The sequence below is a fragment of the Camellia sinensis genome, chromosome 15, assembly GCF_055761805.1.
Source record: "Camellia sinensis isolate YWXY chromosome 15, ASM5576180v1, whole genome shotgun sequence".
Classification (NCBI taxonomy): domain Eukaryota; kingdom Viridiplantae; phylum Streptophyta; class Magnoliopsida; order Ericales; family Theaceae; genus Camellia; species Camellia sinensis.
This window is the reverse complement of record NC_138975.1, coordinates 126230887-126302975: the sequence shown is the minus strand read 5'-3', so window position 1 is coordinate 126302975 and position 72089 is coordinate 126230887. Positions and strand designations below refer to the sequence as shown.

The 72089-nt window shown below is 34.6% G+C and overlaps 1 protein-coding gene across 1 annotated transcript; it reads right to left on the bottom strand.

Annotated features, from left to right (window-relative positions):
• Positions 1-21387: 21387 nt before the first annotated feature.
• On the bottom strand, positions 21388-31374 carry LOC145812735 (UPF0481 protein At3g47200-like). The gene is made up of 2 exons (XM_082907849.1): positions 30989-31374; positions 21388-22951 (listed from the first exon to the last, which is right to left on the bottom strand). The coding sequence occupies exon 2, from the start codon at positions 22888-22890 to the stop codon at positions 21478-21480; it is 1413 nt and encodes a 470-aa protein (XP_082763975.1). The 5' UTR covers positions 22891-22951; positions 30989-31374; the 3' UTR covers positions 21388-21477.
• Between the last annotated feature and the right edge of the window lie 40715 nt (positions 31375-72089).

The window sequence follows — 72089 nt, the reverse complement described above, 5'->3', positions numbered from 1 at the left end:
TATAACCAAAACATTAGTTTGGGTTAATCCCAGTCGACTACATTGATGTGGGCCTAACAAAGGTCTAGGTCGATCCCAGCCAACCACCTTAGTGTGGGCCTAACAAAGGTCTGGGCTGATCCCAGTCGACCACCTTGACGTGGGCCTAACAAAGGTCTGGATCGATCCCAGCCGACCACCTTAGTGTGGGCTTAACAAAGGTCTGGGCTGATCCCAGTCGACCACCTTGACGTGGGCCTAACAAAGGTCAGGGTTGATCCCAGTCGACCACCTTGACGTGGGCCTAATAAAGGTCTGGACCGATCCCAGCCGTCCACCTTAGTGTGGGCCTAACAAAGGTCTAGGTTGATCCTAGTTGACCACTTCGATGTGGGCCGAACAAAGGCCACTCCGATATAGGCCGAATTGAAGCTAGGTTGAACCTAATTGTCCACCCCGAAGTGCGACGAACAAAGGCCACTTTGAAGTGTGCCAAACAGAAGTTAGATCGAAGCTAGTCCTTCACTACGAGGTGGGTTGAATAGAGGCCACCCAACGTAGGCCAAAAAGAATATAAGTTCAACCTAGCCGTCTACTCCAAAGTGTGCCGAACAAATGCCACTCCAAAGTGGACCAAACAAGAGCTAGGTTAAACCAAGCCCTCTACAATGAAGTCTGAATAGAAGCTAGGTCAAAGCTTGCTCTCCACTCCAAAGTGGGATAAACAGAAGGGTAACCGAGTCAAGTAACCGCCGAACAATGATGATCGATTGGGGCCAAGACAACTAATTCAATTAAGGCCGAACGGGAAATCTTGCAAGGTTTCCCTATTATTGCTCGACTGGAAGAGCAACTCAATTTTTCAAAGGCATAAGGCGAAGTCTAGCCGAACAACGAACAATATAGGGCTACATCCTTGTTGCTTGGCTGGGGGCAAACAACATAAACATGAAGAAATTGAAAGTTCGAGTTACAAGTCCAACACTTGGCAAATTTCGAAGATACTTTATTAACTTAAAGTTTCATTACAAAAGGACCTCAGCCTAACGAAGGTGATACGAAGTGGAAGAGCTACAAAGAGGGATGAACAACAAAGGTTGGTTGGACGCTCAACGTCCACTTCGAAGTGGGCCGAGCAACAAAAGTTAGTCGGACGTCCAATGCTTGGACAGAACAACAGAGGTTGGTTAGATGCCCGATGCCCACTTTGAAGCACGCCAAGTAATGGAGGTTGGTTGGACTCTGAACGTCCACTTCGAAGTAGGCTGAGTAGCAAAAGTTGGTCAAACGCCCAACGCTTGGGCCGAGCAATAGAAGTTGATTGGATGCCCAACACCCATTCCGAAGTGGGCCGAGCAACGAAAGTTGGCTGGACACCTAATGCTCACTTTGAAGTGGACCGAGCAACAAAAGTTGGTTGGATGCCCAATGCCTGGGTCGAGCAATACAAGTTGGTTGGACACCTGACGCTTGGGCCAAGCAACAAAAGTTGATCGGACGCCCAATGCCTGGGCTAAGCAGCAGAAGTTGGTCAGACGCCCAACGCTTGGGCCGAGCAACAAAAGTTGGACGGAAACCCAACGATTGGGCCGAGCAGCAAAAGTTGGTCAGACACCCAATGCCTAGGCCGAGCAACAAAGGTTGGTTGGACGCCCAATACCCACTCTGAAGCACGCCGAGCAATGGATGTTGATTGGATACCCAATACCCATTCTGATATAGGCTAAGCAATGAAAGTTGGTCGGACGCTCAATGCTCACTCTAAAATGGACCAAGCAACAGTGGCTGATTGGACGCCTAACATCCACTCCAAAATAGACCGAGCAAAGGAAGCGGGTCAAAACTAGCTAAGAAAAACCAAGTTTCATAGCTCGAGTAAACAACCAAAAGATTGACAACAAACAAAGTTGGAAGTGCAACATTCTACCAAATAAATACACTACAAACAACAAGCAAAGGTCGAAGGAGTGCAGTGCCCGACGAGAGTCAATATCATCGAAGTCGATACCAAAACTATAACGACTATGTGCTAGACAACTCTCAAGATAAGAGGTGCTAAGGTTGACAGTAGCTTGGTGGTAGAGAAATCGAATTGAAAAATGCAAACTCACAACGCCAAAGCTGCTAGGGCCGACCAAGCAACTCGGTGTTGAAAAAAAAAACTATGCAAACAAGCTGCTACGACCGACTAAGTGACGGACAATTCTTAAGTTGAAGGTAAAATGATCGACCAATATTTGAAGAAACGAGCTGAACAAATAGACGTGCTAATCATGTCCAAACAAGAAAATGGTGCATGATCCGCATGACCGAGCAATGTTAGCAAGCTATGCTTCGAGACCGAACAAAGTGGAAGGGAAGGACTTAGCCAACCAAGCATTGAGACCAACACCAATTTATCTCCTACACGTAGGACCAAGCAAAAAGATAGCGAATATGTCTTTCAAATTAGAACAAAGCTGTGATAAAGCACACTTGGCCTGCTTTGAAGTGTCGCTGTGTTGCTCGGCCCAGTCGACGAACACTGCAAAAATATATATATATATATATACTATTCTGCATATATATTTTCAAGTCAAGTAACGACGCTCAGCCGACTGAAAGAGCACCAAGCTAGACAATTACGAGGCCAGCGAAGATACACATTTAGTTTGGGGGCACAATCGAGCTACGAAATATTGAGCAGACGCAAGCGTTGGGCCGAACAATAATTTTGAATCTAACTCACTAAGCTCAAATTAAGTTGTGATCAACCAAACTTCAAAGTTTGTGACAGAATTGGCTTCCGCTTCGCTAAACATAACCGCAAGCCAGGGGGCAAATGAAGTGGGTAAAAAATAATTAAGTCTTGGTGCTAGGCCCAATGCGATGCTCACTCTGAGGTTGAGCTAGGTTGGACCTCGGCTCTATGGCCAACACTCGCTCCGAAGCAAGACAATCATAGGAGCTCGGCCCAATGTACGAATGTCACTCTAAAGTGGGCCGAGCAACATGGTGGACCTCTTGGACGGGCAGCCAACCACTCCGAAGTAGGTTGGGTAACATGTTGAACCTCCTGGATGGACAGACAACCACTCTGCAGTGAGCTGAGCAGCATGTTGGACCTCCTAGTTGGACAACCATTCTAGAGTAGACCAACTCAAGGAAGGCCAATTCATTGAAGATCTTTCTTGGGCCCACAAGAGACAAACAAATCTGCTCCTCTCCCTCTGTATGAACGGAACATGGAGACATGGAGGTGCAGAGGGACAAGGTGCATATATGACAGACCTGCATCTGAATGACAGGCGGAGTGGTCGTCCTCCTCCAATGAGAGATGTCCGCTAATGAGACAAACAAAACAAACATGTACCCGAGTGTCAGGCGGAGTGGTCGTCCTCCTCCAATGGGAGACGACCACGAATAAGACACATTGGTCAGATGGCAGAGAGAGAAGGACTTGAAAGACAAACAACCTTCTCCTATAAAAGGTGAACACTATTCACTCTCAAGGGATCCAAAATCCACACACTTAACATATATACACTCTTTGTATTCTCTCTTCTTCCTCTCCTTGAGTCCCTGACTTTACCATCGGAGGGGTTTCTGACCAAACCCCGGTCGGGCAGCCTCACCGTTTGTTACTCTATGCAGATCTTCAATTCCCAGAGTACGTTGTTCATCTACGAAGTTCAACCCTTCTTCATAGTGCGGAAATCACCCCCGCACAAGTAAGAAATATTTCCTTTTGATTTGTTCCAGTGAGAGTTACTATTTATCCTTTTGGTGAGATTCAAGTAGATTATACTTTGTTGATGTATTGGGTTTGTATTTAGAGGAAGGCGGGGGAAACGTTTTTACATTACCCTTTTTTTGGGTGTGTATTTTTGACAATGATTTGCGGTATAGGATTTTAACACCAACAATAAAACGAGATTTTCTATTGACAAACACAGTGAAATGCGCACCACCAAATCAAACATGTGTCCTAACTTACATTTTCAAGAACACATCAAGACCCCTTACATAACAAAAACAAACATCATGATTGACAAACAACTAAGCCAAATAACCATTAAAATTAACACCAACACCAACACCACCACACCAGACGCCATCTAAAATGCATTCATATTTTTTGACAATTCATATAATTCCATATTTGGAAATTTGAAAAAGAGCACTTTGAACAATGTACCACATGTTCAAAGTTAAGACTAACGTTCACAGTGCTCAATCATTGTAGTAAAAAATAGGGTTTCCAAACCCAAACCAAGGCATGCGTCCTAAACATTCACCCAGTGCACATTCCATTAAAACCCAACCATCATGTGTCATTAAAATCCCACACGCAAACACAACGGCCTACTAGTAGTACAAAATAATAATTTTTTGGTCTATACTCCGACGTACTGTTCACATTACAAATATAAATCTCTCAAATCCCACAATGCAAACACCGAAAACCAGGAACAAAACACCCAATACAATAAAAACTTGGACTACAACGTAGCCACCATATTCCAACGCACAATTTAGTGTGTGCCCACAACATTCGATTATATATTGTTCACATTTAAATGAGACAACAACATCAACAAAAAACTAAAAACTAAAAGCAAAACCATAACATTGCAAACGTCTAACACATGGGTGTCGTTGCCGACGTACCCACATACAAATCATTGCCAACGTACCCACATACAAATCATTGCCAATGTCAACATCGACATTTACAATTTAATTCCTGATGTAAAAACCATGGATTTTCAAACCCGAAACATGGCATGTGTCCAGAACATTTAAGAAGATCATATTCCATTCAACATCAACCATATTGCGTACTTAAGATCCAACCCAAACCATAATAACAATATTCAACATTCATAGACACAATGACCAACTATCACACCTGTAAACTCACGCAAACACCACAGTGCAAATGTATATCACACACAAAACCCCCTAAAATTCTTAAACTTGACACCGAAAAGCAAGAACAAACCTCCAAAACAACAGACATTGGGCTGCCAAAAATACGCTTAATGGGTAAAACATCACGCACCTCTGTGTTTCATTGTCATCATAAGTAATTCTAGAACTGTTGGTGGTACACGTACTCCAATGGAAACATTGCGAATGCTTCAGAAATTCCTCTAATCGTAATATTTCCTCATTTTTCCATTCGGTTAAATGTGTACAACATTTCACCAACAACATACACAACTCAAAAAAAAAAAAAAAAAAAAAAAGAAAGAAAGAAAGAAACACCATACATTTTAATAAAACGCATACTTACTCCAAACTCCATCCCATCACCACTACTATTTGCATACAGCACAAGCTAACATCGTCTACACAACACCACTGCCATTACACTAACATTCCCGCTTTGTAGCACACTGACATACACACAAACTAAAACGACGACCACAAAATCCGACTGATGTACAAACCCTCCCCCCCCCCCCAACCAAACCCCAACCCAACATTACAATTACAACAAAACAACATTATGCTGTACTAATACATATCCAATCCAAAATAAATGCAAACATACATGGTCACCCATGCTGGAAACATCAGCGTAAATAACTGTAGGTTAACTTTTTCGTGCCCCCTTTCGGAGAGCTCGAATTGGTCCTACAATTCGGACTCCTGTCACGGTTCTGAATCTAATCTCATAAAGTGCAATGTGAAACTGATAAACACCAAAGAGTCCAATCCGGCAAATCATTTTAGAAAATTGATTTTAGATCAAATAATGCCAAAACTAGACTATTTTGCCAGATTACAGAGTCGCCACCTAAATATTTTGTTTTTGGGAAATTTAGGAAACCTTGACTCATGCCAAAGACCACGTGTCCGTCATCACCAAAGTTGCCTCGGCCCAGGAACTTGGGTACGAGAGAGGAAGGTCCTGAAATAAGCACCCCCGCTCGCCTGATCAAGGATTGGCCTCTACTATCATGATATGTTGTTTTATAAACCTCATGTGTTCTTATTCCGATTATTAACTAACTTTACTATTTGACGCACACAGGCAAGTATAGACTAAGTCGCGAGATTTGGAACGAATTTAACTCATGTTTGCTTTCGAAAATGGTTTGAATTTGCTACCCTCAAGTGGGCTAAAACGCGGATTTGCCACCAAATATGATGGGCTTAAAACATGATTTGCCACTTCGCAAAGTGGGCTTAAAATATACATTTGTTGAATTGTTCCAATTCAAGCAACAAGCCTTCATCCACAGGTATTCATGCAGTTTAACGAATAAGCACATAGCCTCATGGAAAGCATGTGAAACATGGCAATATAGCAATCACACTCATGCAAGTATGCTAAAGCGTAAAAGCTCACCGAGTACTCCAAGCCAAAACAAAAACTAGTTAGAAAAATGCATGATCCTAACTATACAAAATGCCTAATGCAACACATACAACATGAAATTAATAGGCTCGGCTACTAATATGGCATATTATTTGATTCGATTTGATAACATGCTTTGAAACATGTATTCAAAGAACTATTTGAAATTTGCAATGCAATTTGAATGATGCGCCGAGTCTTGGTGCATGCAAGACAAATGAATGATGCAAACATGCAAGCATAAGGTATGCTAATTGAAAATGTCCCTAATATAACCATTGGAAGCGGATAAATAAAATGGAGAAAGACGTGGGGTTGGAACACATGCACACACACACTCATTACAACATTATGCCCTCGCGAATGAGGGTCCAAATGAATAAGCTAACTAGCTATGCTAATTAAGCTAACTATTACAAACCAAAACTAATTAACTATTCTAAGCTAATTATTACAACAATTGAAATAAAGTAACTAACCATCTAAGCTAGCTAAAATATTACAAAACGAATTAAGCTTAATTAATTACAACACTTGTATGAATGAAATAGCTAACTTATTCTAAGTTAACAAAAGCGACTAAATGGCCTTGAGGGCTAGGGACGCATGCATGCTCGGTTGCTCCGCCTGAAAGTGCCATTGCCTTGCCATCGGATGACTCTATTTGCACTCGTTTTGATCACTGAAAATTGCACCAACTCCCAGAATGCCTCTGCTTCAACTCAGGAGCACATTTATGCAAAAATTTACTGGTGGCCGGTCGGCTACAAAAAGTGGCTGTCGGCCACTAAAAGTGGCGATCGGCCACTAAAAGTGGCGGTCGGCCACCACATCCCTGGACTTCTCTTTTTGCTACAATAGAGAGCAAACAGAGGCAAAGCAATGTATTTTTAAAGAATGTATGTACTGCTACCTTCCTTATCATTGCGCAAACTCAAAGGAAGGTAACTCTTGGCCTTCAAGCCGTCAACCAAGCATTTTCAATGCATGATGGTTAGAAAACCAAGCTTGTACAAGCTTAATGAATGCACAAATAAAACTCGAGGGACCACCACCCTGTAACGACCCCATCACGTATAATGATTAGTACTTGATTAATTAAGAGGATTTGAAATCTAATTGCCGAGTATTATAATTTAATTTGGGATTTATGAGAATTGTGAAATTTGACTCGTATATGATTCTATTAAAGATTTATTTTGGAATTAGAAATTAAGGGTACAAATGGCTTAAGGAAGTGAAGTTAAGAAATTGAATCAATTTAATCTTAATTATGGACCCATTTGGGAGTTTAATTAAATATTTGTTTCAGTTTAGTAAAATTGAGATTCGATTAATTAGATCCTAATTGGAGTTAATCAAGGTAATTAAATTATGAAGATTGAGAATTGTAATTATTGTGAATTAAATTTATTTATGGGGTGTCCAATTGGAATATGTAAATTAATTGATGGAAATTTGGAGTCCGATTAGAAATTGAAGGCCTAAATGATTTGGGAAATCGAAATTGATGATGGCAATAAGTTTGATTTATTATTTGGAGCATTTTAGGAGTTTGATTAAAAATTTGATTCAGACTAATAAATTTAAATATAATTAATTAGGCTCTAATGGAAGTCAAATTAGATTGATTAAATTATGAGAGATTTATAATTAGTTATGGTTAATTTAATTATATGTTAATCAAGACTTATTAAGAATATGTATTATTTAATTAAATCAATCTTAACCATAAATTGAATTATGGAAGGATCAAAAAATTATGGGTGTATATGAAGTGAGGGTGTGTTGAGAAACCCAAGTGGGTGTACTGAGAAATATGGTGGTGTATGTGTATGCATGTTAAGTGTTGTGTTGGGAGCCTTAAACATTGTGCACGTGTGCATGTGGTGTGTAGGTGTGTGTGTGTGTGTGTTATTTCTTTTGTGCTGGAGCATCCTTGGGGTGAATTGAAGTCAAACCCAGAGAGAGAGAGAGAGAGAATGTCGCTGGAACAAGAAACAAAGGAGGAGAAGAAAAAAATTGGAAGAGGAGCTCTAGTTTTTGAGGAAGAAGAAGAACTAGCAAACTTAAGGTATGGAATTTATGTTTAAATTATATAGAATATTTACATTATGCTTGAAATTAAAGGTGGAATTGGAATCAATAACAAGAAGATGAAGAAAAATTAACTTAAGCATGAGATTATGGAAGTTAATTTGGAATTGGGTTCAAAACATGAAATGGGTTACATGCATGTAGATGATTACGGAAAATAAATTAAAAATTAATTATTTTAAGTTTAATTTGTGTTATTCCTCATGAATTTGGGCTTCATCTTTACATGCATCAATGAATCTTTGAGAAAGTTGGAGAATTAATTTCATGTTTGGGTACAAGGAGTAGGGCTGAGTAAGAAATCCGTGAAATCCGTAATCCGATCCAGTCCAGTCCAATCCGATAGGTTTGGATTGGTTTTTTGAATCCGTGGTTCGGTTCCGGATTGAAGAATTAAAAATCCGTAGTCCACGGATTGGTTCCGGATTGAACCCCACGATTCCAGATTTGAACCGATCCGGACAGTATGCAAATTGTCTATATTTTTATTATACATCATCCCCCATAGTGTCTTCTCTTATTCTATATAAAATCTAAACTCAAACCTAAAACCGTATAATATCTTCTTTTATTACTTTTGTTTGTTAATTTTTAGTTTTAATTTGTAATAGTCTAAATACTTATGGTAAAATCAATTTTCTTATAGTTGTTTAAATTCTAGAACAGTATGTCGCCATTATAGAAAAATATGTTGCTATTGTGGAACTAATATAGCGCTATGTTTATATTTTTATGAATTAAAGTGTTATATATATATTTTTTTGTTATTTAATTATGTGAATCCGTGGTCCTAAACCGATCCAATCCGTATTTAAATGGATTGCCTTGGATTGGTTCCATGATTTAAATGGATTGGATTGGTTCCAATTTTTCAGGAACCGTAGATAACGGATTGGTCTTGATTTTACCCCAATCCGATCCAATCTGGACCATGCTCACCCCTAACAAGGAGAACAAGTTTTGGGAAATTATGAATTCATGAACATTTTGAACTTAATATTGAATTAAAGGAATTTTGGATGTAATTGGTTTGAATTTTGACCCTAATTTCACACATGCAAATATTTTTCTAAGAGTTTTATAACTGTAATTTCATGTTTTAGATAATCCTCCATGCATCATGAATTAAGAAAGTTATGGAATTAGTCTCATGGATTTTGTAAGAAGTAAGGTTTTAAGTAAGAAATTAAGTAGACTCATAGTTGTGGAAATTAATTTGGAAAATTAATTATTTTGATTTGATTTTGTAGTATTTTCTTGTAATACATGAGTTTTAAGGGAATTGAGCCATTCAAATTTATATTTTGAAGAGACAAAGGAAATGTTTTAAGAAAATCAAGTTTATGGAAATTTGGAATTAATCCTAAAGTTTTGATTTTATAATTAGATTTTTATTTAATCCATGCATGTGATGTAATTTAAGAATTTTATTCAATTTAGATACATTTTAGAACAACCATGATTATAAATTAAGTATTTGGTTAAAAATTAAATTAAGTTGATTTTGTTATTAATAGTAAAATTGGATCTATTTGTATTACATACATCATGGAATTTCAAGAGGTTGGGGAGTCTAATTTATGTTTTAGAATTGTGGGTTGATATAAAGAAGATGAATTAAAACTAAATTTGGGCAATTGGAGCGTGATTTTGAATTAATGATTTCTAATTGAAAGTGTTTACTAAATTATACAATGGTTCTCCATTTTTGTGTACCAAAAATACATGTTTTCAGGCTTTGAATATCAAATTTGAACTTCAATTGCAATTCTGGAAATTCCAAAATTTACGCTGTCCGCTCGAGCGAGGAAAGTTTCGCTCGAGCGTGAAAATCAAGCTCCTAGAAGTTTTTCAAATTTTACAGTCCACTCGAGCGACCAAAGTGGCGCTCGAGCGAAGACCCCATTTTCGGCATATTTTGGAAAATTTCATTTAGTTCACATTTTTATTCTCATCTCTTTCCAAAGCATTCTAGACATGATTTATGATTCAATAAAGATTAATAAGCTACCAATCAACATAAATTAGTTAGTTAAAGAATGAATCATTGATCTAGTGGTACTTGTTTAAGAAGCCAAGTAAAAGATCAATCTATTTGGAATAGAAGGGCTTAGTAATGAAAGAATATGTGAAATAAGAACCCGGTTTATTTGAATGAGAAAGAATAAGCGTAGTGGAACTTCGGACTATTTAGACGGAAAAAGACTAGAAAAGTCAAGTTTGATCAAGGAAGTAATATTGTATTTCAATGTGTATATGTTATGTGCTTGTGTAGGTCACGCGTCATTGTTTGCCTGATTTATCTGATATGTCCAATTTGTCTGATTTGCTTCTGCAGCTATCTGTGAGTAATAACTTAGTAAAGCTATGTTCAACTTTATTTATTTTCTGTGTGATGAATTAAGATCTATTTTTTGAAATGATATGTTCTGTACAATGAATGATTGTCCAATTTCGGATACTGTATTCATGACATCCTTAGCATCATGTACTATCTGTTGGCTGTTACCCGGTATCGGAGGTTCCTTCATGGAACTTAATATGTCTGCACTCTGTTATCCGTACCGAAGGCTTCATCATGGGGCTCAGCGTATTTATTCTCTGTTACCCGGATCTGGAGGTTCCTTTATGGAACTGGTTATTCATAACCACCACGTGTCTGCGTCTGTTCTGTATCTGCTCTGTTAGTGCTAATGGATGTATCACGTATGCTTAAGCATGACTTATGATTTCTGTGTATGATCTGGACAAATTATGAATTTGATACAAAACTGAATTATAATTTCTGAATCTGTACGGATTTATTCATTAAAACCCTTTACTCTATTATTATTTACTAGGCTCTAGCTCACTGTATTATTTATGTATGTAGGTGATCAGGCGTGTGACCAGGCTTAGAGGCATCTGCCTAGAATCTGTTTTTGTCAACCAACCTATGTGCCTCCCGTGGAGGTTCCGGATATGTCAAGTGATTATCGCTACGTGATTTAAAGTTTAAGTTCTGTTTTCTTGTTTGGTTAAACAAGTCTTGTGTATTTTGAGAAAAGGGGGTTAAGTCCTTTTGTCTGATCTGTATATATATTATGACGTAGGGATGATGTGTATATATGTATATAAAAAGTTTAAAATTTTTCTGTCTCATATAAGTCTGCACAGCTCAATGGACATTGTGTATTTGTTATTTGCTTCTGCTAGTCCCTAATATTATGTTAATTTGTCTCAGAGGCCTTCGGTAATCCCAGGATTACTGGTCGGTTACGATGCTAAACCTATAGGGACGGGTTTGGGTCGTGACAGATCATGCATGATCAAGGGTGACGGCGACTAAGAAAATTGGCACGTTTTATCACTTTGAGTATGAAACGTCCCATTTTTCTCGTGTTCGGATTAACATCTGATTCGACCACATGGGATGCAATACAAAGATGCTTAATCTTACCTCTTTTACTTTGTTCATTTTGTTTACTCATTTTACATTACCGATTAGTCTTTTAATCAATTAAGTCCAAGGTGAGAGTCTTTTAAAGAGAAAGAAGTGTCAACTAAGGAACGATTTAAGGTAAGAGAGAGGTCATGCCTTTGGTTAGTAGAAACCCCCAAAAGGGGATTAAAACCATTAAGCACAAACTCCATCTCAAGCTTAAAGAATTCCAAACTTGAAACAACTCTCAAAAGCGATTGAAAGTGAGACAAATAAGAATATGACAGAGATCATGATGCTAAGATTACATGCAAAATAATACTACAACATGCAAGCAATCCAAGCATTTCATGCTTAAAACAAATAATGAGCTAGTGAAGACCATTAACAAATAATGAGCTAGTGAAGACCATTACACTATGGGCATGCAATACAAAGCTTAAAAGGCACAAACACTTCAAAATAGTCCTGAGACAGCCTAAAAGGAGTCCTAAAACATGCTTGAAATAAGCTAAAAAAATAGCTAGGATAAGAGACCAAAACATAGCACAAGTTAGACTAACAAGCACAATTGCACTACAAGTACATAAAGCAAGCCTCAAGTGCTCCAACCAACTCAAAATAGAGCCGAAACATGCCAAAATAGAGCCTAAAACATGTTTGAATTAAGCTAAGTTAAGCTAGAAAATCAAGCAAACATGTGAAGCAACCTAGGCATGGAAGCAAGACACAAGGAGGGGAGGCTAACCCCTCCTATTTTGAATTTCAAAAGTTGATTTTTACCACTGAAATAACTCTGAATTTCAGTGGTTTAAAGGCCCAAAAAGTTTGATTTTAATATGATAAAAGATGGCACAAAAGCTCACACAAATAAACAACAAGAAGGGTGGACTACCCCTTAGCACAAAATGACCTCAAACCATCATGTTAAGGCCCAAAAATCAAAGTTTTTTGTAGTTGAAAACTAGGCCAAAAACAGTATAAAAAGATGGCAAAGCAAGTAATTAAAACAAAGCCTACAAGGTAAGTCCTATACCTCTTGAAGCACAGCACAAAACAGCCACACTTTTAGGCTCAAACCTCCTTCCAAAAGCTCAAATTAGGCTCCAAGGGACCTCAGCTCCATGGTGGTCAAGTTTGGTTAAGGGTTGATGTTCAAATGTGTAGAGAAAATCAACTATCAAGCACAAAGCAAGAAGAGAGAGAGAATCCTAGAGAGAGAGAGTGAATTTTTTATCCAAAATTTTTAACCTCTCCAAATGGGGGAGAGCATCCCTTATATATAGAAAATCAAGCTTAGAGCTTGTATTCATCTCTCCATACACGTGTATGGAGATGGACTTCAGTGAGCAACAACTGGCACAGCTGGCAAACAAATATCTAAAAAAAAGAACAAATGGCCGTCGGCCACTCTAAGTAGCCGACTGGCCACTTCAAGTGATCGACAGGAACAAAAGGTGGCCGACAAGGCCCCTTCCCCTTCCAGGCAAGAGGCAATAAGGTTTGGCCCAAAACAAGCACAAAACAAAAGGGGTTTAGAGGCTCAAAGACAAGGCATTCCGCCGAGAACTTAGGGCGCTCAAAACAAGCACAATCATTGAGTGCACAAACGATGACGTCCAAGTCTTGAGGTCAGTCAAAAATGGGATGTCTACAGTTGTCCCTCTTTGACAGAACTCAGAAGTTATGAAATGACAGGAGTGAATGTCAAAACCCAGAGACGACCCATTTTTAACAAGGCCGAAGACTTGGACAAACAACCAAACAAAACAAAGAACAGTTGGGCTCACAGGCCGCCTGCGTATCCCTTTGCAAGGAATTAAAACCGTGTAGTTTTCGGGCAAGATGCAAATGATAAGCACGATGCATAACATAACTTATGATCATGTAATGAGGGTTATAATGAAACATCTAGATACAAATGTTATGCAAAGAAACTCTACAACAAACGCATACATAAGCAAGTAAACATGAACCAAACCACATTTCATGCAGAAAGGATATAAGAAAATTATGCAGGCTTAACTATGCATCACGTAGGAAAGGCAAAGAACAACACAACCCTCGGGTGCACCCGAGGCGTGAAACAAGATCCTAATGCATGGCACACGTGAGGAGAGAGATGGTGTGAACCTATGGACACACCCTAAGGTTCCGAACCAAAAAGAACAGTGATAACAATTGAAACACATCCAAATATTATGTAGCCAAAACAAAGAGTGGTATAAGCATTGGAATTCGTCCGAATGCTTTTAACCAAAGCATCCCAATGCGTCATGCGCGAGAGGGAAAAAAGCGGTGCAGACATCGGAGGGTGGTATAAACATTGGAGCATGTCCCAATGTTTCTAACCAAAACAAGGTGGTATAAGCATCGGAACACGTTCCAAACTCTTCTAACCGGGGGGTGGTATAAACATCAGGCACACGTCCCAATGTTTCTAACCAAAGAGGCGGTATAAGCATCGGAACACATTCCAAACGCTTCTAACTGGAAGGGTGGTATAAACATCGGGCACACGTCCTAATGTTTCTAACGAAAAAGGTAGTATAAGCATCGGAACATGTTCCAAACGCTTCTAACCAGGGGGTGGTATAAACATCAGGCACACGTCCTAATGTTTCTAACCAAAAGGATTGTATAAACGTCGGAACACGTTCCAAATGCTTCTAACCAGGGGGTGGTATAAACATCAGGCACACATCCCAATGTTTCTAACCAAAAGGGTGGTATAAGTGTCGGAACACGTTCCAAATGCTTCTAACCAGGGGGGGTATAAACATCAGGCACACGTCTCAATGTTTCTAACCAAAAAGGATATAGCGTAAACACCGGGCGTACCCTAGTGTTTCTAACCAAAACAAGGAGTTCAAAGGACAGGAATGATTTTACCTAGAGTTCCTCTAATGAACCGTACATACAATATTGTGCTTGCATAAGAAAGAAACTCGACGGGTACAATACAATAAGAATGCATGTTCTATGCAAGACAAATAACCGTGACACAATGTTAGAGGCATGTTTCATGCACAACATGCAAGGAACAAAACAGAAGCATATTCTATGCAGCGCAAGCGAGAGCATGCTCTATACAACACCAAAATGCATATTCAATGCATTAGGTACGAACATTTCCTATGCGAATATAAGGGCATGTACAATGCAATACAACGCGACATGTATATTCTATGCACAATAATAATGATGTATATTCAATACAACATCAATAGCATGTTCGATGCAAAACACCGAATAAAGAAACGCGCGTTCTATGTAACGATAAAAAAAAATCGTGCCTTAATAGAACCATTCGGTTGCAACCTCCGATTTACCTCTCGGAGGAGTCACAATATATTTCAAAAGGATACACCTCGTTCATGCCGGCTGACGATGAGTCATGCATCGAAGACATGGTTCGAAGCTTTCGCAGAGACACTTTGAGCTGAAAAGTGAGCTTTTCTTGCACTTTCTCGAGAGCCAAGGACACAAAACAGCATAAAAACACACAGGGAGCACACTGGAAGCCTGTCGGCCACTTTTAGGCAGTGTCAGCCACTTGAAGATTTTGTCGGCCACTTAAGGTGACTGTCGACCACAAAAAGTGGCCGGTCGGCCAATTGTGGCAAATCCGGGCCATTTTGGTCTTTTTGCATGGGGATCTTTAAATACACATTTCCAAGTCACATTTCCTCACACCTACACTGCCAAAAATACTTCATCTTCGTCCCTGGACACTTTTTCCCCCTAGATCCGTGCTTTATACGCGTTTTTCGACGCCCCACGCGAAGTTAATTCGCTAAAACCCTTGATTTCTTCCGTTTTGAACCGATTGAAATTTGTTTTCGAAGCTTTTTTTCTCCATTTTCATCACTTGAGGTTTGTTTCTCTCAAGTTTGTCTTGAGTTTGACGCATTTTCCCGGACTTTGACTTTTTCTCCCATTTGCTCTCTCTAAGAGTTGATTTTTGTTGACTTTTGGCATTTTTCACCTACTTTGCTCATTTTCGCCTACTTTTTCACCTTCTTTCCAGATGGCAGACGACATTCCTCACGAGGGAGGTTCTCCGGGGATGGAGGGAGATCCTGAGTACATATCATTACTGCCTAGAGTCCGAACTTTCGACCCGGAGAGATACCATCCCGAGGCGCATGTACTACCGCCCAGTACAGTCCGTCATTTCAGCGGATTTGCACGAGGCGCACCAGCAGATCTCTTGCTGCAAGAGCCAGAGTCTCACTTATCTCATAGCGCCTCCAAGGTATGCACTGTATTCTTACATTTTTCGCGATGTACTTTACATTTCCTGCATAGCTCGCACCTTTGCACTGTATTTCATCTGCTCATTCTGAACACATGTACGCACTATATTTCTTCTGCTCATTCTGAACACAAGTAGACTCTCATTTTTCTCGAGGATATGGGTCCACATCGGCGAGGGAGTGGTACATGGACCTCCCCGATAGTGTCCACCAGATCGTTGATGAGGCGGGGTTCGGTTTGTTCTGCATGGGGTTGTCGCCCCTCATGGCGAGTAGGACCCTCTTGGGTGCGCTGGTAGAGAGATAGTGGAATACCACCAACTCTTTCTATTTCTCTACTATCAGGGATATGACAATGACCCCGTATGATTTTGCCATGCTGACGGGCATCGAGGTAGGAGGCCGACCGATCCCATATGATATTGACATGGCCGAGTGGGAGGCCGCCTGGATCTATTTGCTGGGGGCACACCTACCTATCTTCCAATTAGGGATGGTCCGATACACCTGGTTTGTAGATCACTACAGAGGGACGGCACCAGCGACCCTAGAGGAAACCAAACAGTGTGCTCGAGGGTTTCTTGATGTTCCTCTTTGGCACTACCTTATTCCCCGACAGGGTGAACACAGTCAGGCTATATTTTGTGAGTGCTTTGGTGGACTTATCTCAGGTCCGGCATTACGACTGGGGCGGTGCTGGCCTCGTTACCCTGTACTGCTATATGAGCTTTGACCTCCCGTAGGAGCGAGAACAGAGTTAGCGGCTATTGGAGAGCCTGAGAGGTATACTTTACTTTTCTGCTTTACATTCTTTGCCGTGCTTTCTGCTTTGCACTTTTTGTACACTGCATGCACCGCACACTGCACACACATGGTCTAATTTCTATTCTGCATTTGTACTTTCTATACACTATACTACACACCTTACTTTCTGCGTTTTCTCTGTATTCTGTATTCTCTGCATTCTGTATTTTCTGGACATTGCACACATACTCTGCTTTCTACATTATCTGTGTTTATCTGTTGTATACTCACTGTCGCCCTCTTGCTCTTACACAGCTGTGGGTTTACGCCTATTTTCTGACGCTTGCCCCAGAGTCGGAGGTCGAGATACCTCTTGGGGTGCATACTCTCACCGATATGACAGGAGATGTTAGCTGAGGACCCGAGAGAGCCTTTCATTTTTTCGCCAGTATTTCGATACAGTGAGGGCAACAAAGGTAACTCAAAACTCACAGTTCTTTCTGCTTTCAACTCCAATTCATATTGCATATCTAAAGACAACTAACAACCTATGCATTTGTTGTCTGCAGATCAGTTGGCAACCTTGGGTGGCAATGCCAAAGGGTGTTAGATATCAGTTCACCGGCGCTTGGGGCGCTTCTCGCTATCAGCTCGTTCTTGAGGGACTAGTAGGCCAAGCCTGGTTCCTAGGTGAGCGCTTCATGCGCCAGACATTAGGTGTGCCATAATAGTCGGTTCCCATACCACCTCCGCTGTCCATGTTTTTTAGATATTCAATCAACTTGATTTTTTACAGATATGATATACATGACAAATCTTAAAATGTAAACGGTTCGAATTATCAAAATTGTACCAAAAAGTGGGCCCAATAACCCACCAAGTAGAGAGCCAAGAAGAGAATCCTTACTCTATAAAATGAGAAAGTGATGATGAGATAGAGTAGTGGGGTTTTGATAAAAAATAAATAAATTAAATTAAATAAATAAAATTATGAAGTATTTTTGAGCCGTTTGATGTGATTCAACGGCTATAAAATGGGTTGTTGTCAAGGTGGAGTATATTTATATACATATTTTTTAAATTTTTTATATTTGTCTAGTGGATAGAATGTAAATATTTATTGTAAAAAAAAAAATTCTAAAAGGTCATAAAATAAACTATAAAAAAATCACTCAAAAATCTATATCCACACATCACCTACAAAATTAGATGGAAAGTTGATTGAGATTTATCGAACTAGCTTTGTACCATTGGAGTACTACTGCTATAATTTGACAATTTACTATTATAATATGTCAAATTATAGTTTTGACAATACTATAATAACATACACCATTAGAAATGCTATTACTTGAATTAAATTTATTTTTTTATTTTTTTCTTTCACATACATAACAACATACATAACTATACTTTATAGGAGCCATGATTATAAAAGAAATTCATCCGACAGAGATTATCTAAAACTCAACATAAATTCAATCCACAACTATAATCCAAAGAACACCTACAGAATTAGTGAACGGTTGAAAAAAATATATGATCTAATTAAAATAAAAACATGACAAAGTTTAAATTAAATAGAAATTAACAAAAAATTAGATAAAAAAATAGAGCACAACAATTAGATTTAGGGCACAAATCAAAAAGAAAATTCCTCAATTCAAAAAAAGCAATGCAATGAATAATTAAAAAATAAATAAAACAAGATACTAGATTAATAAGCAAAGTTTTAATATCAAGTAAGAGTAATGAATTTAAACAGTAATTAGGACACATAAATTAGATTTAGGGCATAAAGAGAGAGATGAGTCATTGCCCGTGATTGGATGATTAGATGTCGTAGAAATCACCGCACCAATTGATTTGTCACCCTTAGAATTTGAGGTCGCCATTTGCATCGTTACTGTTCGCTCTCACAGTTTGCTTCCTTTTTCCGTTTTTTTTTTTTTGGTTATCATGTAGGATATTTTAAGCCAGCTTACGCGTACCAGTTTTCTACAGCCTGAACAAGCCTTTCGAAACAAGACTTATGACCTGCGATCTGTGACCTTAAGGTATGCATTTGCTGATTTAGAGATTTGAACCTAAGACCTGAGAGAGAGCAAAACTCCAGATCTCAGTCGTCCCACTTGACTAACCATCCTGTGGTTATACAGTTTGCCTTCCAACGCTTCGGTAAGAGTTACTAATGGGGAGGAATAGAATGTACTGGATTTATGTGGTAAGAGTTCTGTTATTTAGGTACTTTACCCAATATATTTTTTCGTAATTTAATTTGAATCCTGCAGTTTTTTAGGGCTGTTTGTCTGGACTGTGTTGTGAAGTTAAAGGAACTTGGGCTGGGCCTCAATTTAGAGCTACTAATATACATGGATTAAAAGTATTTTGGTGCCTTTAAATTTGGTTAAATTTTGGGGGCCGAAAGCGGCAGTCTTGCTGGTCTGGTCCAAGGAGTTTTGACAAGTTTTATAATTAAAAATATGTTTTTATATATAGTTGAAAATTGAAAAATTAGAAAAAGATAAATCAATTTATAAATAAGATAAACTAGTTTCAAGAAACAATATTAAATTTTGTAAAGTTGAAAATTGAAAAATTAGAAAAAGATAAATCAATTTATAAATAAGATAAACTAGTTTCAAGAAACAATATTAAATTTTGTAAACTTAAATTTAATAAGGTCAATTCAGATGTAAACAAAAACCATTTTTTATCTTATTTTGTTATGCTTCTATTTTGTTATGTTTGTCTATCTATTGCTACTTAAAATCGTATAAAACCTAACTAAGGAGGTTATTGGGAGAGATTTTTAAAATCTACAACATCATGAATGTCCACGGTGCTTTCAGAATTTGGACATCTATCTCCCAGGATGAAATGATCTACTACAAACAATAGCAGCACTACAAATTATTTGCCTTACGAACACACTAAGTGTTTACACTCTTTCTTTCAGAAAATAAATGCAGCAAAATACAGAGATTTATAGCAGAGGATGGAGTACGAAAATTTTGTGAAATCCAAATGGGAGGCTAGTCTATTTATAGATGTAAAGGTGCTCTTGGTTTTGAATTGAACAGGTATGAATCCTGTTGGTTTTGAATTCAAACAGATTTGAATCTGTTGGGTTCAAATTTAAACAGATACAAAAATGGGAAGGGCTCTGTTTGGGTGTGCAATAATACCAGACTGGTTTATTTCGGGAAGGGCCCTGTTTGGATGTACAGAAAAACCAAACCAGTTTAATTTTGAATTATGGATTTTATTTTCCAAAAAAGATCAGTATTGGGCCGAACAAGCCCAACCCAACCTCACACCACCCCAGCCCGATCGAACGGTGGTGCGCGCGGGTCTAGCCCATTTTGCCCATAACCTCTCCCTCTAAAATACTTGGGTACCCCTTGGGGCACACCCCAAGTATCAAACCCAAGCCTTATAAACCCATTCAAAACTTCCCACCAAATCAGTGTGGGACAAGCCAATTTACAACCTTAAGGAATTTCCACCAAAACTCCATTTCCATGGAACACATTTTGGCTTCAATTTTCAATTCACTCGGTAATGGTTTTGAGCAACCAAATATACCACGTGAATCACAACGCGGCATAGAACGCGTTACCACTTTGACCCGTGTAAATCGATGTACGGGGCCCACCTAAAAAATAGACCGAACTTAGGATAAAATTCTTATTTTGCCCAGAATTTATAACCATTTCCAACAATAGTATTGAGTTTGAGGGACTATGATAGAGGTGTAGGATAGTAGTATGTGATCAGTCCTCTCGTAACAAACTCAGTTGTTTAGGCTTGTAAGAGCATCTCCAACCCACTAGGCATATGATGCTTGTTAGTCAAAATGCCTAATGTGACTCACTTTTTTCAACTCCAATGCACTAGGCATATGCTTAGGCATTTTGGCTCAGCTCACATTCACTAGCTACATGTAGCTAGCCTTCAAGGCTAGGCAAAATGTATTTAATCATTAAGATTATTTCCTTCCATCTTTGTTGCTGACGTGGCATTCTATAAAGTTAATAGTATTTGGATGAATAGCTAAAATAAAGAGCATGGTTGGGGTAGAAACATGAAATCATTGACAGGCAAAATAAAATGTATACTTTATAGTAATATTTAGATAGGTAAAATGCCTACTACCATTGGAGATGCTCTAACAAACTTTAATGCGTGAGTTAGAAGTTGAGTTAGTAAAAGAAGCAGGACTATTGTAGAACGTATATAAAGATTTAAAAGAAGCGTGGTTTGAGTTGTATTCTGAACTGATCAATAATTTCATGTTCTTCTCTCTCTCTGTCTCTCTACAATTTCTTCATTCAGTTATGACCATAGCTCTAGTACCTTTATCAAGAGAAGTTATTGGTTAATTTCCCCTTTATCAAATATTATGATTCTCTGGTACTGCTACTGAATAATTATATTTGTTCCCTCGTAAATATTCAAATACATAAAATTCAATACAACTCAATTTTTATTGGGAAAAGACTAACATCAAAGGAAGTTTTCCATGAGATTATAGATAACGACAGTAAATGATTCACTGGCTTTATTAGATCATATTAATTATATCATAACATATTCTGAGGAGAAAAAGATTTAAGAATAATAATTCAAGTCCTAGGAAAGTGATAACTTACCATAGAGTAGGCGGCCTGTGCTGCTGTGAAAAGAATTAGTAAACAAGCTACAACAAGAGAAATAATTTTCCAAGGATCTTTGAGATATTCACGCTTCAATGTTGCGGTCCAAGTTGGCCATTTTTGTTCATAATGCTTATTCAGCTCTTCGGATATGTCAGACATATAATTTTTGTTGGTGTAAAAGACCATTTCCTTGCGAAGATTGTTGATAAGCGTGGCTACATCCTCGTCGCTTCCCAAGTGGTGACTTATAATCCCTTTCACTACCAAGTGCTCCACATCTTTTGAAGAGTCTATTAATCCATCCATGAAACTGATGTATGGAGTGATATGTCTTCCACAATCTGGATAGCATTGCTCGAAAGCCATGAGATTCAGGAAGGTGGACCTGGTTGAGCCATGTATCAAAAGGGGTGGAATCAAGAGCTCACCTTTTTTGAACTCAATTTCTGTGAATATTGGTGAATCCTTTTTTCTAAATTTAATACCCGTGCCCCTAAGCCTTGTAACAGAGTGCACAGATACTGTCTTACCCTCCTCCTGTACGCCGAACCAAATACGTGTCTCAAAACCCTGTTTGGCGGTGGCTGGTTCTAGTGACAAGTGAACAATGTCGAGGAGGTGAAGAGGGTCATCAATATCGGATATTTTTTTGGAAATCCCAGGGATGACTGGGTCGAAAAACGAAAGAACAAGGCCAACAATTGTCTGCTCCCTCGAGTCCCAAAAGACACTATAAATTTTGAACAGCACCGAAAATGGTAACTGATTTTCAAGCATTAACAAGTCGCGTCGTATAAAAGGTAAGAAACCTCGCTGGTAAAGCACATACAATGGGTTCGCATTGTCCCCGCATTCCTCCCAGCCATAGGTATAGTTGTGCAACAACTCAAGTATGAAACAAGCATCCAGCAACAGCATTTCTAGCAATCGTATGTTATTAAAACCTTCTAACATGGGCTTGTCAAAGCAGGGCTTTGCCTCATCAAGTAGATTACCAATCATATCCCCCTCATTAAGGTCGTCAAGCGAATTGTTTCGCCGATCCAGGACAAGTTGAAGTAGGTGCTTCTTATGCTTTTCGATTTCCTCCAGTCCTTCGTGCTGCTTATGCTTATAACGGTAACAAGGACCGATTGAAACAAGGCGGGGCGTATATGGATCGGTTTTTTCAAGGTCTCGGAGTCTACTAGGAACGTTAAAGATGTTGGGTAGCCCTGGATCGTATGCTTCCATTTCGTTGAGTTCCTTTTGTACATTTTTCTCCCACCCCTCTATTTCTTCTTTCACTGCGCTTTGTGGTTGGTATTTGTTGACATTTTCACTGTCATGCTTTCCTTTTGCTGGCAGGCTTTTGCTACGCCCCGACGATACGTGTGCCATCTGCTGCTGAATCACAACTCACAAAGAGGAATCTTTCTTGGCCATGGAAGTACCAACCCCCCTATAAATAATAGAATAATATTACAAATTCATCATTATCATTCTAAAAATTATTACTCCATCCGTCCCAAAATAATGATCTTTTTTGGAAAATCTAACTTTTTTGATAGTACAATTATTGCACTTTAAAAAAAAGTTAATTTTTCAAAATTATCCTTTGATAATACATTTTTTTTTGGAGAATATCAATGTCATAATTGTACTTTTTATATTGTTTATGAATTTAAAAGAATGACAAAATAGAAAATTTATATTATTTTTGTACTTGATTTTTGAAGAGGGACTAATATTTTAGGACAATGAAAAATGGAATAAGAGACTAATATTTTGGGACGGCGGGAGTATTCAGAAATTAATTTCCACATCTTCAATAAATTTCACTTAAACTCTCCATGATATAAATTAATTTTCACCACACAATCATTCATACGGAATTTTCTGGACAAATAATGATGGGTCTCTAGACTTTTCGTAAATAATAATCCCTAATTAGGAAATTCTACTATACACTCCTTTAAAAACCTTGGTCTTCATTTTGGAGATATTCATGTTTTGAAAACTATTTATGTAAGACTTTGTCGGAAATGCTAAAAAAATAAAGGAAAAAACAAATATAATAGAGGGAAAAAATTGTTTATAAATGTAGGGGTTCATATTCTTACCGGTAAGATAATACAATATAATAACCTTGTTTGATTTTGGTCGACTAAAAACATTTTTTTTAAAATTTTATTTTTTGGATATATCATATACACCCCCTAATTATGCCATTTTTAGATATAATTCAAAATATATTTGATTATACCTCATGTAGTAATTTGTTATGATCTTTTTCTTTTCTTTTTAGTTATGACTCAAAAAATATTAAATTATGTCAATTTTTTTTTAATTATAAGAAGCATATGATACTCATCTTTTAAAACGTGTGTGTAGCATAATCTTTTCCTTATCCCCATAATACCCCACACCATTGTTTATTTATACCTAATAAGTGACTTTACATTCCACGTTTAATTTAGAGGGAAAATTGCATCCTTTGAAAAAAATTCAAATCAATGAAATTTTTTATAAATATTAATAATTAAATTTATACTTTTTTTTATTAATCTATAATTTCCTTTAATTTAAAAACAACAAACTTTAATACTTAATGGAAAAAGTTTTCCTCGAACTTATGTAAGAATTCTTACATCCCAAATAATATGACACCCTATGATTAGTTAAGAGATTACACAATTCAACAAAATTTGTATTTGAAATTCTAGTTATCTTAGCTAACTTATTTATGTTTTTTGTAGTTAAATATTTACCTAAGACTATAAAGTTTAATATTGACAATTATTAGATGACCTACTAGCTGATTTTTATTTATTTATTTTTCTGCAATCAAATTGTTGCATAGTTGTATTGTACATTTAGAATTAGTTGAAAATTTACATGCATTAGACAACATTTTGTGCTAGAATTTTATACAAAAATAAGTATTTTTGGTTTTATTTATGAAAAATAATTTTGAATTTATTTATTTATTTATTGGCTTTAGTAACATTTTCATATTTTAGTCAAATTTTTTTTAATTTTTAGATGTGATGCACAAATTAGGGAGACATTTCTGTATAAATTTGTGTAAGAATTTAAAGACACCAACAATTTACTTCTTAATTAAAGTCCTTGAGATTTTAAATCTTAAAGTGAAAAGGGAAACTTTAAAATATATAGTCCAAAATACCCTCATAATCTTAAAAACTCTTATATCTGTTTCTTGTTTCTCTCTCCTATGACCTTTTACATTGTTTAAGTAATTTCAAAACTTTAGAATTTAATAACTTTTGATTTACATTTTCATTTTCCTTGTTTGCAAAATTTATATTTTTAGAATTCTATTGACAATTTTTCAAACAAGATCCATGAGTCATAGATTTCGTCATCCAAATTTCATCGATCAATCGAAATTTCACTGATTTAGACTGATTTGGTTACCAAAAATTCACTAACCAACCAAAATTTTACTGACTTATCTTAGGTCAATAAAATTTCGTCCTTCTTTTCTTAGAATTTTGTATTCACTGTGGATCTTGTTTTACTAATTTTGATGAAACGATTTCAAAAATACAAAATTTATAGAAAAAAAAAAAAAAAAAAAAAAACCGATATCTAGATCAAAAGTTATAGAATTTTAAAATTTTAAAATTAGTTAAAAAAATAATTAGTGTTACCTGAAATGGTGTAGTGGGGTATTTTTGTCACCTATGTTTTGGAGGATTTATACTAATATAGAAAATTGCGTTGTCCATATCCTTCTAAAAAAAATTAATAGTAGGGATCTTAACAAAAAAATCTCTTCAAATATTTGTAAAAAAATCTGAAAAAACAATTATACTAAACACAAATAAAAAATAAAAAATAAAAATGAAACCTTTTTTTTAAAATGAATTCTAAATTGGATTAAAATTGTTGAACAATTTGATCATGAGAAGAAAAAAAAAAAAAAAAAACAAGGAAAAAAATTTAGGTGATGGTCATTCAAAATTTACCAAAATTGAATTTTATATTTTTAGATAATGATTTAATTACAAGAAAATTACAAAAGTTATTTAAAGAACTAGGATAGAAAACACATTTTTAATTTTTTAACTAATCATAAAGTGGCATATTATTTAGAATGTAAGAATTCCTACCTTCTGACTTACAGAAAAAACTTTTCCATAGTGGATGTTGATAAAAACTATAATTCTTTAGTTCACCATGAGAGCTCACATTCCAATTAGAAGAATGCATTCCTTGTTGACATATGATTTGATTATTTTAAAGTCTTCCATAAATTTTGTAATGATCTTATTAAATATGTGTGGTCACTACGGACGGTTGAAGATAAAGTTGGGTATCCGTTGGAACTTAGGAGGATTGAGAAAAAATTAATCCATCCAACCACGGATTGACAAGTAAATACAAATTGATTTGACAGTTTGAATTATTATTGTTTTGGGCCATTTTTTCAATTATTTTAATTAAAAAATCAAATTGTCAAGTAGAATCTTTTGTTGCTTTACAAGGATGAGATGAATGTGAATATTCAAGAAGAGGGTTTCATAGGTTGAATTGAATAAGAGTAACAAAGACAGCACAATAATGTGTTACGGATTATATGTGTGTCGTTTTAGAATGTCATGGGTTGCACAAACCAAACTTTTCTCTTTTTATTTCTTTTCCCAATTGAGAGGTGTTGTGAAAAGTTGGTAAAAAATTGACTTTTGACTTTTTATCAAATTTTTTGACTTTTTAAAAAATAATTTGAGAAGTTGATAAAAAATTGTGTTTTAACCTTTTTTGTTAATATTTATTTATGGAATAATGCTTGGGACCCCCTTTTGGGGGTCACCCCCTCACCCCCCTTTGCCACGTGGCGGGTGGTGATTGGAGGAGCAGGAAAAAAAAGAAGAAAAAAAAGAAAAAAAAAAGAAAATGTAACTAATGAGAAAGAGAGAGGGTCAAAGGGGGTGGGAGGAAAAGGGAAGATGAATCATTGTTATTTATGATGTCAAATCAAAATAAAATAATCAAAATATCCTTGCCAAACTTTAAACTTATACCCAATTTGTTAACCTAGAGGGTCTTTACGTAATTTGACACGGTAGCTTTTTAATCACATCCCAAATGCAACAATTGCTTTTTTTAGAGGGTGGTGCGTTTTTCCGCAGCAACAAAAACGCAAGCGTTTTTGTCCCTCCCCAAAACGGCACTGATTAGAGATAACTGAGTATATTGCCCGTACATATGAGCCCATCTTATCAGCCAATAAGTCAATAAATTGACTTTTTCAAAAAAATAAAAATTAATTTTTTAATTTTTTAAGCTGTTTTTAAAAAACGTAAAAAAAATAAAGAAATTATGTGATTTAAAAAGAATTTAAAAGTAAAAATTAAGTTTTAATCAATTTTTCAAAATAAATTTTAATTATGTTCAAAAACAAAATCACGTGTCAACAGTTGCAAGACAATTCACCAAGACGACAACGTGGCATTCACTATGAAGACAATAATGTGACATTTCACTAACTATTTATTTATTTATTTTTTTTTCAGTCTCAGGTGTGAACTGAACATAGGCTTATTTTGAAAAGTTCGTTAACAATTAATTTTTTGATTTTTTAATTTTTTTTAAGATTATATTATTTTTTTTATTTTTTTTTAAACTCTCACGAGCCATCTAAATGGGATGATAATATAAGATTCTTTTTATATGAGTAAAATAACTTATTTTTTTTATTTTTCTTCCGATGTGAGATTATCAAATAAAAGTTAGTCAATGGTGATTTTTTTAATTATTTAAAATTAAGAAAATTAAGAAAATTAGTATGAAATATTGAAACTCTCACAAAACTTCTCACTAAGCACACCTGTCTTCCTTACAATCTATCTATACTATCTATTATAGTAAAAAAATATTTAAAACAAAACTCTTAAACTTATATATAAAATTTTATTTACAAGAAATAAAATATAAAAAAATTAAATATAATTATTATATTTTTAATAAATAATATATTATTTTATCTTGTGTATTGTACTAGTGACATGCTAATTAGAGGATAAAATGAAAAGTAATAAAGAAAGATTAGACGAATATTATAAGGCCCCGTTTGTTTTGGGTGATAGAATGGAGTGAATTGATAATGAAGAGATTAATAGTGAGGGGATTAATAGTAAGGAATTATTAAATTATTTTTATATAAAATAATAAAACAAATAAAAATATATAAAAAAATAAACATTATATTTTAAAAAAATTCTCAATATATAAAAAATAAAAAAAATAAAAAAATTTCTAATCCCCTCACTATTTTTTTAATACCATCTCTACCTCCTCCTTACCAATCCCCCTTCCTCCTCCTTACTAATACCAAGGAATTACTAATCCCCTCCCTATCTCTCAAAACAAACACTCCATTCTCAATCCCCTCCTCACTATCAAACCCAATTCCCTCCCCCATAACCCCAAACAAACGGGCCTAAGAGTCGTTTGAGAGTCTCTGAAAAGATAAGGTAGAGTGTAAGGTGTGAACATTCAACACTAGAGACGAAAAAAAGAATAACTACAAAAAATAAATAAATAATAAATAAATAAAAAAACACTTAAGACTTGATTTTTGTAATAAAATAAATTTTTTATTTTTTATTTTTATTTTATTAATTTAAAATTTAAATATTTTTTATTTATTTTCAATTTAAATCATTTGTCTATTTTTGTTAAGTAAAATCAAAGAAAAATAATAATATTTTAAACATGAAACTTAATAAAAATAACAGTTTACACATTTAACATACACCTAGATTTAATTTAATAACTAAAATATTTTTTTTGTCAATTTTATTTCAACAAAAATAAGTAAATAGCTTAAATTGAAAACAAATAAAATTTTATAATTTAAATTAATAAAATTAAAATTTTACTTTGTTATAAGGTTAAACTTTAAATTTTTTTTTTTTTATTTATAATTTTACCAAAAACAAATTAGGTGCTAGAGGTTGGATTCAAAGATTAGGAATGAAATCAAATTTTCATGATTTGGCTATTCGTTGAAAAAAAATTCACGAATTAACCAAATTTCCTGAAACAAAAACAAGATCAAATTCAAATTTATTCTTTTAAATACACTTAATTTACATGTACTTGAAAAATAAAATATTTATAAAAATATTGATTTTTGGAATAATACGTTTTTTTCTTTAACACTTGCGAGATTAACGGTTTGAATCCTGTCATCAAGTCTCTTGGGACTCACAGAGTGTTATGAGTTTGAGAAAAGATGTAGTTTTGAGAGGAGCTACGCATAATCATTTCATGTGACACAACAATCACAATCATTGAATATTAATGCAAAAATTTAGATTGATAGGATAATTATAAGGCTTTCGTTATTTTCTTGGCTGATAAAATAAAAAGGTTACAATCATCACGTCGGCCTAGTTTTTTTAAAATATAATATACACAAAAAATTACATAAAATGAACAATTCAAATAATCGAAATGAGACCGTTGTAGTAGGTCTTACGGGCTCCTCAAGTCTTTTTCATAGTCATATGTGAATATGACAAAAACCTAACTTTTTAAATTAATTATTTTTTTTAATTTAAAATATATTAGGGTGAGTTAGTGCTAGGATTACCAAATTTTATGATTGAGTTTGGAGTTTAGTTTAGTCCGTAAAACAAGGGTTAGAAAGTTTCTAGAAGCATATGATTTTGGACTATTTTGAAAAATTGATTTTTAGTCACTTTTTTTTAGTTTATAACAAAAGTTAAAAGTTAACTTTTTTACATTTTTTTTCATTTGAGAAGTTGATTTTTAACTACGGGTGAAATTACAATTTTACTTCTCATGAATCAAAATGTGTTACATAAATAAAGTTGTAAATATTTTAAATTAATGAAGGTAATTGGGTCATTGTATTCTAATTTGACATCACGAAGAAATATTAATAAAAAAAGTCAAAAATAATTTTTTACTAATTTCTCAAATTATTTGTCTAAAAAAATCAAAAACTTAGTTAAAAACTAAAAAATTACTTTTTATCATCTTCCCAAAATAGACCTTCGCTTTCATTAGCATAATCACGTGGTAGAAATTGTCCAAAGTGGAAAATTGAGAAATTGAAAATAATAATATAAGAGACGTGATGAAATTTAAGACCCTCTTTCAGAAATTGACTTTTTAAATTAGTTTTTGAATAATATTATATCTATCAATTAATATATTAATTAATTTATTAATTGATGATTTAATATAATTTTATAAATTTAAAATATTTATAATTTATATAATAGATGAGATCAATAATAATACCATAATATATATTAATACACTAATTGATATATCTTTCTGCGCATGTAGAACTACCATTAATTTTTTGGTCTTTTAGTTTTTTTATAAAGTGGAAAAGAGTTAATGTATTTAGGAATAAATTTTTTAATTGCATAAAAAATTGCGAATTATTGAGAAGCTTGATTTTTTTTAGGATAAATTTACTAACATCTTGTAAGGTTAGAAGAAAATACAATAAATTTCACAAATTTAACAAAATTACTCCGATCTCCCTTAAAGTTATATTTCATATATTTGATCTCTTTTTCATCAAAAATTCATTAATCGTATAAATAAAAATATGATATTGTTATATCTTTTACATTGAATAGGTATTTTATCTTGTATATTTTTGTGTATTCATGCATCTACATTAATTTTAGTCTATTTAACTTTATTAAAAAGGAAGTCAATGTAATTATATTAAAATTGTGAAATTCATTATATTTTTTTCCTAGATTTTAAGGGAGATCAGTGTAATTTATCATTTTTTAAAAAAAAATTATTAACTCTTTTTTTAAAATTTTAGTTTTTCAATTATTTTAATTAAAAAATCAAATTGTCAAGTAGAATCTTTTGTTGCTTTACAAGGATGAGATGAATGTGAACATTCAACAAGAGGGTTTCATAGGTTGAATAAGAGTAACAAAGACAACACAATAATGTGTTAGAGCATCTCCAATGATGTGCCATTGGAGCTGCTATTGCCAAATTATGGCAGCTGTTGATGGAAAGGCAGATCTAATGGCAAGTTTTAACTGCTGTTATCTTTGGCAAATGCCAAAGCTGCCAAGTCACCAAAACCAACTGTCGCCTCTCTCCCTCCCTCCCTCCCTCCATTTCTCATCCTTCCCAGCAAAACAGAGATCGGGTGAAACCGCCTTTTTTCTTGAATTTTTTGCAAAACCAAATTCACCAATTTTTTTTCCTTTTTTTTCTAAAACAAAAATTGTTTATATCATTTTAAAAAAAAAAAAAAAAAACAGAAATTGTGTGAAACAGCCAAACCCTTCAAAAAAAAAAAATTTAAACATTTTACAAAAAACAAAAGAAAACAAACATAATCAGACAACAACAATCAACAAATTTCAACAAGTAATTTCAAACAAATTTATAGAGCAATTAAGCAATTTCAACCCCATCAAGCAATTTCAAACGAATTTTAAACATTAAATACCTGGATCTTTTTGATATGCGATCTACGAAATGGGGAGAATAATCTGCGTTCTTGGTTTCTATCTTCCTTTTCAGCTTGTTTGTGATATGCGAAGAGGGGTTTGTGACCCGGGGAGAGAGAGAGAGAGAGGGGGTTTGTGTTCGATCTGCGATCTTCGGAAAGAAATGGTGGGTTTTGGGAAAGAGAGGGTGGGTTATGGGGAAGAGATGGTGGAGAGAGAGACGTTGCTTCACCTTCGCTATCAAAGGATAGAGAGAGAGAGATAGAGAGAGAGAGACGCTGCCTTAGGCTTCAGAAGAGAAAAAATGAGCGGACTCAGTGGTGAGTTCTAGAAGTGAGAGAGTGATAAGAGAGACTAGAGGGCCTCTGATCAACAAATGAGATACAGCTTTGGTTTTAATTTTTAATGTAAGTAAATTTGTTTTTTTTCTTTTTTTTTTTGTAGTTGTATATTTTTTTGGTAAACAAATGAGATAGAGCTTCGGGTTTTAATTTTTAATGTAAGTAATTTTTTTTTCTCTTTTTTGTAGTGGTATATTCTTTGGGACAGTGAATTTTTTTAAATTTTTTAATTTATCTGGTCAAGAATAATATAAATATATAATTTTTTTTACAAACAGTTAAAAAAAGTTACAAAAGATAAAAAAAATAAACAAAAATTAAATTACTAAAACACTATATCCAAATAATACCTACAAACTTGAAGAGAAAATTAGTTAAAAATTGCCAAAATAACAAATAATCATTAGAATATCATTATTATAATTTGATAAAATAACATTATTTATTATCAAATTGTAACACTGATAATAATATTATAGTAATAACCATTGGAGGTGCTTTTACGAATTATGAGTGTGTCGTTTTAGGGGTTGTTTGGGATAAAAATAAGTTTATTTTTTGACTTTTTATGAAATATAAATTGGGTATGAGTTGAATTTGAAGTGATATAATAGAAAAATAATGTGATTTAAATAAGAGATGTGACTTAAATAAGATAATAATTTTTTAATTTTATAACTTTTCAAAATTATGCCAAACCAACTCTTAGAATGTGATGGGTTGCACACAACAAACTTTTCTCTTTTTATTTCTTCGGTTCCGATTCGTAGCTCGAATCTGTGGCTCGAATCTGTGGCTCGAAGAAGGGTGGAGAAGAGAGGGAGGGAAGGAGGAGGAGGACTGGAGGGGGCATATTCAGAGAGGGAGGAGGAGGCGGGGCGAAGGAGGAAGGATGAGGAAGAGGAGAAGGAAGGAGGAAGGAGGAGGAGGAGGCTGCTGCGACGATCAGAGCTGGACGACGGGCTGGGAGATCGGCGGCGACGAGCTGGGCGACGGTTGGGTGATCGGCAGCGACGGGCTGGATGACCTTCTTCTCTTCCCTCTCCGTCTCTGTGTTCGAATGGAGGGGAAAGAAATAAAGAAGAAAAAGAAAGAAAGAAAAAAAAAAAAGAGTCGTTTTGGACTGTCGAGCCAAACTCGAGCCTTAAAAATCGAGTTACGAGACATTTTCCTTATTTCTTTTTCCCAATTGATTAGAGATGACTGAGTATATTATCCGTGCATATGAGCCCATCTTGTCAGTCAGTAAGTCAATAAATTGACTTTTCGAAAAATAAAAATTGATTTTTAATTTTTTAAACTGTTTTTTAAAAAACGTAAAAAAAAAAATTATGTGATTTAAAAACAATTTAAAAATAAAAATTAAGTTTTAATCAATTTTCCAAAATAAATTTTAATTATGTTCAAAAACAAAATCACGTGTCAACAGTTGCAAAACGATTCACCATGACGACAACGTGACATTCACTACGAAGACAATGGGGGTGTTTGGGAAGAAAAAAAATAGTCTAATTTAGACTAAAATTCACGAAAACATAAAATAGGCTAAAATAACTAATAAGACAAAATATCACATCAAATCCATAATCATTTCACTTTTTCTCTCACAAACATCACATCCAACCATAAAAAAATCCAATCATCTTCCCAAATACAAAAATTTTAGCCTACTAAAATAGCCAAAAACTAAAATAGCCTACTAAAATAGCAACTTCCCAAACGAAGCCAATAATGTGACATTTCACCAACTTCTTTTTTTTGTTTTTAGGTGCGAACTGAACAAAAGCGCATTTTGGAAAGTTTGTTAAAAATTAACTCTGTTTGGAACCATTTTTAAAATAGTTTTTCACTTGTTAGCTTGAGTATGATGTTTGGATAGAGTTATGAAATTAATTTTTCACAACTCTGTAGAAAGTTCTGTTTACTCTGTCAAACAGAGCGTGATTTTTAATTTTTTTTTTTTCGAAATTTAGCCTAACTAGTTGTCCGGCCGGTTGACCGGAACAGTAATTTTTTTTTTCAATTGATATGTTAATTTTTATATATTTAAAAAAAATATTTTCTGAATTTTTTAAAATTTTTTATGTGCTTTGAAATAATTTTGAGTTGTATGTTTAGTTATGAGTTATAAATTTTTGTATCAAATATCAAATGTCACATCAATAATTCTCCACTCAATTCAAAACTATTTTCAAAACTCTTTACCAAACAAATTGTCCACACTCAAATCATAATTTCAAATCTCACAAACTCAAAATGCAACTCATACTCTCAAATCATAATTATAAAACTCTACCAAATGCAACCTAATTTTTTAATTTTTTAATTTTTTTAGATTATATTACTTTTTTATTTTATTTATTTATTTTTAAATAAAAATTTAAACTTTCATAAGACTCCTCACTAAATGTGATAAGAGTATAAGATTCTTTTTATATGAGCAAAACAACTCATTTTTTTTTCATTTTTTTTCTCGATGTGAGATTATTAAATAAAAGTTAATCAATAGTGATTTTCTTAATTATTTAAAATTAAAAAAATTAAAAAAATTAGTATGAGATATTGAAAATCTCATAAGATTTTTCACTAAAAGTACCCATTTTTCTTATAATCTACCTATATTATATATTATAATAAAAAAATATTTAAAACAAAACTCTTAAATTTATACATAAAATTTTATTTATAAGAGATAAAATATTAAAAGATTAAATATAATTATTATATTTTTAATAAATAATATATTATTTTATTTCGTGTATTGTACAAGTGACATGCTAATTAGAGGATAAAATGAAAAGTAAAAAAGACTAGACGAATACTATTTGAGAGTCTCTGAAAAGATAAGGTAGAGTGTATGGTGAGAACATTCAACACTGGAGACCAAAAAAAGAAGGGTAAATTATTGATAAATTTTATTTAGAAGTGTTTTAACTTAATAAGTTTATGAAGGAATTTTTTAATCTATTTAGTCCTATGTATGTATAGTTTTATTCCATAAAGTCCTTTTTCTTTATTTACACTATTTTCTTAGACATTTATGCCCTTATATTTAATTTTGATATCCTTATAAATATTTTTTGAACGGTTAGTAATTTTATGATGTGAACATTCATATTTTAAAATTCACATAGGTAGGAATGTAAAATTGACCCGTGGGCGGCCCGAAACCCACCCGCGAGCCGGAGCGGGCCCGGCCCGTTGACAATGTAAATATTCACATTGACATGTTAACATTCACATTAATAGGAGTGTAAAATTGACCCGCGTCCTGTGGCGGCGTGAAACTCGCCTGCGGCCCGGGGCGGGCCCGGTCCAGGCCGTTGACAATGTGAATATTCACATTGACATGTTAACATTCACATTGATAAGAGTACAAAATTGGCCCGCGGCCCATGGCTGGCCAAAAGCCCGCCCGCCGCCCTGGCGGACCCGGCCCGGCCCGTTGACAATGTGAATATTCACATTGACATGGTAACATTCACATTGATAGAAATGTAAAATTAGCCCGAGCCTCGTGGCTGCCCGAAACCCGTCCACGGCCCATGGGCAGCCCGGGACGGGCCCGGGCCGGCCTGTTGACAATGTAAATATTCACATTAACATGTTAACATTCACATTGATAAGAGTATAAAATTGGCCAGCGGCCCAGGGCGGGCCCAACCCGGCCCGTTGACAATGTGAATATTCACATTGACATGTTAACATTCACATTGATAAGAGTGTAAAATTGGTCCGCAGCCCGTGGGCTGCCCGAAGCCCGACCGCAACCTGAGGCGGGCTTGGCCCGACCCGTGACAATGTGTATATTCACATTGACATGTTAACATTAACATTGATAAGAGTGTAAAATTTTCCCGCTACCCGAAGCTTGCCTGCTGCCCGGGGTAGGCCCGGCCCGGCTCGTTGACAATGTGAATATTCACATTGACATGTTAAGATGCACATTGATATGAATGTAGAATTGGCCCGCGGCCCGTGGGCTGCCCGAAGCCCGCCCACGGCCCGGGACAGGCTCGTTTCGGTCCGGGCCCGAGCATGTCTGAGACCCTAGGTTAGGGCCTAGGTCGTCACTTTGAAGCCCGGCCCGGCCCATCGGCCCGCTTAAGGCCCATTCAGGCTCGGTCCGAGGTCCAGCCTGCCCGAGGCGCAATGAATTTTTTTGTGAAAAATAATAAAATTTTGGTAGAAAAAATTAAAAAGAATTAAAAAAAATGGCCAGGCCAGCCCAAACCCGACCTAAGCTCGAGGCAAGGCCCAGGCCCACTGACCTGATCCGAGGCTTGATCCATCGGCCCGTCCAAAGCCCGAATACCCTTGTGCCAAGGCTAAGGCCTGGGCCTAATTTTTTGGCCCATGGGCCGGCCCGACCCGACCCGAGAAAGGCTTGTTTGAGCCAAGACTCGAGCCTAGTCCGAGACCCTAGGATAGGGTCTGGGCCATCACTTTGAAGCCCGCCCCGGCCCATCGGCCCAGTTAAGGCCCATTAAGGGCTCGGTCCGAGGCCCAGCCCGCGCCAGGCTAGCCCAAGTCCAAGCCCGACCTAAGCTCGAGGCAGGGCCAAGGCCCACTGACCAAATCCGAGGCTTGATCCATCGGCCCGTCCAAAGCCCGAATACCCTTGTGCCAAGGCTAAGGCCTGGGCCTAATTTTTTGACCCATGGGCCGTCCCGACCCGACCCGGGAAAGGCTCGTTTGAGCCAAGACTCGAGCCTAGTCCGAGACCCTAGGCTAGGGTCTGGGCCATCACTTTGAAGCCCGCCCCGGCCCATCGGCCCGGTTAAGGCCCATTAAGGGCTCGGTCTGAGGCCCAGCCCGTGCCGAAGCCTAGTGTCTTTTTTTGTGAAAAATAATAAAATTTTGGTAAAAAAAATTAAAAAGAATTAAAAAAAAAATGGCCTGGCCAGGCCCACCCTGGTCCGCCCGCGAGCCATGGGCGGGTTTTGGGCAGCCACGAGGTACGGGCTAATTTTACACTTCATCAATGTGAATGTTAACATGTCAATGTGAATATTCACATTGTCAACGGGCCAGGCAGGGCCCGCCCTGGGCCGCTAGCCAATTTTATACTCTTATCAATGTGAATGTTAACATGTCAATGTGAATGTTTACATTGTCAACAGGCCAGGCCTGGCCGGGCCCGCCCCCGGGCCGCCCACGGGCCGTGGGTGGGTTTCGGGCAGCCACGAGGCGCGGGCTAATTTTATACTCCTATCAATGTGAATGTTAACATGTCAATGTGAATATTCACATTGTCAACGGGCCGGGCCGGGCCCGCCTCAGGCCGTGGGCGGGCTTTTGGCCGCCCATGAGCCGCGGATCAATTTTATATTCTTATCAATGTGAATGTTAATATGTCAATGTGAATATTTACATTGTCAACAGGCCGGACCGGGCCCACCCCGGGCCACCCATGGGTCGCGGACGGGTTTCATGCCGCCACGAGACGCGGGCCAATTTTACACTCCTATTAATGTGAATGTTAACATGTCAATGTGAATATTCACATTGTCAATGGCCCGGCCCCCCCCGGCCCGACTCGATTTTTTCCGGGCACACACGAGGATCGACATGGGCTGGGCCCCTACACATTGACGATATGAACATTCACATTGACGGTGTGAACATTCACATTAGAGGTATTTTGGTAATTATGTTACCCATAGGACTTATTGAAACATAAGAAAAATGTGAACTAAATAGAACATAAGTAGATGAAAATGGTATTTTGGCCTTCTTATCTCAAATAGGACCTAATGGAATAGTCAAAAAGAATATAGGTTGGATGGAATAAAACTCTTAGAAAGTGGATTTATCAAAAAAGCTCCCAAAAAAAAATAACTATAAAAAATAAAAATAGTAATAAATAAATAAATAAGCACTGAAGATTTAATTTTTATAATAAAATAAATTTTTTATTATAAATTTATTTTATTAATTTAAAATTTTAATATTTTTTATTTATTTTCAATTTAAATCATCTGCCTATTTTTGTTAAGTAAAATTGAAAAAAAATAATATTTTACTCATTTAGCGTACACCTAGATTTAATTTAATGATTAATTGTTTTTTCTCAATTTTATTTCAAAAAAAATAAGTAGATAGCTTAAATTGAAAACAAATAAAATTTTATAATTTAAATTAATAAAATTAAAAATTAAGAAAATTCAATAATTTTAAAATAAAAGGTTTGAAACTCCTTGAAGGCTTCTCCCTAAAACTTCATTTTCCTTATGTAATGTATAGATAGATGGTTCATGAAACAAAATTTGTTTTTTCTTTAACTCCCGATGTGGAATTATAAAATAAATCATAAACTAATTAAAGTTTTATTTTTATATGGTTAAATGGAAGTTAACTAATAAAAAATTCTTAATTTTTTAAAATTAATAAAATCAATATGAAAATTCGCGACTAAACTGGCAAATTTGTCAAACCCAAAATGGTTCAACCTAATTAGTTAGGTCAAATGATCAACAAACTTATACAAAAATTAATTAATTAAAATTTTTAAATGTTATTTTAATTTTAAAATTTAATCCGTCTACAATTGAAATTTACACAATACTACACTATTAAAATTCACTTTGTATAAGTGAAACTACTCATTTTTTTTTCTTTTTTCGATATGGGATTATAAATAAAAGTTAACAATTATTTGGACGGAAAATTTATTTCTAATCAAGCAATCTTAATCTTTCAATCTTTAATCAGATCAATTTTTAGTTTGTTTCGAATCAAACAAATCTAATCAATATATTTTGATAAAACCGGCAAAATCACTGTTAAACCAACAAATCAATCGAATCAAAAATGATTTAGCCTAATTAGTTAGGTCATAATTAATTAATTAAAATTTCTAAAATTTAAATATATTGAATTGAAACATGCACAATACTACAATATTAAATGGGATGAGCGTATAAGATTCACTTTATATGAATAAAATAACTCATTTTTTCCCCTTCGTTTTCAAATGTGAGATTATCAAATAAAAGCTAGCAAATGGAAATTTTCTTAATTGTTTAAAATTAAGAAAATTAGTATGAGATATTGAAACTCTCACAAGACTCCTCACTAAATGGGTTGGGAGTATAAGATTTCTTTTATATGAGTAAAACAACTCATTTTTTCCCCTGATTTTTCCAATGTTTATTTAAAATTAATGGGAGTATAAGATTCACTTTATATGAATAAAATAACTTTTTTTTTTCCTTCTTTTCCAGATGTGGGATTATCAAATAAAAGCTATCCAGTAGTGCAAAATAATATGAGATATTGATGCTCTGTTTGGTAGAGCTTTGTAAATTTAATTCCACCACTCGGTTTGAGTGTGGTGTTTGGTGAGAACTTTCAAAAATTGATTCCACACCTACGATTGAAAATACGTCTATCCAATCATCCTCTTGGATGTCTCTCCGAACGTCCAGCCAGTTGACCAGAACAGTGTTTTTTTTTTTTTTGGCACCTGTTATTTTTATATTTTAAATAAAAAAAAAAATTCAGAATTTTTAAATTTTTTTTTTATGAGTTTTGAATAGAATTTTGAATTGTGTGTTTGATTATGGGTTGTAAGTTTTTCAATCAAATATCATATGTCACATTAAAAATTTGAAACTCAATTTAAAACTCTTTTTAAAACTCATAACTAAATAAATTTTCCATACTCAAATCATAATTTCAAAACTCACAAATTTAAAATATAATTTTATTATCAAATTATAATTATAAAACTCTACCAAGTGTTATCTAAATTTTTCTATGTATATATAATTATTTTTTAAAAGTACAACTAATTTGTAATTTTGCAGTATAACAATTTTTTGTGTTTCATCACTAGGGTCTTTTCCTCTTATCCAACCAAAAAAAAAAAAAAAAAAAAAGTATGCTTATCATTAATTGGTTGGCCATTCTGTTTCTATATATTTAGCCTCCGTTTGGGAAGTGAGTTGACTTTTTGGCTTTTTAATTTTTTTGACTATTTTAACCTGGGCTTAAAAGTTTGGTTTGGGAAGGACTTTTTGGCTTTTTTGAATTTTTTTGTGAGAGAAGAATGTAATGATTATGGGTTGGATGTGATGTTTTGTTTGTTATAGCTAAAATAGCCTATTTTGTTTTTTGTGGCTAAAATAGCCAAAAAAACCTGTAAACCCACTTGCCAAACATAGGCTTAGTTGTTGTCTGGAATGCACTAAAAGAAACTTGTTATTTTAGTAAATTATTTTATTTAGATCATAATCATTCTATCGAAGTTATATCATATTTTATTTAGGTTATATCACCTCTTTATTACTTGGTATTTTAAGAAGATGGTAAAAAATTAATTTTTTGATTTTTTTGACTTTTTAACCTTTTTTGTTTTGTGTAAAAAAGTAAAAAGTTGATATAACTCAAAAAAGTTAAAAAGTCAAAAAATTGACTTTTTACCATCTTGCCATCACTTCAATCCAACTTAAATTTCACATTTTTTATTTATTTATAAAAAATAAAAAAAATATACTAATTTAACCCTTTCTAAACAATCCCTTAATGGTCGACTATGAGATTTCTTTGTCATCAAGGATTTTTTTTTGTTTTTTTTTTTACAAACGAGTCTTTCTTTGTAGTCTTCTCTTTTTCTATGCAACGTTTACGGATTTTCATTGTGTTTTTATTTTATTTTTAGTTTTTGTTGTTCACTCATTGTTGAAAAAATAATAAAAAACCCATGGGGCTGTAGCATTGTGGTAAGGCCTTGGGGTTTGAGCCCCAAGGTCACAAGTTTAATTCTCCCATTGGGTCAATTTCTTGGGCGAAACACTGTTGGTTAGGAGGTTGGATCTCAAGTTGTCTAGTCAGCACTTGGTTTGGGTTCAATACTCCCCCGCTGTGCGAGTCCTGACTTAAGCGGAGCTTGTCTTGAGAGGTCGGGACAAGTTCCCAGGTTATAGTCTCCTCGCTCGGAATGGCTAACATGACACCTTGGTGATCTCTGTAAGGGGCACTGCCTTGGACCTACGGGAGGGTAGGGAGGATTTTCCTGTAACAAAAAATATATATATATTTAACTAACAACTTTTTAGAAATTGTTATGGGAAAAATTCATTTTTAAATAATAATATTTTTTAAAATTTGAAAATTATTTTGTACAAAAATAAAAAATGAAATGAAAATAATGGATATTTTGAATTGTCATTACATTTATATATAAAAAATAAAAATAAATAAAAAACACACACACATTAGTAAGGAGAACCTTGCGCTATGATTGAGACAAGTGGTTTGAAAAAATTATGTCATATTATAGCGTATGCTCATTAATTTTTTTATGAGTTAACCTTATCTTAAGTGTTTTTTTCCCCTGATAGTTGGATGTTCGGATCATCTAGCATGCAATTTAACAATTGATCTTATTTTACTATTTTTTTTGGGTCAGTGTATGTTTGTCTCGATTAATCTCAAGACATTGAAATTAACAACTAAACAAACCTCCAATGATCTCTTAAGTGATTCGAACTAGAACATTTAGGTGTCGTTTGATAACACTTACATTTTCAATTTTTTATTTATATTTACAAAAATTTTAAAAACTCAAATAAAAACTTGTTTGGTAAATTTTTGATTAATAAATTAATGGTATCAGTTTATAAATTTGGCCAAAAAATGCAAACTAAAAAAATGTGTTTCCATTTTGAGTTTTCAGTTTTTTTTTTTTTTTTACCACCCAACACTAGCCACCATCCGCCACCATTTTCCACCACCGTCTTCCGCTACCACCACCCACCACCCAACCCCCACCACCAGTTGCCGCCACCACCACTCACCCACCATCCGCCGCCACCACCCACCCCTCGCCACCGCCACCACCAGCCACATGCCATTCACCCGCGCACCACCCACCACCCGCTACTACCATCCACTGCCCGCCACCACCACCCGCCACCACCTGCCACCACCCATCACCATTAGCCACCCACCACCACCACCCACCTGCCACTCACCCGTCACCACCACCCACCACCCATCACCACCACCACCAGCCACCTGCCACTCACCCGTCACCACCACTCACCACCCACCACCACCACCACCACCCACCTACCACCACCACCACCACCACCCACCACCCACCACCACCCACCACCTCGCTACCACCCACCTCCTACCACCGTCACCCATCCACCCATTACCACCACCACCACTCGTTATCCACCACCACCCGCTATCCACCACCCACCACCCGCCACCGTCACCCACCCACCCACCATCACCACCCGCCACCACCCACCACCCGCCACACACCACCCACCGCCACCCGCCACCACCACCACCACCACCACCACCACCCACTCACTACCACCCATCACCGGTCACCGTCACCCACCCACCCACCACCATCACTACCCGCCACCACCCGTCATCCGCCACCCACCTACCACCACCACCCACTACCTACCACTACCCACCATCCGCCATCTGCCACCCATTTGCCACCACCACCCACCACCCGCCACCACCACCATCCACTCGCTACCACCCACTACTTGCCACCGTCACCCACCCACCCACCCACCACCACCACCACCACCACCACCCGCTACCCACCACCCACCGTCACCACTTTCCACCACCGTTTTCCGCTGCCACTTGCCATTTCTCACTCTTTTTTATATTGTTAAATGTTTTTAAACATTTTGTCAATTAACAAACGCGTTTGTAGTTTATATTTTTCTAAAAATAAACAAAAGCTAGTTTATAAATTTTTGTAAATAGAAACTAAAAACGTAAACGTTACCAAACAGACCCTTAAATTTTATCATCAATCTTTATTATTTGACTAATCCCTTGGAGTTGACCTTATTCCACTGTAACATATAGAAAATTTAGGAGTTAATTTTTTTAGTCCTTACCAGTGAAAAAAAACATACAAAAAAATTTTGAAATTAATTTCTATCGTTACGAGGATAGTCACTAAAAGATTGTCTCAAAAAATCATAAAAAGAAATTTCAGAAACAAAATTTTTAAAATGTTGCTAATAAATACACTTTTAGAGACAAAATAATTTGGTGTAAAAAAAATTATTTTTTGAGACAAATTTTTGGTCCCTAAATATTTTTGTCTCTAAAACCTTAATTTGTTGTAGTGAATCTCAAATTCAAGTTTAAACTTAGAGAGGATTAGAGAGGTCCGTGAGGCCCACTATGAGTCTCATTTTGATAATTTGAAACGTTCATTTTGTAGAGTTCTCAATGTATATTATTCATAAAAAAAATTAAGTCGATTCAATAATCATAACATTTTCATTGGGTGATTCTATTTGTATCCAAATAATAACTCAGTAACTCAGTACGTCCAATAAAAATTTTGAAATTTTAATTCATATTATGCCTTAATGTACATTTACTAATAAGAACAATATTAATTAAACCCTAAAATAAGCTCTCTTTTTTTTTCTTTTTTTTTTCTTTCTCTCTCTCTTATAACACATGCGAATCACTTATACATATTCTTCATATTCAACTTCCTTCATCTTCTTCCCCATGTTTTAATTATTTTGTCTACATCTTCTTACTCACTACAAATTCCAATCTACCCCACAAAAGCTCACAAATATCATCAATATTATTATTTCTTATTGTGTTGTTACTTACAAGTAGAACAAAACAAGAGCACATTAAAAAATTAATTAATTAAATCTGAGAATTTTTAAGAACACAATAATTTTTTGATTCAATTAATCAAATCAAAAAAATAAAAATAAATAATCTCTTGTTGAATTAATTAAATAGAAAAATACGTAATGTCTTGTTCAATTAATCAAACATCAACTAGTATTATCCTGGAAAGTTTAGTTCTTGGGAATTGTTAGATGGCCACTCAAGACACCATGGAGGTTTAACAACAAAGTGTTTTTCAATCTTTCTAGGGTTATCATGGAGTTTTTTAACAAAGTGTTGTTGGATTTATTTTCTGGTGTCATCCAATAGCCTACATATCTTTTACATGTTTTATTTTATTTAGATTTCACAATTAGATAAAACCAATATTTGAGATAAAGTTCAGTAATTAGAATTTTAAATATGAGATGATTACTCTTATAAGATAAGAAGAAAACCTTGATGGACATGAATTATTCTGATAGAGTTTATTTGGCCTTCTTCTTTCCTCTATATAAGGATGGGTGATTCCCCTTTCATAATTGTAGTATTTTCCATCACTTAAAATTTTATAGTCATCCTAATTAAGAGAGACAGAGAGAAGAAGGTGAGCCAAGAATTCAAGGTTCAACTATTAGGGGTATTTTCTTAACTTCTCTAATTCAATGACTAACAAAAGTATACTCGTTTTATTCTTAAGATGTATTGAATTCAAGATCTGCAAGGTTCAATTCCGCATTATTATTATAGTTACATGTATATTAACTATTTATATGTGATATCAAAGTCTTAGTTTTTTGAATTAATATATCTTGAAATAATAATATATTCATGAATATTATTATTATAATTATTCATAAAACAATACATTTATTTTAATTATTGACATCGATTTTTCAATTATTTGATTTTTACATGAATGTGGCCTAGATTTGATAAACGTAATATGTATGCTTCGGTTTATTATTAATTTTAACGATAATAATTTTTATAATCAACATAATATGACACTGAATTGAGTATAATATTTATATTGATTGCTGTTATGACAAAGTGCATAATTAAAAGTAATTTCAAAATTTTGTAATATATTTATTTGACTGTATTACGTTACAGAATTATGTTTTACCTTATTTGATTATATACACTTATTGTCTATTATTGTTGTTAATAAATATTAATATTTAAATATTTTCATAATTTAAATTTGATATCATAATATAATTTTATGACATTGAATATTAAATATTGAAGTGGTTAATTCATATTAGGTGTAATCCTTGTTGGCCATTATATGAGATATTTATGATTGTCATATTGCATAATTTGATATATATATATATATATGTATATATATTAGTGCATGTGTAGCCATATATAATACTGTATTGTATATATATATTCATGTTTTTCTAAAGTTATTATAATTGTATTGGCAATTGCAATCACATAAAAGAAAATCTAGAAGTCATAAAATAGTGATTGAATTAATGATAATTAAATAACTCAAATTAATAGAGAATATTGTTGGTTAGTTCTGTATTCATAGGGTTTACTAATTTAGTAGCTACCAAAGTGGCCTAGATTTGTAAAACTCATGAATATAGAATTACATAAAATAATTGTTAAAAAAGTAACATTAAGGTCGATAATATTCTCAATTGTAGTTGTAATTAGGAGATTGAGGCTAACCCAAAGGAGAGTCACTTTCAAATAATTATGAAATGGGTAAGGTAATGTAACTTATGTAATTTAACAAATTAGAATTGAATACCCAAAGGTAACATGACTAACTAAAAAGTTGCATAAATTATTTTAGACCTACATAAGTGATTCTTGACGAGTGGACAATAGATATATATCTAAGTTTTTCCCAAAGGAATGACTTATGTGATATCAATAGTTCATCATTATAATTCTCAAAGTTTTAATATGTATATTGTTCTATCTTATTTTAGTGACAGTTCCCACCTCAATGCACTCTCTTGCATCAGGCGTCCCTCTAATTACTGGCTCGAATTTTTCGGAATGGCATGAGCATGTTCAGTTTACATTGGGTGTGTTGGACCTCGATATGGCATTACTTGAAGATAAACCTACAGACATTACTGAAGATAGTACTGCAAAACAAGTTACCATTTCTGAATCTTGGAAGAGGTCCAATAAACTCAGTTTGATGTTCATGAAGATGACCATTGCAAATAATATCAAGACCTCCTTACCTCAAACTGTTAATGTATTGGAATACTTAAAGGTTGCAGAAGATCGATTTAGATCTGCTGACAAGTTACTTAATGGCACTATTATGGTTGAATTGACAACAATGAAATATGATGGCAATCTAGGAGTTCAGGATCACATCCTCAATATGCCTGACAAAGTTGCAAAGCTTAAAACTTTAGGGATGCAAGTTGATGAAACTTTTCTCATGCAGTTTATTCTCAATTCACTTCTATCACAGTTTGGCGCATTCAAAATTTACTATAACACCAATAAAGATAAGTGGAGTTTGAATGAGCTAACTAATATATGTGTTCAGGAGGAAGTGAGGTTGAAGGAGGAAGGACGTCAAACTACATCGGCTGTAACTCATGGAGCTATGAAGAAAAAGATAGGTAAGTTTGTAAAATCAAAGAAAAATCCACCCAAAAAAAAGAATGGATCTAGGGAAGAAAATTAGGCTTAAAATGGTTTTACTGTCAAGTGCTACTTTTGTGGTAAGAAGGTGTAACGCCCCCAAAAGTACAATAAATCCAACATAGGATAAATACAATTAACAACATGAATTAGACTATAATGTTCTTTCATTACTTAGGGTTAATAATACAAAAGTGTTTTATACAAATAAACGTCCTAATGGCTTACATCTTTCCAAGTCTTGACTTGGTTACAATAAAAGGAGACTAGCTCATACAATTTAAGCCCTAAGCTATACAAAAAGTGAAACAAAATAAAGAAACTCTTGCTCCCAAAAGTCCTTCCAAACTACTGTCTTAGTGAAAGCATACCATCGTTACCTGAAAATGTTTTTCTCAGCAGGAATAATCTAACACAGTATATGAGGTTTAACAAAGGTATAAGTACAATATGCATAAACAATGCCCATGATAAAACATCCACATTTTATATAATCATATGATACTAAATCCAATTCTTAATCCATTTCCATTTGATTCATTTCAATACATGAGTCAATTTCATTATTTCTTAATAACTCAAATGAGACTACAAACTCAATGGCTCTACAATCACATCATCAACATGTAAACACTTCAAACTACCATTTTACGGATATTTCGTCTGTGGGATCGACACCCATGTACAATTTCAATTTGCTATTTTACTGATATTTCGTCCAGGGGATCGGCACCTATGTATAATTTCGAGACGTTCACCCAGGACACTCCGGCCAACTTAGTTATAATGGAGTCCATCTACTTTTTCCTTCATAACAATCATTCATGCATATGCAATATATTTAAACACATAATCAAACAATAGAGTACATCCATTTTCTCCTCTCAAACAATCATACATATATGATGTATTTAAACATAGTCATATTCAATAACAACCAACAAGAGATTAGTTTCAATTTACCTAATCCTCATGCAATTTCTACAATACTTATGGCTATGCTCCGCCGATAGCCCAATACAGTTATTTCTAAACAGATATACAATCTCAAAACAGATAGTTCATTCAAAAATTTCCAAAGGTATGAGATAATACATATCAAATCCCATTATTTATATCACTAATCGTGAAATTTCACATTTCCAATGTCAATTCAAATTATTTATCCAAAATAACATTTTTATCCCATTAGGGCAAGTTTTTCCCTTTTTCCAAATATTAACCCACGTACCAAAATCAACCATTTTAACACAATATGGTCTCATATTGAAACCCCAAACCCACTTATTCCACATTCCTCAAAAACCCCTCTTTTCATTTTATATCCCAAACCCTAGGTTTGCTCACATTACTCCCAAATTCCACCATTGTTATACAATGCCAAATAACTAAGTTAAAAACCATATTAAAGTGCAGAAAATCCCTACCTCAAAGAGAAAAGACGAGCCAAGCAAGAGTAGAACTCTAAGGACACCAAAACCCACTTCTATTTGGATCAAAAGAAAGATCTCGAGACGCTCTACATTTTTTCCAAAGGCACTAGGGTGGAAATCCCAATGGATCTAGATGAAATAATAAAGAGAATGTGAGTTTTAGAGAGAGAAACTCAAGATCTAGGTTTTTGGGAATTTTTAGAGAGAGAGAGAGGAATGAAAGAGTGATTTAAAATGCCATCTTCATGGACTATTATGCACGCAGTCCGCTCGAGCGTGGAAAGTGACGCTCGAGCGTTAGACACAAAGTTTCGTTCGAGCGTGAAAAGTGGTGCTTGAGCGTAGGATACGCACTTCCAAAAGTTTTGCAGACGAAGGACCTCGCTCGAGCGTGAGACTGGATGCTCAAGCGTCCAATGCACTCTTCCAGTATTTGCAGAACTGCAAAAATACTGAAAGTTAACAAACCCTGCTTGAGCGCAAGAATGGCTGCTCGAGCGGAGGAGCAAAATTTGTGAAGCCCGCTTGAGTAGAAGAGCCAAAATCTGGGCATCACAGGTTTGGAAAAACAAGCAACCAACTTGTTCCAAACATACAACTACAACTCGATAACCAAGATAAGAGGAGACAAGGGAAACAAGACATGAATAACCGTTCTAAACCATACCAACCCGAGTCCAGAATGCAATAGGTAAAGGGTCAAAATCAGAATCGATATAGAAGGGACATCTGAAGAAAGACTATAGCAAGCGAAAGGTTTGGTTCGAAAAAAAATGTAAGAAATTTTCTTTTGTTTGTTATGAATCAAATCTTGTTGAAGTACCTTCTAATACTTAGTGGATTGACTCTACCCACATTACAAATTCTATGTAGGGATACCTCTCAACTAGGAAACCGAAGGAAAGTGAAAGATTTGTCTATATTGGGAACCATCTCAAAGCTGAAGTAGTAGCTATAAGAACTTATCGGCTGATCTTAGAGACGGGTCATCAGATGGATCTAGAAGACACTTTTTATGTTCTTTCAATTTCTAGGAATTTAGTTTTGTTATCCAAATTAGATCGTGTTGGATATTGTCTTACCCTCCTCCTCTTGAACAGCAGTCCTTGCTAACACACTGCCGAGCAAAATATGTGTCTCAAAAGCCTATTTGATGGTGGTTAGTTCTAGTGACAAGTGAACAATGTGGAAGAGGTGAAGAAGGTTATCAAAACCAAATACTTTTTGGAAATCCCACGGATGACTGGGTTGAAAAACCTAAGAATAAGGTCAACAATTGTCTGTTTCAAGACCCTCGAGTCCTAAAAGACTCTATAAATTTTGAACAGTACCGAAAATGGTAACTGATTTCAAGCATTAACAAGTCGAGTCGTATAAAAGGTATGAAACCCCGCTGGTAAAACATATACAATGGGTTCTTGTTCTCCCCATATTCTTTCCAGTCATGGGCAGAGTTGTGCAACAACTTAAGTATGAAACAAGCATCCAGCAACAGCATTTCTAACAATCGTTTCTTATGAAAACCTTTTAACATGGGCTTGTCAAAGCACGACTTTGCATCATCAAGTAGCTTAATAATCATATCCCCCTCCTTAAGGTCGTGAAATGATTTGTTTTTCCGACTCAGGACAAGTTGAAGTAGGTGCTTCTTATGCTTTTCAATTTTCTTTAGTCCTGCATGCTGCTTATGATGATAAGGACCGATTGAAACTAGACAGGGCGTATATGGATTGGTTTTTTCAAGGTCTCGGAGTCTACTGGGGACCTTAAAGATGTTGTGTTGCCCTGCATCGTATGCTTCCATTTCCTCCAGTTCCTACTATACATTTTTCTCCTACCCCTCTATTTCTTCTTTCACTATCCCTTGCAGTTGGGATTTGTTGACAGTGTCACTGCCATGCTTTCTTTTTTTTGGCGGCCTTTTGTTACTCCCCAACTCTACCTCTGCCATCTGTTGCTAAATCACAATTCACAAGAAGGAATCTTTCTTAGCCATGGTAGTACCAAACCCCCTATAAATAGAAAAATGTGTGGTAGCTCGAAATTGGAGGGGGCTTGAATGCCCTGAATCCTGGTAGTAATTTTTTTTCTCTCCCTCTCTTTTCTCTCTAAAACTGGATTGAGAGAAAAAGAGAAGGAGGAAGAGAGTAGAAGAAAAAAGAGAAAGAGGGAGAACAGAGGAACTAGGTCACGTCGAACCACCACAACCCAACCTAATCCAACCCAACTGACCTCAACCCACTGCCATGGACAGAGAGGTCGAAGCTAGATCTTTAGCTGTGGCTGAGGGTTTGGTTTTGATTTTGGGATTTGATTTTAGATTTTGATTTTGGATTTTGGGTTTGGTTTTGATTTTGGGTTTTGATTTGGATTCAGAAAAGAACAGAGGAAAAAGAAAGGGGGAAGGAAGAAGAGGAAGAAGAGAGGGAGAAGGAAAAAGAAAAAAAAAATTGATTTTGATCCTAAGTTTGATTTCACAAAGAATAGAGGAAGAAAAGGAAGAAAAAAGAGAGAGGGAAGGAAGAATAGGGGGGGGGGGGAAGGTGCCAAAACGACATTGTTTTGGCACTTCGAGTCATTTGGGCTAGGGAAATTTCGAGCTACTCAGCAGCTTTGCTATAAATAATAGAATAATATTACAAATTCATCATATCATTCTAGAAATTATTCATAAATTAATTTCCACCACGCCTTACATAAATCCCACATAAACTCTACATTACATAAATTAATTTTCACCACACAATCACCCACACAGAATTTTCTGGATAAATAACGGTGGGTCTCTAGACATTTCATAAATAATAATCCCTAATTGGGAAATTCTACTATATACCCCTTTGAAAAGGGTATATCATATGCATCTTTAATTATGTCATTTTCTTCTTTAGTTATGACATTATTTTAAATATGATTCATGATATTTTTTATTATACCTCGTGTAGTAATTGGTTATGATATTTTTCTTTTCTTTCTAGTTATGACTCAAAAAATATAAAATTATGTCATTTTTTTTTAGTTATAAGGAGCGTATAATACTTATCCTTTAAAACGATTGTACCATAATCTTTCCCTAATCCCTATAATACCCCGCACCATTGTTTATTTATACCTAATAAGTGACTTTACATTCAACTTTTAATTTAACGGGAAAATTGCATCTTTTTGAAAAAAAAATTCAAATCAATGAAATTTTTTATAAATATTAATAATTAAATTTATGATTTTTTTGTTAATCTCATTAATCTATAATTTTCTTTAATTTAAAAACAATAGACGTTAATACTTAATGGAAAAGGTTTTCCTTGAACTTATGTAGGAATTCTTATATCCCAAATAATGTGGCACCCTATGATTAGTTAAGAGATTACACAATTCAACAAAATTTGTATTTGAAATTCTAGTTATCTTAGGTAACTTATTAATGTTTTTTGTAGTTAAATATTTCTCTAAAAATATATAATTTAATATTGACAATTTTTGGATGACTTACTAGCTGATTTTTATTTGTTTATTTTTCTACGATCAAATTGTTGCATAGTTGTATTGTACAATTAGTATTAGTTGAATATTTACATATATTAGACAACATTTTGTGCTAGAATTTTACACAAAAATAAGTATGTTTGGTTTTATTTATGAAAAATAATTTTATTTATTTTTCTACGATCAAATTGTTGCATAGTTGTATTGTACAATTAGTATTAGTTGAAAATTTACATACATTAGACAACATTTTGTGCTAGAATTTTATACAAAAATAAGTACGTTTGGTTTTATTTATGAAAAATAATTTTATTTATTTTTCTACGATCAAATTGTTGCATAGTTGTATTGTACAATTAGTATTAGTTGAAAATTTACATACATTAGACAACATTTTGTGCTAGAATTTTATAAAAAAAAATAAGTATGTTTGGTTTTATTTCTGAAAAATAATTTGAGTTTCCTTATTTGTTTATTTATTGTCTTTAGTAACTTTTTCATATTTTAGTCAAATTTTTATAATTTTTAGATGTGATGCACAAATTAGGGAGACATTTCTCTACAAGTTTGTGTAAGAATTTAAAGACGTCAACAATTTGTTAATTAAAGTCCTTGTGATCTTAAATTTTAAAGTTATAAAGATAAACTTTAACATATATAGAATGCCCTCATTATCTTTTTGTTGTTTCTCTCTCCTGTGACCTTTTACATTGTTTAAGTAATTTCAAAACTTTAAAATTTAATAACTTTTGATTTATTTTCCTTGTTTGTGAAATTTATATCTTTAGAATTCTATTGATAAGATTTTTCAAACAAGATCCATGAGTCAATGACTTTGTCATAAAAATTTCACTGACCAATCGAAATTTCACTGATTTAGACTGATTTGGTCACCAAAAATTAACTAACTAATTGAAATTTTAATGACTTATCTTAGGTTAGTAAAATTTCGTCCTTTGTTTTCTTTGGAATTTTGACTTCATTATGGATCTTGTTGAAAAAATAATAAAATTGTTTAACTAACAACTTTTTAGAAATTGTTATGGGAAAAAATTTATTTTTAAATAATAATATTTTTTAAAATTTTAAAACTATTTTGTACAAAAATAAAAAACGAAATGAAAACAATGGATATTTTGAATTGTCATTACATTTATATATAAAAAATAAAAATAATAAAAACACACACACACATTAGTAAGGAGACCCTTGCTCTGTGATTGAGACGAGCGCTTTGAATTTTTTTTTGTCATATTAGCGTATGCTCATGTAATTTTTAATGAGTTAACCTTACCTTAAATTTTTTTTCCACTGATAGTTGAGTGTTCGGATCATATAGCACGGACCTTAACAATTGATCTTATTTCACTATTTTTTTGAGTTAATTTGTGTGTATCTCGATTAATCTAAAGACACTAAAATGAATGACCAAACAAACCTCCAGTGATCGCTTGGGTGATTCGAACTAGAGCATTTGAATCTTATCTTCAAGTCTTTATTACTTGAGTAACCTTGTAGAGTTGACCTTATCTCACTATAACATATAAAAAATTTAGGAGTTAATTTTTTTAGTCCTTAGAAGTGAAAAAAATTTTACAAAAAATATTTGGAGATTAATTTCAATCGTTACGAGGATAGTCACAAAAAGATTGTCTCAAAAAATCAAAAAAAGAAATTTTAGAAACAAAATTTTTAAAAGGTTGCTAATAAATACATTTTGATACACAAAATAATTTCAAAAAATTCATATTCATGAACATTAAATTGTTCATCATTCTTAGCCATGTTTGGCTGGAGAACATGTTCTTCAGCCAAATAACTTTCATCATTCTTTGACAAATGGGATTGTTTTTCTATTTTATCCATTAATGGATTATGAAAATCCTCCATGTGAGTTTCATCATTTCTTGGTCTAGTGGGTAGTTCCATTTTAGCCATTAATGGCTTATGAAAATTCTTAATATGAATTTCATTATTTTTTGGCTTAATGAAAATTCTCTATATGAGTTTCATCATTTTTTGGCTTAATGGGTTGCTCCATTTTAGCCATTAATGGCTTATGAAAAGTTTTCATAGAGATGTTATTTCCATGGTTTGACTCTCCAAGAATAGGTTTTTCAACCCCCCAAAGCTTTATATGGAACATCATTTTCAACCATGTTTGGCTCAACAACATGCTTTTTAGCAGTGTTATTTTCATGAATTGGCTCCTTAAAAATGAGTTTTTTGACCCCCTGAGCCATTGATGAAATCTATTCTTTTTTTTTTGCCATTTTCAACACTGAAAGAATTTTAAAAAAATTTACCAATTCCGGCCATTAAAGCCTCGGTTAAAGACTTGGTAGTGAGAGTTGACAACTCATCATTCCATTGGCGAACTTCCATATCAAGTTCATGAATTTCTCCAATTAAATCGTGTCTTTTTTCTTCCACCAAATAATATTGTAATGGATAGAAGTTTGTTTCATCAAGAAAATTGATCTCTTTTTGAAAATCCAAATTTTTTATTTATGCCAAAATATTTCATCTAGGCTATTTGGAATGGACAAATCCAATTCATTTTTCGTTTCTTACACTTGACGTCCCACTGGGCGTGCCAAAAAATATATGTTGGCTTTTTTGACTTTCGAAGGTTAAAAATGTAATTAAAGTGTGCCAGCAAAGGTCAATAAAGTCCTTACAAAAATAATAAATGTCAACCAATTAATCAGACAATTCTTTCAAAGTTCTTTTAGCCTCAATGAAGAGGACTTTTACTGATGGCTTGTTTTAAGAGAAAATTCAAAAGAACTATCACAATAGTAAAAGAAGAAGGGAGAGAATAGTGTCAGAAAATAAATTTCATTAAGTAAATAAGTGTTTACAATTATACCTTCGCACTTCCACAACTTCGAAGGGAATTACAGTAATGAATATACTAATTTAGAACTACTTCTAAGAAACTGAAATGTAGTGCGAGAAAGTAAAGGACTGGAAATGTAAAGTAACATAGACTGGTTTCTGGATCTAGGTCTGGGTCCTCATAATGTAGTCATCAATGACTATTTATAGGAAAAAACTTTCAGCAATAACTACCCAATGACCACCTAAAACTACCTACTCTTCCACCTTCATTCTCACAATGCCACATATCCCTCCATGCCTTCCACTAAGTCACTTTGTCCATCATATTCTTCACATATGCTTTAACTTCTTCCACATTGTCTACCATGTTCCACCATGCAAGACCACTAACTTTGTAACTTCTCTTAACTTCTGATTGATCAAGAAAGTGCCACATGTCTTGCAATAATAATAATAATAATAATATTATTATTATTTATGGTGCCAACAGAACAGAAGGACAACCAGCAATGAGCAACTTTGCAAGCAGCAATGAGCAACTTTGCAAGTAATCGACCGGTTGTCTGGTGTAAGTGAAGCGTAATGGCTTTCTCCAAAAATTTAAGGGTAAATTACACTGACGCCCCCTGAGGTTTCTGTTGATATAGATTCTCTCTTCATGTTTGAAAAATTACACTTAACCCTCTGTCAGATTAAAATGACATATTTGTCTCTTAGCCTTTGTACATATAAAATAATAAAATAATACTGATATTTTGTTAATGTTATTTCAAGAGAAATAACAATTATTTTCTTTGGTTTAATTCACACAAAAAAATGAGTTTTTTTTTTGTGTTTTTTTTTTAATTTTTATTGAATTTTTCTAATATTTTAAATAATTTTTTTAGATGCACCTAATCTAGATATACTTAAGAAGTATAATATTTTGTATTTTTTTAAATTCACCAAATACAAAAATACCAAAATTCAGTGAATGGCGATATTTGGTAATACTGTAATAAATGTGGGTGAATAGGCGAGAAAAAAAAATAATGGTGGAAATAAAAATGAATAATTCTATTTATATATAAAAATTTATACAAAAAATATCATAAAAATGTTGTGATAGTGATGTTGTAAAAATAAATCATGTTCATGGGTGTTTTGTTTTAAAATGAAAGATCACCATTAAGTTATATCATCGTGTTGGAAAATTTTATATAAAATTTATGTTTGTATATCATCACTCAATAAGAATATGTTCAGGTAGAATTTAATGATGAAAAGTTATAAAATGTAGTCATAATAATAAGAAGAAGAAATAGCATGAAAATGGCAAAATAGTCATTTAAAAAATTTTAGGGCATGACATCAAGAATTCAGGGAGTAATTTGTAATGAGATTACAAACCTTAGGGGGGGATGCAATTTTTCAAACGTGAGGAGCGATCTATATTAAACAGAAACTTAGGAAGGTGTTAGCGTAATTTACCCAAAATTTAATGAATGTTGAAGTATCCCTCAATTGGATGAACCTTTTGCTTTTCTCTTGATCTGATATAGGTATGATGCGAGGGTTGGAGGAGAAAAAATAAGCATAGTTCATCAAATTTAAATTTTATTCCAAATCTGAGTAAGCGTTGGAGACGCTCTAAGGTATGTATTATGTAAACTTTATTATGTATCTTTTTTATTATATATTACATTTTTTTTTGGATAAATATTACATAATTTATTGTAGACGTATGAGATTTTTGTGTTTCATAAATGAATCATCATCTTGTTTCATTTTGTGTAGAAATTATATTGCCTTAAAAAAGACCATATATTATGTGTTCAACCAATGGTGTTTTGTGACCACCTTCAAAATCCTAATATTTTCATTTCCTACCGAGTTAGACTTCATGTCATCAATTGACTGGGACTTGTTAATATTATAAATAAAATGTAAAAAAATCTGCCTTTAAAGTAATTAGAGTATTATTGACATTTATTTTTTTTTTTTTAAAATAAATGAAAAATTTACATTTAAATTTAAATGTAAGGGGTGTTTGGCACGTGGCTTTTTGGTTAAAATGGTCAAAAAGTTAAACCAAGTTATCATATAATTCTCTCCACTCTTTTTTTTTTTTTTTTTTTCACGTCTTTTGCACTCTAGACTTTGTTTAATATTGGAAAATGTATAAAAGGTATCTTGAAAATATATAAAAATGTTAAAATGTATATTAATTTCACTCAAATGTATTGTATTTAATAAAAGATGTCTTGTGTTATTTATTTTTTTGTCTTTTATTTGTGTTTTAAAAGCACTAGTTAATAAAGTCTATTTTCATATAACATTTTCTACAAATCTAAAGGAGCATAGGAGTATGATCACAAAAAAGGAGACTTGGCAATGGTACCAAAGTATTCAATAATTTTCCCCCAAGTATGGACGCCATAATTAAGACATAGTAGAAGGTGACATTAAATGCACACAGAATAGTTGGTTGGTTGGTTGGTTGGTTGGTTGGTTTGTTTCCTAAAGGTGGGGGAAAACCGAGCCAACGTGCCAAATTAATTGTTTAGATTGGGTTTGAAAATTTTAATGAATTTTAAAATTTATTTAAATATGTGAAACATTTAAGTCCATTTCAAACAGAAAAGTAGAAATAAAATTGTTTAATATTTTTATATAATTTTAGTATTATTGAGTGGAACCAAACGGAATTATTTAAGTGTGATTTGAAAATTTTAACAAATTTTAAAATGTGTTTAAGATTAGCGTGTTTACTTAATTTACTAAGTTCGAACGAGTTTTGAATAAATCGAAGCTGAGCTGTTTGGTTCATTTATCACTCTACCTAAAAGGTCATTCTATAATAAATATGAAAATGTTTGGTAACTCGAATTTGTGTGACCTTGATTTTGTGAAATGATCATCAATTCACGATATCCTACAAGTTTCTAAATGTGTTTTTTTTTGGGTTTTGGTCCAAAAGAATGAGTTTTGATGTGTTAACATTGTGTTGTGGAACTTGAAGATGAAATCTGGAATTCCAGAATTCGTAGGATTTGCTTGAGCGATGGTTTCTTCGCTCGAGTGTACTTTGCAAGCTCTCAAAGTTTTGCAGAGATTGATGGTTGGCTCGAGCAACCACCTTTTATTTTTAGTCTTGGCTCGAGCAACCAAGAAGTTGGCTCGAGCGTGAAATGAGAGCTCCCAATACTATTGCAAACCACTCAAGTGAACTGCCCTGTTTTTTGAAATTTTGGTAAGTGTTTTAAAGTGCATAATTGCATCCTCATTCCATCTTAGGCATTCTTAAGCTATGGTTTAAGCTATAATAATGAGGATATGAATTAGAAACACACTTAAGAAGAAATGTAATAAGTTAAGTATTTACAGAATGTGTGTTTCAAGGTGTATCCGTTATGTGTCTGTGTAGGTCACGTACTATTGTTAGTCTGATTTATCTGTTCTGCTTCTGGAGCTATTTGTGAATAACAACCTTGTAAAGATATGTTTAATTATAAGTATTTTCTACCTGATATGATAAGCTATGTTTTCTGAAATGATAGTTTCTATATAGATGAATGATTATCCTATTTCTGAAATGTATTGTGACATCCTGAGCATCATATGTATCTGTTATCTGTTACCTAGTACCAGGGTTTCACGTAGGTTCCATTCATGAAACTAATTATGCATAATCAACTATCTGATCTATAAGTGGGTCTTAGTGACCATCTCATGTGAATATGAGTCTTTATGGCCACCTATTCTGTGGGTTTTTATGACCAATCTGATCTGTTAACGCTAATGGATGTATCATGTATGATTATTTACGAATCTAAATATGTATATGAATCGGTTTCTGATCTAAATTCTGATTTCTAAATCTGTTATGGATATCATTCATAAAACCTTTACTCTGTTGTTATTCACTAGACTCCAATTCATTATTTATATTCTGTATATAGGTGATCAAGCGCGTGACTAGGCTTGAGACTTCCAGTTTGGATTTGTTTCTATCAAGCCAACCAATATGCCTCACATGGTGGTTTTCGGAAGTCCTTTGTGTTATAGTGTTATGGCAAGGAAACAAGTCTTAAGTTTTCATTTGCTTACATCTTTTGGACACGTTTTTGTTTATCTGTAATAGGGCAAAGTCTCATTTTTTTTTATCTGTTTTATCTCTTCATTTTTGAAAAGCCTTCTGTCTTCTTCATTTCTGAAAAGCTTCAAATGCAGAAAGAAATTTAAATATGAACTTTACGAGTCGTTTTCTTCTGTTTGAAAGATTACAGATGATTCTTCCTCTGTTTGAAAGATCACGACTGACGATTTGTCACAGGTAGTGTTCGTCTCTGTGAACTGAGACTATTTTTTAAACCATGCCTGTGAACCCCCTTCCCACCCATACCAGCTCCCACAAATCAAGTGAGTTCCAGTTTCTTCAATTTGAGCATTGTTGAAGATTCACTCTTTGGGCAACCAAACAATGACAAGACCGAGGTCAAATAAATCACAAATTTCTCTCAAAATTGTTTTTACAGCTCACTGATTTTCTAAAACATTCCCAAATTTATTCCAAATTTATTTGTCTCAAGTCAAATTTGTCAAACCTATTCTCGAATCAGACAACTACCAAAAAAACGCACATCCACCCACTATACCCACTCCATCACCAGTGACAACTATTCCACCATTGATCTGGTACGTATATCCTTCAATCCATCTTCTATGTAATAGGTGGTGAGAAGTCGAAATGGGTTCTAAGATGGGTTCTGATTTGTCCCGATCTGTCCAAACGGTGCTAAGCCGGTCAACCGCCAGGACAACTGGCTAGTCGTCCCCCAGGTCATCCGACCGGTCAACCGGCCGGTTGACTACCGTACTTTTCCCTCCTCTGGCTCGACCTGCACTCACCCCCTTGCATGTTTCTTTTCTTCTGCTCTCCTTCTTCTGCTTATTTGTGGTTATTGTCTACTGCATACACTTGTTTCACAAACTTTTTGCATGCAATATTATCTGGTTTTTATTATTGTATTTGTTTTCCCGAACACTGTATAAGAACTTCTATTAATCTGCTTTTCCCAACACTATTTAACAACTTCAATTGATTAATCTTTATTCGTACTGAAACATAATTGTAGTTGATTTTTGCATTGTTATTTTTTGATATCCGCTTCAGATTAGTTTAGATATAAATTGTGTGTTGTTAGATGGATGAGAACAATTTAGATAAAAATCAAGATACAAGAATGTGGAGTTCCAGAATTGAAATGAAGTTCATAAACATGTTGAGAGGAGAGGTTCAAAAAAATCAAACAACAGGCCGTAGTACTGTGTGGACAGTTAGGCATTGGAATCATTTTGCAAATCAGTTTCAAAATCTGTATGGATTTCGATATACATCAAAACAGGTGCAACAAAAATATCAGCGATTGAAAGCTGATTACCAAACTTTCAAGCGACTGTAGGCATAGACCGGTTTGGGATGAGATCCCATTGTAGGAACTGTTGTTGCACCCGATGAATTTTGGGATAAGGTTTTTCATTAACCTGTACCATTTTTAATTTTTTTGGGTAACATTTCATTACACGTACAGTATGTTTATTTTCAATATTTTTAATTGTTGTAGGCAACAAAAAATGTAAAGAAGTTTAGGACAAAATGATTTGAGTATTTTCAACAAATGACCGAAATTGTTGAAAATTTTTGTGCCACAGGGGCCTTGTCCCATACATCCATACAAGGAGCCCCTGACTGTGATGAAGAAGATAAAATGCTTAATAAATTTTGGAGCCCTGGAGCTGGTGGGATTAATGTTGGTGGGGGTAATGTTGCTGAAAGCATTCTTGTTGACTTATTTAGTGATGAATACATGGAACCAGCGAAGGGAAAAAGTCACAAGAGGGGCCGTACAAATAGCTAGACTGACAGTGGTCGTTCCAAAAGGTCACAGTCAAGTGGCTTCGATGATGTCTGTGCAGCTTTCACTACCTATGTACAGGCAAAAACAGAACATTCACGTGCACGATCAACTAACACAGCGGCTCTAAGTGCAGGTGGTGATGACTATTCCCTTGATGCATGTCAAGATGCCCTGCTAGAGCTTGGGGACATACCACCAGTCCAGTACGTTAGGGCACTGACACTATTCAAAGACAAGGAATGACAAAGGCTTTTTATGTGTACTCCTACCCATATGCGCCTAGCTATGATCCTAGTTTTGCAATCAAGTGAGAGGTTGTGTTTTGATCGAGTTTGCGGTTCTCTTTGTCGCTGTGCAAGATGATTTGATGATTCTTCCATTGTTTTTTTTTTCCCTTTTTTTTTCACCCCATTTTATGCACTTTTTTATCCGTCTTTGTATGTTTATTTTTATTTTATTCTGACACTGTTTCTATTTTTCATTTACATGTCATTTTATTCTTCTGCATTCTTTCATGTTTGTTTTGTTATGCCAAAATGACTAAATATTAATATGTTTTTTCTTCGAATGTATATTTTCATTTTGTTCGATAAATGACTAAGGCCAACTAAATGTAGCCACTGGTTGATTTCAGCTTCACCAATAATGGTAACAGTTAGTATGTTGTTAAACATTATTTTATAATTATTCTTTTTCTGTGATGTGGCCGAAACAATATGGCATCCGACACAGAAAACAATGCAATGGAGAGCTCATCAGAGGAGGATGAGGTTATTGAAGATTTTATGAATTTTTTGATGATTGCTTTTATGCATGACCATATGAATGCGTGAAGTAGCAGACGACCGCAGCGAACTTGTCCATTCAAAGGTGATGATTACATCTTCAGTTTATTAAATGGCCATCCAGAAACAATGATGGACATTATGCGAATGGATGCACAAACATTCATTTTATTGAAAGACACCTTACTTCAAAATGGTTTTGTCGAAACTGAACATATGCATATCAGTGTCGACGTATCGCTTAGAATTTTTTGTACACTTTCGCACAAAATGACTGGCATAAACTACTAGCCGATAGATTTCAACACTCCACTGAAACTATTTATCAGCACATCAAAATTATTATGCGGGCACTGTTCAAGCTTGCATCAACGGTTATCAAACCATGTAACCAAAATGAGATACTGGCAAAAATTTTAAATGACAGGAGGTTTTTTCCCTAGTTCAAGATATGACTATATGTTTCTCGAGTAAGTTTTCAATAATAGTAAAGAACGATATTTATAATTATTTAATGTTATAAAAGTAATATCACAGTTTGTTTCGATTTTGATGACAAGCAAATATATTTCAAGTAGGATTGTGTCGATGCTATCGATGATACATTGATGGATGCATAGGTCCCTGCCTTAAGACAAAATACATTCCGCGGTCGCAAATCTACGGTATCGCAAAATGTACTCGCAGCCTACGACTTTGACATGCTGTTCAGTTCCCACACCCACCCCATGGTGAGTGTCACCAAATAACACTGTACATTTTTAAAAAATATTTTTGTGTATATGTATTTGATAGAGCAATGCGTACATTATTTACATGTAGGCAAGTATTATTTAGTGGATGCTGGTTTCATGAACATGCCTGGATTTCTTGCCCCATTTCATTCTCAACGCTATCACTTGCAAGAGTTTCATGGCCGTCATTATTTTGGACCCAAGGAATTGTTTAACCATTGACATTCGTTGTTACGCAATGTCATTGAAAGAATATTTGGTGTTTAGAAGAAGCGCTTTCTAATATTGCTGTCCATGCCAAATTACAAGTCTATAAGACAAGGCTCTTTCGTGATTGCATGTTGTGTACTGCACAATTGGATCTGCTTACATGCAGATATGGACACATTCTTCATGGAAGTTGATAATGAAATGGCGGCAGAAGCGGTAGCAGACGGGTTTGTTGGAAACCAAGCTGACTATGTTGACATGTCACAACATAGGTCGACGTACCAATCGAACTTCAGGGATGCAATTTCTACAGCTATGTGGCAAAATCATGTTGGTCATGGGTAGATTTGTGATGTGAACAAATAATGTGAATTTGGTAGTGATGAATGGTTAACAATGTATAATTATTTTATTATTTTCAATCATTAAGACACCTTTATTAAATTAATTCCCCCATTTTATTTTTAATTGTGAATTTAATGATTGGATAATGCAAAAATGTATGAGGCAGAAATTCTATGTCATGAATGAGTTCCAAAGGCAATTGAATGGTTGATAGTTGAATGATGCATGCAGGAATTAAGAAATAAATTGCATATTTTTTTATTTTATCAATTTAAATCTTAATATTTTAATTTAAATAGATACTAATAAAAATTTATAATTTATTTATATTTTCTCCTTTATTTTTTTAGGGACGTGAAAGAATGAAAACATAAGAATTAAGAAATAAAATTTGAGTGATGGGCCTTCTGCATGAGTGAAATTATGATGTTGCCCTTTTTATTTTGCGCTTACATACCAATTTCACATTCTATGAAAGAGGGGTAATTTAGTCATTTTGTAGTCTAATACATCAATCACTTGCCCCAATAATATGAGCTTCACCGGTGAGGCAGGGGTGAGGGACAATAATGATGTCGAGGAAAACGGTACAAGATAACAAATTTTTCATTAGATTGAAAAATTTTAACAAATGAAAAAATGTTCATAATGTTTGGTAACGCTTACGTTTTGGTTTGTATTTAAAAAAATTTAATAAATTGGTTTTTATTAATTTTTATAAAAATGTAATCCCCAAATTTGTTTGGTTCAAACAAAATGTTTGAAAAATATTAGAAACGTATAGAAGAAATATTCAAGCTTAAAAAATTAATTGACACAAACATTAATTGAAAAAAATAATTGACATAAAAATTATTTGAAAGAAAAATTAATTGAAAAAAAATATTGTTTGAAAAAAAAATTAATTAAAAAAATTAAAAATAAATTATTTAAAAAAATTAATTGAAAAAAAATTAATAATTCATTTTTTTAATTGAATTTTAAAAATAGTTTGATTTTGACTGTTGATGATAAATTTCAATCGAATTTTGAATTGTGTGTTTGATTATCAATTATAGACTGAATTAAGTTTTCAAATTTTTTTTCAAAACTCATAACCAAACAAATTTTCTTATTTCACATGTCACATCAAATTTTCAAAACTTAATTTCATACTTAGGCCTCGTTTGGGAAGTGGCTATTTTAGTAGGCTATTTTAGTTTTTGGCTATTTTAAGTAGGCTAAAATTTTTGTGTTTGGGAAGATGATTGGATTTTTTTGTGGTTGGATGTGATGTTTGTGTGAGAAAAAGTGAAATGATTATGGGTTTAATATGATATTTTGTTTTATTAGCTATTTTAGCCTATTTTGTCTTTTTGTGATTTTTAGCCCAAATTTGACTATTTTTTTTCTTCCCAAACACCCCCTTAATTCAAAACTCTATTAAAAAACTATAACCAAACAATTTTTTTACACTCAAATCATAATTTTAAAACTCACAAACTTAAAATACAATTTTATTCTTAAATCATATTTAAAAAACTCTACTAAATGCAACCTTTATTTTTCCTTGGAATTGAAAGGCTGCTCATCCGACATTAGATCTGTCAAGGCTTATATAAAATTTGAAAGCAATTTATCGTTGCCTTTGTTTGGGGTGCGGATTAATTTTTTTTTTATTTTTTTAGACTTCATTTGGAAATAGATTTTTTTTAATACATTTTTAATTTTTTGACTAAAATATAATGTAAAAAAAAACTAATATATTTGGGATGATTTTTTGATTTTTTACGAAAAGATTTGTAAGAGGTAGAGAGAAAAAAGAATCTTTAATTTTTTGGTATAGATTGTTGGCCTTGTGATTTTTTTAGCGACTTTTTAGTTTTTAGACTAAAAAATAATGTTGCCAAATGAGGCTTTAGCCTGAGACAAAAAAGCCTGGTTTGAGATTAACTTTTTTGATTTTTTAATTTTTAGAGAGAAAAAATAAAATAATTATGATTTGGATGAGGCATTTTATTTTATTAAACTAAAAAACTTATTTTTTAGTTACAAAAGATAAAATAAACTTTTAAATTCAATAAGATAAAATGTCATATTTAAATTATAACCATTTTAATTTTTTCTTATAAAAATCAAAAAACTAAAAAACTAATCCCAAACTAAACTTTTGAATGAGCAGCCTTTGAATTCCAAGGAAAAGCCAAATGACTCTCCACTCCACCGTTCATTGGACTGGGTCTCAACATCCAATAATAACCATCCACTATTTTATTTTGTTTTGTTTGGTTTTTTTGTTTTTTTATTTCTTTTGTATTTAGTGGACGACTTTGAAATTTCTTTATCAGCAAGTCTTTCTTTTTAGGGTAAATTACAAACAATCCTTAAAATTTACTTAAATTTTAAATTATTTCTGTAATTTTAGAAATTTTAATATATCTCTAAAGTTTCTAATTTTATAATAATAAGTCTTTATATTAGTAAATCATCAAATTAATTAATAATTTTTAATAATATTAAAATTTTATTTCAATTAATGATTTAGATAAGTTTATTATTGTATAGGTAAACAGTTATAAATTTTATTTTTTCAATTAATTTTGTTAAGTAAAAAATTTTGACAGAAAAATATTTATAATTTTTTAAATTAAAAGAGACGATTCATATTTTAAATAAATTTCAGAAAATATATTTATAATTTATCCTTTTTTAAGAAGAAGATGGCAATAATTCCGTAATTTGTTAAAAGTTGTACAACATGTGCCTTAAACACGCACCGTTACAGGATCGCAAGTCTTTCTTTGACCATAGGGGATGGTCGCCAAGTTGATTAGGCACCCACCTCCTACAGGGGAACGGGGTGGGTAGGGGGTGGGTGCTGTCACGGGCGCCGTTTAACTTATTAAAAAAATAAAAAAAAAGTTTGAATCACATGCAAGTTGTCGCCTTCCCTTGGCGTCCGGATCCTCTAGAGTCATCCTCTAGAGTGGTCCCTTAGAGTGCAACACGTGTCCCATTATCGCATCCAACGGCTGAGATGATCCTTCACCAAAACGGCGTCGTTTTGGTGAGCTAGACCAAAAAAAAAAAAAAAAAAAAAAAATTTACAGAGTTGCAGTTCATCACCATGGATGAACTTCCATTTTCTTCTGTGAGCCAGACCAAAAAAGAAAAATTGGAAGAAAATAGATTTGAGAGAAAATGGATTCTGTCCTTTCTCTATTGCATCTGTGGACTACTCGAAACACTCCCTCTCTCCCTCTCTCTCCTCAGGAACCCAATATAACTTCCCAACTCTCCTCTCTCCCTCTCTCTCTCTCTCTCTCAAATGGCAAGCCCAACAATACTCTCACCTTGCAGCAGTGGAAGACGAAGCAGCGACTCCAACTCCCCCGAGTTTGAGTTTTGTATGCTCCGAAACCCATCTTTCCCTCAGAATCCATTTTCATCTTTCCCTCAGAGCCCAACAATAGATTTGACAGAATCCATTTTCTTCTTCCTCCTCCTCCCTCTCGACTCGATCTGTCCTCCCTTCAAATCCATTTTCTTCTTCTTTCTCCCCTCTCTCGACTCGATCTGCAGCTCTGTAAATTTTTTTTTTTTTTTTTTTTGGTCTAGCTCACCAAAACGACGCCGTTTTGGTGAGGGATCATCTCAGCCGTTGGATGCGATAATGGGACACGTGTTGCACTCTAAGGGACCACTCTAGAGGATCACTCTAGAGGATGACTCTAGAGGATCCGGACGCCCTTCCCTTGCTGTGTTGTAGAATAACTTAGGTTTAGGTTGACTTTAGAAAAAATTTAAAAAAAAAACACAACTGTTCCCTTGCTGTGCTGTAGAATAACTTTAGGTTGACTTTAGAAATAATTTAAAAAAAAAAAAAAAAAAACACACACACACACAACTGTTCCTTGCTGTGCTGTAGAATAACTTGGGTTTAGGTTGACTTTAGAAAAAATTAAAAAAAAAAAAAAAACACAACTGTGACCACGTTTTTCTATTTAACATAAAATTATAATTTTAGATTTAGGATTCATTTAAGGGAAAAAAGAAGAAGAAAAACTTAACATCTACGAAGAAGATTTTTTTTACCATTGTCACAGTGATTCATCATTAGCCTCCATCGTCAAGTCTCACTCACAATATCATCTCGTGCTCAATTACTTTCTTATTTCAGGTATTATAAGTTGTTTATGTATATACATGTATCTATGTGTAGGGGTGAGCATGGTCCGGATTGGACCGGATTAGGATAAAACCAGGACCAATCCGTTATCTACGGTTCCTGAAAAATCGGAACCAATCCGATCCGTTTAAATCTTGGAACCAATCCGAACCAATCCATTTCAACACGGATTGGATCGGTTTAGGACCACGGATTCACATAATTAAATAATAAAAAATATATATATATATATAACACTTTAATTTTATAAAAATATAAATATAGCGCTACATTAGTTCTACAATAGCAACATATTTTTCTATAATAGCGACATAATGTTCTAGAATTTAAACAATCATAAAAAAACTGGTTTCACCATAAGTATTTAGACCACTACAAATTAAAACTAAAAACTAAAAAACAAAAGTAATAAAAGAAGATATTATACAAGGTTTAGGTTTGAGTTTAAATTTTATATAGAATAAGAGAAGATACTATGGGGGAGGATGTATAATAAAAATATAGACTATTTGTATACGGTCCGGATCGGTTCCAATCCGGAACCGTGAGATTCAATCCGGAACCAATCCGTGGACTACGGATTTTTAATTCTTCAATCCGGAACCGAACCACGGATTCAAAAAACGAATCCAAACCTATCGGATTGGACTGGACTGGATCGGATTACGGATTTTACGGATTTCTTGCTCAGCCCTATCTATGTGTATGTGTAATATATGTGTGTGTTATTGTAGAATCCACACCCTATATGCAAATATGTCATAATTAAAAATAATAATTATTAGTCATAATCAAAGATTACATAGAGAATAATCAAAGACATTTTCAATTATAATTAAAATAATAATCAAAATAAGTCACAATTAATATCACAATGAGTGGTAATTATGGACGAAACTAAGATTTCATTATTGAAGGGGCCAAAAGATAAATAATTTTTTTTCACCGTATACAAACACACATGTATATAGAATATGATATATAAATTATATATACACGTAAAAAAAAAATTAAATACCGTAGAAGTAATCTCTAACTGGATGAAGGCTCCGTTTGTGAAGAAAAAAGCTAGGGTTTTTTGGCTAAAATAGCCACAAAAAACAAAATAGGCTATTTTAGTCACAAAAAACAAAACATCAAATCCAACCCATAATCATTACAATCCTCTCTCACAAAAAAAAGTCAAAAAAGCCAAAAAAGCACTTCCCAAACCAGGCTAAAATAGCCAAAAAGCCAAAAAGTCAAAAAGCCAACCCACTTCCCAAACGGAGGCTAAGTTTTTTTTTTTTTTTTTTTTTTTTTTTTTTTTTTTGTGCAAAATAGAAAGATAATACAAGTTCGAAGAAGAATGATATATATATTATATTGGGGGGTCAATTTTTCTATAAATTGATATATATATATATATATATATTTAAAGTGTTATGACAGATAATATTTTTTTATAGAAATAGGGAGCCATGACCCTCCATGATCTTTTCCTAGTTCCGTCAGTGATCATAATCAAAGTGTAATTAATACTATAATAAGTTATAACCCAAAAGTGATGTGCCTTATAAAATTTTCTTATATATCTTATATGTTTATATTGTAATAGTGATGCTTGTAATCAAAAGAAAAAAAAGAAAAACAAAGAATAGAAAGAGATGACAATGATGAATTTGTTAGTTTCTCTAGCAATTCACAACCACCCCCCAAAATTGAAATATATGACATTTGATTAACATGTAACTATTGCTTTATCATTACTTTACTTTTTACTTTCCAGAAATATTAGGTTCAATCATATTATTGTTTATTCATTTTAATAATTTTGAAATTTGAATTTTGGATGATTTGCTATGTGTAGGAATTAGATTTACAATGATATTGAATATTAAATTTGTTAGTTGGTTCACAATTTAAATTCAACTTTATTATTTTTATTTTTTTTATTTAATTTAGTTGTTACAATTATATATATACATATATGTTAGTTACATGTACTTTTTGTATTATATGGTTATTACATGTTGTATAATTAAAATACCATTTGTTTCAAATGCTTATATTCAACATTGCTTTTTTTTTTTTTTTTTTTTTTTTTTTTTTTTTTTAAATTTAAAGTAAATTACATCAGTAGTTCCTAAATTTTGTCACTTGTGTCGTATTGGTCCTTGCACTTTCAATTGGCTTAATTTTGATCCTTCATTTTTTAGATTTTTTGTGTCAATTTTGTTTAATTGATAATGAGGTAGGATTTTTGACAAAAAATAATTACTAAATTGGTTGATGTTAACTTAGTAAATTAATAAAATTTATCCTTACGTGATACATGTCGCTCGTATGTGCATTTTTCATAAATAAAAAAAAACAATTATAATGAATTCAATTAAATTGGGACAAAATAAAAAATATAGAGTTAAAATCAAATTAATTAAAATTACATGAATTAAAATGGCACAAAAACAAAATATAAAAATATAGGTACAATTTATCCAAAAATTTATAAGAACTAATGGTCAAATGCTTGTGTTTCTATTTTTTATTTATTTATTTTTTTATAGCTTCTCTTTATTATCTTAAACTCGGCCTAAATGTTGTTCACAATAGCCGGTGTGTGATTCAAACTTTTTATTTTTTTTTGAATAAGTTAAACGGCGCCTTTCGCTGTCACAGCATGGTGTTATGACAGCACCTACCCCGTGCCCCTCCTACATGGGAAAACAAGGCTCTATTTCTACGGGAGCACAGAATATATTTGAATTATTACGGTATATTTCGATTGGGACTTGATCTCTTACTATGATAAGATAGATTGTATTAAATTTGACTATCAATCAATTATTCTAAAGTCAAAGTTTACGGATGCTGTAATATCTTTACAGAACGTCCTTTTCTTCAAAAAACAAAAACAAAAAAAGCAAGTCTTTTTTTGTCGTCTCTCTCTTCTTCTATGTTTCTCCATACAAATGTTTACTGACTATTTTGTATTTTAAAAAAAAATATATATATATAATAAATATTTAGCTATTTTTTTAGATTATGTTTGAGAAAATTTTATGAAATTTTAAAGTTTGAAGCATAAAAAAATAAAAATTTTCATATAATTACAAGAAATTATAATTTTAGCAGTGTTTTAAAAATGCCACCAAATGTTATTGTGACGTTTCTACTAAACGTCAAAGACATGACCGTCACCTAATCTTTAATAAACGCTGTACGGGGAGAAAATATACGAGACCGCTCATACTTCTTGCGTCCAAGCTCCGCCTCGTTCCGTACCTGCGTGCATAACGGCGGTGAGCTACCCGGCGGTGTTTTGCCAGAAAATCCCTCCGACGGTCAAGTCGGCATACACTTAGGAAGAGAGAAGAGAGAGAGAGAGAGCTAGAGAGAGAGGAGCCAACTGAGTATTAGAATTTCTCTCACCAATTGATGTTCCATGCTCAGCATGGGGAGCACAGTCACGTTTATATACTTTCTGCGCTTACCTCTACATCCATTCGCCTATTGACGCGTGGAGATGCTCTCCTACCACACTCTCCCACGTGTCAGTGCAAATTCAGCTAAACACCACCTAATCAAACCGCCAAACGGCATTGACGCAAACGGGCAGCCCGGCGGCACTATCCCGGCCTCCTACGACCGTGTTACTTAACGAGACAAACAGTGCTCCTCACCGAGCTCCATTACGACCGAGCTCAGTAGCATTCCATTATGACCAAGCTGCTGCTAGGATAGGCTGCTCTGTGGAGGACCTTACTCACCGAGCTAAACGAGCGAACAATAGGGCCTAGGCTGACAGAGAATCATCTCAGCCAAATGGACCCTGGACTTCAACCGAGCAAACCAACCCTAGATCGGCCCAGGCCAGCTCGGCCCAAACACACTCGGACCTCTTTTAGCCCAGCCATTACCATGGCCCAAAGCCAGATTATGAATCTCCCTCTCAATTGTCCTTTAATTCTGTCCGCGCCAGCGTGACTGGGATTACATGATCCGACCGGGGTCGATCCTCTGCCCGGCCTTACTCTGCAAGACATTAGTCGTGCTAATCCCCATGCTCGGTCTCTTGACTTGCTCGGTCGGCACCTCGACTCGCCAACCCGTCCCTTCAGTACTGACACTGTCGTCATTACAGACAGGCGTCATTCATTCATTGGCCTCGAACTACCAACCCAGCCGCCTTTTCACGTTCGAATTTTGGCGCTTCTTTTTCTCTTATATGCACGTCGCTTGCCCCTTCACCTTTCTTCCTTATTATTCATCCTTCTTCTCAGACAACCTAGTGACCCAGAGCTACAGTGCATCCCCCTCTAGCCAACACCATTCTCGCCCACATCATAGCATTCCTTTGGTGGATTTAGCTTCGTTGTTGTCGCACAGGAGTGTCTCTGCGCTCGAAGATCCGATTCTCGCCTCCAACCCTGTAAGTTCTTCGAATCTCTTCTGTAATTATTTTTGTTTCTGGGCTTGCCATGTTCCTAAATTCAACTCCTATAGATGAGCTTAAGGTACGAGAACTGTAGGTCTTAGGACCTCGCACAAAGTAAACTTAGAGTATAGCCCCCAAAAACCTCCTCTGCCCCTTTTCCCTCAGCTGTTCATCATCTTCTGTGATGAACACGCAAGAATCTGGGACGGACCAGGCTCCAGGTCCTCATTTGATCCTAAAAAATACTAAAATCGGGGAAACTGTAAGTTTGTGAGACTTGGGTGGGAACCGAGCTAACAAAATGCTTGACCACTAGACCAAGCTAATATCTAGTCCCCTCGAGCGACCGAGTTTCTGGTATACCACTGACCGAGATGCCGCTGTATTTCATGTGACCGAGCTAAAGTCAAGCTCGTTTGCGCGACCGCGTTATCACTTATACTTGACTTTTACTGCAAAGTCCTAGGGGACCAGACACCAACACCAGGGCTCTCAAAGGCTGAGCAGCCTTCGCACGAAACTTTGCCAAACCAAAACCACCGTGCTGAAACAAGCCGGCTTCACATGGGGCGTTACCGCTTCCTAGTTGACGCACCGAGTGCACTAGCCGTGTTCTGGGAAGAATATGGCGTCCCTGCAGACGTACATCTTGAGCTCGGTGTAGAGGACACCACCTCTTGGGGCAGACTGGACCAATGCCCCTTCATCGTGCTTTCCATAATCGAAGGCGGCCTACGTTTTCTGGTTCAACCTCTAATGTGTGAGTTCTTGAGGCGCACTAGGCTAGCGCCAACACAAGTTTCAACAAACACCTTCAGAATAATTAACCGGGTAGCCGAGCTGAACAGCTGACTTGGCCTGAACCTAAGATTGGCAGAGATTTTTCGTCAATACACCCTCGGGCATACAGGCGAAGGGCTTAATTATTACTTGAAGATTAGACCAGGTAAGGAAAAGCTTGTAACCAGTACCCCAAATAAAGATATGCACGATGATGAATTTTTTTGGGTGTCCGGGAATTACGAGACGGCTGATGTGCTCGGCTAGTATATCAGCAAAAACTTCGGTTCCACATGTAAGCCGAGCTCATTGTCCGGTCAAATTATTTTCCTTTATTATTTTGTACTAATTGTTCTTTTTCTTGCAGCTATTGAAGCCTTGCAAGCAAATTACTTCAACCCAAACGAGGCTATCATTAGAACCGCGCTGCGGTATCGTCGCCGAGACTGCCACGACCTTCTCGATTATGTACCGAGCTACCGTTATTCGGCTCCCCGCAGAAGTAGTGTCACAGACTTTCTACGGGCACCATCCCCACTGTCTGATCCAACACTACCGGACGTGCCCCTAATCCGGCTAATCGAGGAAGAAGAGATGGCCAAATGGAGCCGTATCAAGAACCTCATCACCGCCACATCCACTGAGTTACAGAGCATCCCTCCCGGCGCGTCAACAGCCGGTCAGACGTCTGGGACCATGATTGCCTTGGCGTCAACCATTACGACGTAGGCCAGCAAGGAAAGTCGCCGAGCCGGAAAAATGCCTCGGTTTGCCGACCTAACTACTAAGCTTGTGGCCGAGTTGAGCACCGAGCAACCGGCGGAGAGGTCTGTGCCAACACCCCCATGGCAGCCACAATTGAAACACCGGGGTAAGGAGATCCCGACCAACGCCTCGGTCAAGGGCGATAAAGAACATCTCTTGGCTTTTGACCTGACGAAAGCGTTACTTCTGTCGAGTGATGTGACCGGCAGTGACCATGTGCTCGACACCCGGCTCGTGAAGTCCTCAGTCAAGTCAATGACCCGGGTAAGAGCTCTATACGCTTACTCAAATTTGCTTAAGTGTTTGCGTGGTTAATCCTCTTACTTGAACTCTAACACGTCCTCTTACAGGCCATCCAGAAACAACATCTTGTGCTGTACTAGATTCATAAACTCTGACAAAAAGTGACCGATGCCAACAATCAGGTCAAGCATTTGGAAACCGAGCTGGGGAGATCTAAGGCTTCGCTCAAAATGGCTAACACTGACAACGCGAGACTCTTTGGCCAGCTCGGCAGGGTCGAGCAAGAGAGGGACGAGTTGAAGGTCCAACTTGCAGCTGAAAAAGAAGTGAAGAAGGCTGCCGTGGACGAGGCCAACAATCTCGGCTTCCAGAAGG

Bases quoted from the DNA above. Each gene is read 5' to 3' on its own strand.
- LOC145812735 (XM_082907849.1), bottom strand. From the start codon at position 22,890: ATGGCACACGTATCGTCGGGGCGTAGCAAAAGCCTGCCAGCAAAAGGA.